The 72089-nt window shown below is 43.0% G+C and overlaps 1 protein-coding gene across 2 annotated transcripts; it reads left to right on the forward strand.

Annotated features, from left to right (window-relative positions):
- The first annotated feature begins 2317 nt into the window (after window positions 1–2317).
- Window positions 2318–55253, forward strand: LOC137381355 (cadherin-20-like). Of its 2 annotated transcripts, none has more exons than XM_068053820.1 (9): window positions 2318–2612; window positions 8755–8922; window positions 17154–17341; window positions 27891–28144; window positions 36992–37128; window positions 39043–39164; window positions 44711–44828; window positions 49801–50052; window positions 52205–55253. In XM_068053820.1, exons 1-9 carry the CDS (start codon window positions 2330–2332, stop codon window positions 52699–52701), a joined length of 2019 nt encoding a protein of 672 aa, XP_067909921.1. In that variant the 5' UTR covers window positions 2318–2329; the 3' UTR covers window positions 52702–55253. The 2 variants fall into 2 exon arrangements, 1 of the variants encoding a protein (XP_067909921.1); XR_010977149.1 differs by lacking the exon at window positions 2318–2612 and having other exon boundaries at window positions 8781–8922; window positions 52205–53484; window positions 54320–55253.
- Window positions 55254–72089: the final 16836 nt, after the last annotated feature.

Consider the following 72089-nt stretch of genomic DNA (forward strand, 5'->3'; position numbering starts at 1 on the left):
AGTTTGTCTAGAATAATGAATAGAGAACCCTTTTTTGGATTATTTCAGCTACTGGTTCTATCCATAATTCCACGGGATCTTCCTTGTCTTCTAAAGGTGACAGAGTAACATAACTCGAGCTCTGGTTTAAAGTTTTGACTGCCAAACAGAATTTTTAAATAGTATTGGAACACGCAAATAGTAATAATATATAATATAAGCAATAATAATATTTAGTAATACATATTTTACATTATCCGTTAAACTTTGCTAGCTCTTTAAATAGTAGCACATATTAGTTTGCAACTCTTGTGCTAAAACTATGATCTAACTTTTTTTTTGTGCAGTGATTCCCTTTTATTTGCTCACCCACTATACAATTAGCTAAGCCAGGAAACTTTCATCAAGAGGTTCCAGTGAAACCACTTCCCTTCGTAGGCTCTTGATCAATCTCATTGATTTGAACAAAAAAGGATGATGCATCCATTCAAAACTGTAACTGGAGCATCATGAATTTAAATAACTGTCTGAATTTTTTTTTAATGTTAATGAGCTACATAACTGGACAAATCAGACTGCATGTTTGTATTTGAATTGAGTGGGTTAGCTCCACCCTCCAGCAAGTTGCCAGGTTTCTGGTCAAGCAATCATCGTAATAATGTATCGAGTTGAGTTGGAACAAGACCAGAATCTCTAGAAATCAGTAACACTGGGGGTTTTCAGGGACCAATGTTCCCTTGAACTACACCCAATGCTACTAGAGGAAACTTGAGTGCAGATGTCTTTGTGTTTCACTTTCGTGCCCTTTACTTTGCCATGTCACTTAGGCACCAGAAAGGTCATAGAGAAAGCTCGTGCACAGCGCTATGCAGGAGAAAAATGAGAATAAAAGATTAGTGCCCGTTTTTCAGTTGCCTTGCACCCATTTTTGGATGTCCTTTGTGAACAGTGCAGAGGAAAATTAATAGCAATTTTTAAGACTCAAAAGGGATCATTTTCAACTTTGTCACCTGAGCGGAAATCAGGGGAACAGTAATCAGGTTGAGGCAGGTGATCCCCACCAACCAATTACTGCTGAGCCGTCAAAGTTGAAAATTACCACCACGCCACTTTTGGACAACTTCTCAACAATATCATGAGACTGAGTTTTCCATAGAATCATAGAATGATACAGTACTGAAAGAGGTCATTTGGCCCATCGCAACTGTGCTGGTTCTTTGATAGAACTATCACTTAGTCCCTGTAATTATTTTCCCTTCTAGTATTTATCCAATTCCATATTGAAAGTTATTATTGAATCTGCTTCCACTGCCCTTTCATGTAGAGCTCTTTAGCAACATACCCTCATAATTATTTTTGATTGCATAGGCAATTTGTTTAAGTGCTGGCCCCTTTAAATTTTTTTGCGGGCCACGCACAGATGGTAACTTAAAGGGGCTGACTTGTGCACAGTCTGCGTGTAGACTTTTGGGTTGCTGCGTGATCACGCAACTTATGGGGAACATAGCTCTTTCAGTACGATGGCTAGAAGACACTGAAAAATTCAGGAAGTTTCACAGAATTATAGAATGTTACAACAGAGAAGGAGGCTATTTGGCCTATCATGCCTGTGCTGGCTCTTTGGTAGAGCTATCAATTAATCCCACTCCCCCTGCACTTTCCCCATAGTCATATAAATATTTTCCCTTCAAGTATTTATCCAATTCCCTTTTGAAAGTTCTATTGAATTTGCTTCCACCACCCTGCCAGGCAACGCATTCCAGGTCATAACAACTCACTGTGTTAAAAAAAAAATGTTTCCTCATGTTGCCTCTGGTTTGTTTGCCAATTACCTTAAATCCTTTAATTACTGGCCTGTCTGTCACTGGGAACTGTTTCTCCTTATTTACTCCATCAAAACTGTTCATGATTTTGAACACCTCTAACAAATCTCCCCTTAACCTTTCCCACAGCAAGACAAGAAGAATGAGGGTCAAATAATCAGAAATGTAAAATTGGAAAGAACTCTATGGCCCATGCTCCCCTAATATCCCCACTGAAAGGGGAAGTAGGATAGGAGTAGTAAGGGCGTGGAACGCCCTGCCTGCAGCAGTAGTAGATTCGCCAACTTTAAGGGCATTTAAGTGGTCATTGGATAGACATATGGATGAAAATGGAATAGTGTAGGTCAGATGGTTTCACAGGTCGGCGCAACATCGAGGGCCGAAGGGCCTGTACTGCGCTGTAATGTTCTAATTCTAATTCTAGGAGGAGGCAGTAAAATGAATATTTGAAGAGATAAAAGTGGAGGTGGAAAAATCAATAATAATAAAACCAGTTTATCATTCTGTGATTATAGCTCCATTCAGACATGGACAAAGGAGAAGGTTCAGTCAGATACATCCTCTCTGGTGATGGAGCTGGCACTGTTTTCACTATTGATGACAACACTGGAGACATTCATGCAGTACAGAGACTGGATCGGGAGGAGAGAACTCACTACACCTTACGTGCACAGGCCTTGAACAGATGGACTGGGAGACCAATGGAGCCAGAATCTGAATTCATCATCAAGATCCAGGATATCAACGACAATGAACCAAAGTTTCTCGATGGACCTTATGTAGCCAGTGTTCCTGAAATGTCCCCGATGGGTAAGAATCAATTTAGTGACAGCTTCTTCAAACAAGGTGGTAATTTTAGAACATTCCTGCATGTTATTCCTATTGCAGTTGCTGTGTCAGCTGTGGCTCAGTTGGTAGCACTCTTGCCTCTGAGGGAGAAGTTTGTGGGTTGGAGTTCCACTCCAGGACTTGAGCACAAAAATCAAGACTAACACTCCAGCTCTGTCTCTCGAAATAGACATTAATCTGAGGCCCTGTCTTGAATGGATGTAAAAGGTCTTCCAACTCTTGCAGAGAAGAGCTGGTGAGTTAACCCCAGTGTCCTGACCAATATTTATCCCTCCATTAACATTACAAAAAAGCATATTATCTGGTCATTACTGCAAGACTGTTTGTGGGATATTGCTGTGTGCAAATTGGCTACTACATTATAACAGTGACTACATTTCAAAAGTACTTCATTAGCTGTAAAGCGCTTTGGAACTTCCTGTAATTGGGTAAGGCACTTTTTAAATGCAAGCTTTTCTTTCATCTAATATCATAAAATCCAGCACATAACACACACAGTTGTGTCTCTTTATGGGCTTTGCAAGTATACGTCTCTGTTGTGACGGTTGGTTCAACTTGCACAAGTGAGGCTTTTCCTTTTAACTGAACTGCAGCTGCTCATACAAGTCTGATTACAGACTTTTAATGCTGAAAAAACACTGCCAGATATTTTGCAAAAATTCTAAAAAAAATAGCTTGCACTTCAATAGCATTTTTCATGACCACCAGACAACTCAAAGCACTTTACAGCCAATGAAGTGCTTCTGAAGTGTAGTCGTTGTTGTAATGTAGGAAGCACTGCAGCTAATTTGCACACAGCAAGCTCCCACAAACAGCAATGTGATAATGACCATTATTCTGTATCTGTGTTAGTGATGTTGATTGTGGGATAAATATTGGCCAGGACATGGGGAGAACTCCCCTGCTCTTCTTCAAAAGAGTGCTATGGGATCTTTTACATTCACTTGAGCAAACAGATGGAGCCTCAGTTTAGCATCTCATCTGAAAGACAGCACAGTACTCCCACAATACTACAGTAGAGTGCCAGCCTAGATTTTTGTGGTCAAATCTCCAGAGTGGGACTTGAACCCAGAGCCGTGTGATGCAGAGGCAGGAATACTACCAACAGAGCCGCAGAACACATTCACATAATAGCAACACATGATGGCGATTTTTAATATGCCAGCAATTACATTCATATGTCAGATGTATTGTCATTGCATAAGTTGCAAAATGATTTCATACAAATATTAAAGATAACAAAGCAGCTTTTAAGAAACTTTACCCAAAGTGTTTGATAATAATGACTCTTCAATTGATATGTGCTTTTTTTTTAAACTGTCTTCTTGGTGATGTGGTAACGGTACTTAAAAGACAAAGAAAGTCTTTGAATCAAAGTAATCCCTCCTTTATAGCAGATAATAAACTTAACGGGTATTTCCTTATTTTTAAAACATACTTTTTTAATCACTCTCATTACCAGTCCGATGATTTCAATAAAGGGACCACCTCATACATCCTGGAGTAGCTCCATTACAAACAACAAGGGGCATGACATCCATCTGGCTTTTAGCTTGGGCTTCCAAGCAGCTTTGGAAGGGCCCACACACCGATCTGTTGTCCCACTTACTCTCCCGACTCCAGGATGCATTGAGGCATCTCCATAATTGATGCTGCAGGAACACTAGTCAAGTGTCTCCATGTCCGTGATAAAAATTGATATTTTTTTCCAGCCTAAAAAGAAACTACTGCAACAATTGTTAACAAAAGAAGTGTTTTGAACCAAAAGTACTGCCCAAGACTTTCCTTTGCCTTTAAGAGAAATACAGTAGCTTATGATTTGTGGCTATGAGTAAAACATTACAATTTGACACCCCTGTTTACTGACTATTGTCTACCATGGCTAATTCCCTAAATTTGTTGCTAGGAATGCTGCACCTACTGCACTAGTGTTTTGTGTATGATTTCCTGATCTGAAGTGAGTGAGCGACTGAAGCCACTTTCACTCTGTTTACAAACTGAGCTCAGTCCAGCTACAAAAGGATGGCCACTTGAAGGAAATAGACTTGCAGGGCTACAGGGCTTGAACAGGGAATTGAGACTGACTGTTAGCTCCGCGCAGAGCCGGCATGGACCCGATGGGCCGAATGGCCTCCTTCTGTGCTGTAAACGACTCGATGACTCTAAGATACTGATGCCATTCATGTTGTTGTTACGGCCTTCTCTCTCTGGCTGCATTTCCTGTGGCGTGCCCCGTTTATCAATGAAAGTACTTCAGTCTGTCTGTTAATAGAGTCAGGCAGTTATTACCTGCCTAAGCCAAATGCAGTGGGATTTCTCTCATTTATATTCTGACCAGTGCTCTAGCATAATGCAATAAAGAGCTGATAGTGTAAGGTCTACAACAGATATTTTTAGAGCTGATTTTAGCATCTGGTTACAATCCCATTACTTTGTGGTGCTGAAATCTGAATATACAAAGCAAGTTCGATATTCACACTGAGAAAATTACAATGCAACAATCCCAACAGTATAAATAAATCTGAGGAATATTAAACACAGTCTGTGGGAAGAGCCCATATAATCCCACTTTATAATAAATCTGCTCTTCTCCTGCCACATGCAGTAAAATAAAAGTTTAAATCGTTCAGCATCGCTGCACCTCAAATGATATCATTTGCTGCCCATCAGCTGGCAAAAGAAAACAGCAAAAAATTTAATATTGCCTCCTTCCTCTCAAAAAAACCCACTTGCATTTGTTATGTAGAAGATCAGAGGTTAGGGTTAGAATTAGGGGTCGGAGACCATTAACCCCTTCACTCTGAAGTTCTGAAATGATTCAGTGATATCCGTGTTGGTGACAGCGGTTATGTTTTATTAAGTATAAATAAGACTTGACACGTGCTAATGTCTGCGCAGTCATATCAAAGTGCAACAGCATTACCATTACAGCCTGAATAGAAGTGCCATCTCCACATGACTATCCCCAGTCGCCATGCCCCAGGCACTGTCATGTGTCAATGTGGTTGGGGTCTGCAACTCATCCTGAAAGGGTGGTGGAGGCAGAAACCCTCATATCATTTAAAAAAAACACCTTGGATACGCATTTGAGGTGCTGTAACCTACAGGGCTATTGACCAAGAGCTGGAAAGTGGGATTAAGCTGGATAGCTCGTTTTTGGACAGCACAGACACGATGGGCCAAGTGGCCTCCTTCTGGGCCATAATTTTTCCATCTTTCTATGTTTTCTAACTCTGGGGCCATTAAACCTCCTACAATTTTTTCAAAATGTGCAGCTTTTCTGGCACATACAAGATCCACACACAATGGGGGTAATTTTGAATTTGTGTAATGATGTATTCAATGGAAGTAAAAATGGAGAGATAGGTAAAATGGGCGTCCGATTCGCAATTAACCACTTGGCACAATCGCAAGAAGACAAAACCCCCCCCCAACAAGTTTCTTAAACTTGCAAGAATGAAAAACTGTACAAGCTGTTCTATTTCCAATGGGACAAAGCCATACTTGTCTCTCATCTCTATGCAGGTACGTCTGTAATACAGCTCACAGCGAGTGACGCTGATGACCCCACGTATGGAAACAGTGCTCGAGTGGTGTACAGCATCCTGCAGGGACAGCCATACTTTTCAGTGGAAGCCAGGACAGGTACACAACAACTTTCTCATCTTAGTTCTCATGTCCAAAGGAGCTGTGGGCAGCTAATTGTGTATTTACTTTACTGGTGGATTTATGATCTCTTAAAGTTAATCCTGGGTTTCTTTACTTCATTACCAAACATCTCCATAAACTCCTCTCCCAGCCTCATCTCTAACACCACACATTGTTAAGATCTGACATGCACTAACTGAAAGAATGGTTCAACCAGATTCCCTAGAAACTTTCAAAAGGCATTTAGACATGTACTTGAAGGGAACGAATTTGCAGGGTTATCGTGAGAAAGCTGACATGCAGGATTAAATTGGACTGCTCTTTCAAAGAGGCATGACGGGCAGAACGGCCTCCTGTGCTGTAAAGTTTTCTGGTTGATCTTATAACAAGTGTGAAGATTTCTTTACATCAGCAAACGTTTATATTCTCAGAATCACAGAATTGTTACAGTGCATGAGGAGGTCGTTTGGCCCATCGTGTCCCCACTGGCTTTCTGAAAGAGCAATTCACTCATTCCCCCACCTTCTCCCCATAACCCTGCACACTCTTCCTTTTCATATAACTGTCTAATTCCCTTTTGAATGTTTCAATTGAACCTGCCTCCACCACATTCCCAGGCAGCGCATTCCAGATCTTAACCACTCATTGGGTGAAAAAGTTTTTCCTCATGTCACTTTTGCTTCTCCTACCCCTACCAAATACTTTAAATCTGTGCCCTCTCGTTCTTGATCCTTTCACGAGTGGGAACAGTTTCTCTCTATCTACTCTCCCTCATGATTTTGAATACCTCTATCAAATCACCTCTTCTCCAAGAGAAACAGTCCTAACTTCTCCAATCTATCTTCATAACTGAAATTCCTCATCCCTGGAACCATTCTTGTGAATCTTTTCTGGACTCTGTCCAATGCCCTCACATCCTTCCTAAAGTGCGGCGTCCATAACTTATTCCATTTATAGAAATGGAACGTGAAGGAGGTCCCAGCACACACACATGGGCATCACACCAACCCAAAAAACATCTGTTTACATCTACCCTTTACTTCGCATACCCCCGCTTTGCTCTCTTTCTTTCTACTTGTGCAGTTACATTTTCCTTCATATCATACGCCTTAATTTTTTAATAAGTCTTTCATGTAACACTTTATCAAATACTTTCTACAAATCCATATATAATAAAATATCCATTGCATTCCCTTCATCGTGATAACCTGATTTTCTCAAAAAAGATTAAATCAAGTTTACCATTTTATTTTGAAGCCTAAAGGAATCTTGAGCAGTTTATAATGTTCAGGATCTAAGAATTCCTTCACTATCACACCTGAAACAGCTCAGAGTGGTAGCAGAAAAGGTGGGGAATTAAGACAGTGAGGTCTGCAGCCGTACTCCCACCCAATTGCTGTCTCCCTTTCCCTGCTCTTTCCCACATCCACCCTATTGTCAACACCAACAGGCCTTGGCTATTTTCCTGCTTACCACCAACCACTCCAGACACCACTGAGAGAAACAGAGAAGCGGTAAGTCCGAAACTAGTGGTTAGTAAACACTCAAAATCACTGTCTAGAGGTAATAGGCCTCTTCTCCCTCCATAGGAGGACCAACAGATTTACTGCTTTAGGCCTCATGCTGAGTCAAGGTCTAAAACAAATTGTGCCTTTATTCCCTTCAAAACCTCACTGTTTCTTCAGGTACTGTAGCATTGCCAGAATCTTCTACCAGGGCAGTGGCGGGTGCCCTTTTGAGAACAGGGATCCCACCTGCATGTCAAACGAGTCCAGCCGCAGGTCAAAGTGATCAGGGTTACAGTGCAGACAAGGCAGCAGATGGAGAAAGCGCAGGCCCACGCCTACCCCAACAACAAGAGAGAAATCCAACTCTCAATCAATGTCGACTTCATTGTCAGGATTCAAAAATTTTTAGCAAAACAAATGGGAAACTCCTAACTTGTGAAATCTTCCAATTTTATTGCTTTTTAATGAAAGCAAGGGTTAGATTAAAAATATATAAATCCATCCCAAGAAACTAGCTGCAGGGCCTGATGAATACGGCAGGACTATGTTTGAATAAATGACAGCAGCAGTGGCATATGCAGTGAGGAATATATTCAGTTCACAAGTCAATCCAACATATCCCCAACACCAGTCAATTCCCTTGTTCAATAATTTTAATACTTGGATGCTGTTTATTTTCTGATTATTTCAAATCTAAACACTTCAAAATGAAACTAGAATTTATCAGATAGTCTAGCTTTAAATAACAACTTTAGTTACTTTGATGGCAATCGTCAAATTTAATCCCAAAGGAGATTCACCGTAAAATAAAATGAATTGTGTCTTTCTGTAATGTGCGTTGCTGCTAATCTGTTTTTTGTTCAGACAGATTCTACCAGTGGTATTGGTGCCCCCTGCTGATTATTTCTCAAAATACAGTAAATAATTAATCTGTTTTATTTCTCCAGGTATCATCAGGACGGCTCTATCAAACATGGACCGAGAGGTTAAGGATGGATATCAAGTGGTTGTACAAGCAAAGGACATGGGTGGACAAATGGGAGGATTATCAGGGACAACAACTGTAAACATCACACTCACAGATGTCAACGACAATCCTCCCAGATTCCCTCAAAGTGAGTACCAGCATCATTAGATCAGCTGCTTCAGTTGCAATATGCTTTTTGCTAAGAAGTTACATAGAATTTCCAGCACAGCAACGGGCTTGACAATCCAACTGGTCCATGTGTTCAGGCCCCACATGAGCCTCTGCTCAACTTACTTCATCACCCCGCCCATCACTGTATCCTTCTGTTCCTTTCTACCTCATGTACTTATCTAACTTCCCCATTATGTCTTCTTCAGTAAATGGCATTAGATAGCATTCAGCCAATCTGTTGTCACAATCAGGCTGGCCATTGCAATCTTCCCTCTCAGTTCTCAAACAAGAAGGCAAAAGAGAGACCTCAGGGCATCCCGAAGTGCTTTACAGTCAATGTGGAAAGTAAGGGCAGAATTGTCCTGGCCCCGGAGGTGGGGGACCAGGAAAAGCAAGGGGGCCGTGTATGGACAGCTCCCGGATGCACACCCGCCACCGGGCAGGCTGCATGCGGATTGGCTGTCAGCTTAATGGAGGCGGCCTCCTTATGGCAGGCTGAGGGGAGCCATCTGAACCAAAGGCTCCGTGTCTCAAAGACAGGGCCGCTGGGAGCAAAGGCTGCACCTGCGGCCCAAACACTACCGCCGGAGGGGTTTCTCCTCCAATCAGAGGGGCCTGCCTGCTTGGGGCCCCTAAAAAAATATACTAATTGTCACTCCTCTGAGAGTAGCTCCATGTCGAGGCACCCTCGTGTTCTGTTACCTACCTCAGCAGCACTCACCTCTCTTGGGGGGACTGCCGGGACTCTACAGCTACTGGCCCTGTGATTGGGCCAGCGGCCTCAGGAGCCCGCCTACTGTCCTTAATTGGGCAATTAGGAGGTCGCCTCCCGGAAAATTGCCACCCTGGTCTGACTCCCGGGAAATGTGGCTTCAGAACTCCCATTTGGTCCCAATGTCGGGGTCCCGACATCTACAGGAAAATCCTGCCCTAAATTCTATTCTACCCGTTCAGGCGGAAGTTAAAAATCCCACAGGCATTATTCAAAGTAGGTTACTGATCCTTCCTGAATGCACACAATTAAAAACAGATTAACTGGTCTCATGGCTGATGTATTTGTTCACCAAACAACATCAAAGAGTAATGGTGTAAAGCACTTTAAGACGTCAACATGAAAGTTGGCAGGTGAACACTGTAATAGAACCTCATTCCACATTCATCGCAGATTATATAAATATTTCTTCTGAAGTCAGTCTTACAAATTTATTCACAAGGACTTTGTATTTCTACTGAAGGCAATCTTTCAAAGTTTAATTGATCATAAAACAATAGATTTTTTTATTAGGTAGGGGCATCAACGGACATGGAGCTAAGCGGGCTGGGAGTCATGGTCTAGATGGAGTTGGCATGCAGATCAGCCATGATGTAAAGCAATGGTGGAACAGGCTTGAGGGGCTAAATGGCCTCCTCCTGTTCCTATGCTCTTAGGAATGTGCTTGAAAAGGCTGCAGATTTTTGGTCATGTTATACTTGTAGCACTGGCCATTTTTTATGCTTCATATTAGTATTTAGTTGTAAATGATTATATAAGCGTAAGACTTGAGTCTGTGCAATATCCACCATTCTGAAATGAGAATATATTAAATCCAGTGAGCAAATTTCCACAGTTAGAGTATTTGCGAATGTTGAGGTATAAATCTCTGAGAAAGACACATTATGGAAACGTTCAATCCATTGATAGAGAAGGTGGTTCCCCAAAACCCAAATTAGTAAAACAGAGAAGGATTAACTGTTGTTCTTTTACTGAGTGAAACCCAGGGAGTGGTTTGGAACTGCATTATAACCTCTACTGAATTAAATATACCTACAATTTCATGTCGATGCTAAAGCAGTCTTGTGGATCATTTATCTTTCAAGCGTCTTTATTGATTAACAATTGGGAAACTTTTGTAAGTTCCAAACATTATGACATGATTGACATGACGTGTATCAGTGTGCAGAATTGTGTTACGTGCTTGCAACACCATCCCATTGAAGTGCTTACACAATTGTTTCAACTGTTCATTGGCCTTCCAAACGCAATGATCTTTAAAAAAATAAGTGGCTAAGCAAAAAGGTGCCTCCGGATGATTCCTTCACAACTCTGTGATAATTTCCTAAGCGATGTGAAGGTGACACTGGTCATGAGTTGTGTGCGCTAGGTCTGTTCCTCTATTAACTCGTGGAGAAACTATAATTGACAATGTTTCATTGGTCACACAGCTTGCACTTCCCAAAGGGAACCTATAAATCCTGAATGGTAATGACTACCTCCTGGTAGTTTGTACTCAGTGTCCACACAGCAATCATTTCAGAAGCACTCTGAATACCAAACAACTTAACAATAGCAGTAACACTTGTAATGTTCCCACTGTAATGAGCCTAATGGTGCACTAATTGCAGTGTTGCAGCTTTAGAACAGCTGCTCTTAATCTGCTCTGTGCATTGTACAGCATCCCAGAAACTGGCAGGGATTTAAAAATCATATAAAAATGTAATTCTATTTACACTTCAATTGGATACAACTTTTCAACTTAAAACACAAGAGATTTTAACTTCAGAACACTAGGCGAATGGAAAAAATGCTGGCCTTCCCAGTGAAGCTCACGTCCCATGAAAGAATTTAAAAAAAGAAACAAGAAAATAATTTTTGGCTCTACAAGACAGACCCTTTTGATTAACCTTGCTCTAAAAAAGGACAAAGGAGCAGAATTCCAGAGTTGAGGTGAAAGTGACTGCCCTCAACATCAACAACAAGAACAATAACTTATATCTATATAGCACCTTTAACATAATAAAACATCCGAAGGCGCCTCACAGGAGCATTATAAAATAATATGACACTGAGCCACATAAGGACATATTAAGTCAAATGACCAAAAGCTTGGTCAAAGAGTTAGGTTTTAAAGAGTGTCTTGAAGGAGGAAAGCGAGGAGGAGAGGTGTGGGAGGGAATTCCAGAACTTAAGGCCAAGGCAACTGAAGGCACAGACGCCAGTGATGGAGCGATTAAAATCAGGGATGTTCAAGAGACCAGAATTACATGAGTATAGATACCTCGGACAAGTATGGAGCTGTCGGAGATTACAGAGATAGGGAAGTGGCGAGGCCATGGAGGGATTTGAAAAGATGGATGAAAATTTTAAAATCAAGACGTTGCTTGATTGGAAGCCAATGTAGGTCAGCAAGCACTAGGGTGATAGGGGTGAACGGGACAGAGTGAGTTAGGACACAGGCAGCAGAGTTTTGAATGACCTCAAGTTTATGGAAGGTAGAATGTGGGAGACCAGCCAGGAGTGCGACGGAATAATCGAGTCTAGAGGTAGCAAAGACATAAATGAGGGTTTCAGCAACAGATAAGCTGAGACAGGGATGAAGTTGGGCAATGTTATGGAGGTGGAAAAAGATGGTTTTAGTGATGCTGTGACTATGTGGTTGGAAGCTCATCTCAGGGTCAAATATGACACCAAGGTTACGAACATTCTGGTTTAGTCTCAGACAGTTGCCAGTGAGTGGAATGGAGTCTGTAGCTAGGGAACTGAGTTTGGAGCAGGGATTTCTGTCTTCCTACTATTTAATTGGAGGATATTTGTGCTCATCCAGTAATGGATGTCAGATAATAATTCTGATAATTTAGCAACATTGAAGGAGTCAAGAGAGGTGGTAATAAAAACAGAAAGTGTTTGAAAAACTCAGCAGGTCTGGCAGCATCTGTGGAGAGAGAAGCAGAGTTAACGTTTCAGGTCAGTGACCTTTCATCAGAACTGACAACGGTTAGGAATGTAATATGTTTTAAACAAGTAAAGTGGTGGTGGGGGGAAAAGAGAACAAAAGGGAAGATGTGTGATAGGACAGAGGGCCGGAGAGATTAACTGACAAGGTCATGGGACAAAGGCAAAGAGAATGTGCTCATGGTGTGATGCAAGACAAAGCATTAGTGCAGAGGGAGTGTTAATGACAGAATAACGAGCAGCCCTAGCCAAAAACACAAACATGAATAAACAGTAGGCAGGCACACAGTTTAAAAAAAGGAACAAAATAAAATAAAATAAAAATCAGAACATGACTGGCCCTTTTTTATTTTTGTTTTGTTTTGTTTTATTTTATTTTATTTTGTTCCTTTTTTTAACCATGTGCCTGCCTACTTTTTTCATGTTTGTGCTTTTGGCTAGGGCTGCTCGTTATTCTGTCATTAACACTCCCTCTGCACGAATGCTTTGTCTTTCATCACACCATGAGCACACTCTCTTTACCTTTGTCCCATGACCTTGCCAGTTAATCTCTCTGGCCCTCTGTTATATCACTTTTGTTTTTCTTCCACCCAACTGCAACCTCCCTCCACGCCCCTTTCACTTGCTCAAAGCCTATTACACTTCTAACCTTTGCCAGTTCTGATGAAAGGTCACAGACCTGAAACGTTAACTCTGCATCTCTCTCCACAGATTCTGCCAGACCTGCTGAGTTTTTCCAGCATTTTCTGTTTTTATTTCAGATTTCCAGCATCCGCAGTATTTTGCTTTTATTCAAGAGAGGTGGTGTGGAGGTTGAGCTGAGTGTCATCAGTGCACACGTGAAAACTAATGTTGTGCTTTCGGATGATGCCATCGAGCGGCAGCATGAAGATGAGAAATAGGAGGGGGCCAAGGACAGATCCTTGGGGGACACCAGAGGTAACGGTGCGGGAGTGGGAAAAAAAATCATTGCAGGTGATACTCTGGCTGTGATTGGATTGATAAGAATGAAACCAAGCAAGAGCAGTCCCAACCAGCTGGACAACAGTGGAGAGGCATTGGAGGAGGATTGTGTGGTCAACCATGTCAAAGGCAGCAGACAGGTTGAGAATTATGAGGAGGGATACTTTACCTTTGTCACAGTCATATAGGATGTCATTTGTGACTTTGATTAGAGCCATCCTGGTACTTTGGCAGGAGCACCGTTTGAGCAAGAGGGGCATCAAGGAGCCCTAGAAAAATTGAAGTCAGTGGGAATCGGGGTAAAACTCTCCACTGGTTGGAGTCATACCTAGCACAAAGGAAGATGGTTGCGGTTGTTGGAGGCTAATCATCTCTACCACAGGACATTGCTGCAGGGGTTCCTCAGGGTAATGTCCTAGGCCCCACCATCTTCAATTGCTTCATCAATTGCATTCCTTCCATCATAAGGTCAGATGTGGGGATGTTTGCTGATGATTGCATAGTGTTCAGTACCATTCACATCCCCCCAGATACTGAAGCAGTCTATGCTTGCATGCAGCAAGACTTGGTCAACATTCGGGCTTGGGTTGATAAGCAGTAAGTAGCATTCGTGCCTCACAAGTACCAGGCAATGACCATCTCCAACAAGAGAGAATCTAACCATCTCCCCTTGACATTCAACGGCATTACCATTGCTGAATCCCCCACCATCAACATCCTGGGTGTTACCACTGATCAGAAACTTAACTGGAGTAGCCATATAAATACCGTGTCTACAAGGGCAGGTCAGAGGCCAGGAATTCTGTGGCGACTAACTCACCTCCTGACTCCCCAAAGCCTGTCCACCATGTACGAGGCACAAGTCAGGAGTGTGATGGAATACTCTCCACTTGCCTCGATAAGTGCAGCTCCAATAACACACAAGAAGCTCAACACCATCCAGGACAAAGCAGCCCACTTGATCGACACCCCGTCCACCACCTTAAACACTCAGTCCCTCCATCACCGGCAGCAGTGTGTACCATCTACAAGATGCACTGCAGCAACTTGCCAAGGCTCCTTTGACAGCACCTTCCAAACCCGCGACCTCTACCACCAAGAAGGACAAGAGCAGCAGATGCATGGGAACACCACCACCTGCAAGTTCCCTTCCAAGCCACACACCATCCTGACTTGGAACTATATCGCCATTCCTTCACTGTCGCTGGGTTAAATATTTGGAACTCCCTCCCTAACAGCACTGTGGGTATACCTACACCGCAAAGATTGCAGTGGTACAGGATGGCAGCTCACCAACCTCTCAAGGGCAATTAGGGATGGACAATGAGTGCTGGCCGAGCCAGCTCACATCCGATGAACAAATAAAAAAAAAGTGAACAGCCTCATGATGCTACTGTGCAGTGGCTCCAGCACTTGAATGTTTCCCTCGTGTCTCAGCAGTCAGTACGCAGTACTGTAGGTGTGGGCTGACCAGAGCACTGCACAGTTTAATCAGGTAAGTTCTGGATTTTTTTTTTGTAGAAGCCTGCTTCTTCTCTGCTGGACATCACAAGAATGATCTGGACCACTGGCTCCCCAGGATCCCCATCTTTCACCCACACCAGCAGTTACCTTCCTGGTGGCTGGGGAAGCCTGAAATTGGGAGGCCTCAGTTGAGCGAGCTGAATTGGAATGCACATTTGGTGCCTCACAGCCTGTTGACTGGATGTTACTGAGGATTGTGCCTCAAAATCACAAGCACATCTTCACCATGGTATGGACAACTGCCCACCTCACTCTGCCAGTCGCACAACAGTCACAATCAATCCCCAAGTTTCATTCAACTTCATCCTTAGCTTTCAATACCACTGATGGAGTATCCTTAATGCTTATGCTTTCATCCAAAATGCAGCTTAAACTCCATCCCTCAATTACCTGCCCACATAGTTAGTTTGTTGAACTCACTCTACAATCTTTGACCTCTTGAAAAGGAGACAGATAAAAGAAAAAGACAGAAAAAGTTTTTTAAAACTTTTTAAAAATCTTATTAATATTCTTCTGATGGATTGAGAGTCCACACTTGTAAAATTATTTTGTCAAGGTCAGAGAGGTCATTCGCAGTAACTATCACTTGTTATGCCAATCAAAAATCACTTACTCTTGATTGCAACAGCCCTAATTTTTTCAGCTGTTCTAGTGCAGAGCTCATGGCAGAGAACCCCAAATTCATGTGCTGCAGTCATTTCAGTGCCAGGTTTTTTGGCGAGGACTGTAACAGTGCATCCTGTGGAGTAACAGGGTAACTCTGGACTTCCATGTTTAAATGCGCATGTGCAGATGGCAGAATTTGCTGTCCAATTTATCATAAAATAACAGCAAGCACTGATAAATTCACTGTTATTATTACAGCAATATCCTGGGCAATTTTCTTTTCAGTTTGACTATGCAATTATGGTATAATGCACCAGTTCCTCATTAATTAACATAATGAGTAAAAAAAACCCCAGCTATTTCTCGTCAGTTTTCGCTAATGTTCATTAATCTACTTTCGGAGGGGAGGAATAATCAGAGTGGTAATAACAACAACATGTATTTATATAGCATTATTGATGTACAAACTGGGCTTGATGCTGACTTTAGTTGCCTGAAGTGGTACATGTTCTATCCCCAGTAATAACATTCATCTCCTTGTTGAGGACAAAATCCATGAACAAAACATGTTCCCATGTCTGACACTCTGGTAAAATATTTCAGCAGCTAATAGTTTGCAAGCATAGATAGATGACAGAAGCCAAGAAATTACTTTCAGCAGTAATAGCCGAAAAACGCTTAATATGGTGTTACTTTGACTGTATTTCCACACAAGTCTTAACCCATTTATTTTAAGAAGGTTCACATTTTCTATTAAACTAGGAGACATTTGCTTGCTAATAGTCCCAAACAATAATATCTAAGCCATAATAGTTCCCCATAGAGTTGAAAAATGGTCATTTAGAAATAATAACTTGCGTTTAACATTGGAAAATGTCCTCAAGTGCTTTATAGAGGTGCTTAGCAATCTAAACTTAGCTGTCTCCTCACGATAATTGCAGCAGTAAAAATAAATCGGGGCCGCGTTGAAAGGGCATTACTGGGATGTTTACGTCTTTTGTCAATGTCTAAATGCCTTCGAAAGGGGAAAGGGACAGAATGGACCGAGATTCGAGTTTTCTTTCAATGCCACTAGGGGGAAAGCTGCTGCTCTTGCTCACTCCAGGTTTCCTCGAATCAGCTCTTAACTCGAACCTAAATGCCGGCTTTATGGTATTTACTCAGGAGAGGGACAAAACTTTGTTCCATAAATAAAACATTATTTCGTGCCAATTTGTAAGGGCCCATTAAGTTTGATGAGTACTTTCTCTTAAAGTTATAAATTCAAATTGTAGGAGCAGACATCTCCAAACGATGAAACAAAGTGCAGCATCTTTACAAGAGTGCAAAGTTTACTAGTTGTCTGTTTAACTAGAAAACCTTTCACAGTAAGTTTATGTGTGTGTTTTTTTTTTATCCCCGCTCAGAGCTGTATCAGATGAGCGTGATGGAGTCTGCGATGGTGGGCTCAGCAGTGGGAAGAATTTTAGCTAAAGATGCAGATGAGGGCTTAAATGCCGAGCTCAGTTACAGCTTCATCGATGGTGATGGGATGAATGTATTTGACATTGTCGCAGATAATAGCAACCAAGTTGGGATCATCATATTAAAGCAGGTAAGGACTGTCTGAAGTACAACTATAGTGTAATGCACAATGTAGTGGCAGAGTCTGGAGCTCTAATCTACTGTGCAATGGTCTGACAAAAACAACTGACAAAAACAACTTGTATTTATATAGTGCCTGTATTGTAATAAAACATCCCAAAGTGCTTCACAGGAGCATTATAAAGCAAAATTTGACACTGAGCCACATAAGGAGATATTAGGGCATTTGGCTAAAAGCTTGGTCGAAGAGGTAGGTCTTAAGGAGCGTCTTAAAGGAGGAAAGAGAGGTGGAGAGGTTTAGGAAAGGAATTTCAGAGTTTAGGGCCCAGGCAGCTGAAGGCACGGCTGATAATGGTGGACCAATTAAAATGAGGGGTGCTCAAGAGTCCAGAATTAGAGGAGCGTAGATATCTCGGAGGGTAGTGGGTCTGGAGGAGATGATAGAAATAGGGAGGGGAGAGATCATGGAGGGATTTGAAAACAAGGATGAGAATTTTAAAATTGAACTGTTGCTTAACTGGGAGCCAATGTAGGTCAGCGAGCACGGGGGGTGATCGGGGAACGAGACTTGGCCCAAGTAAGGGCACAGGCAGCAGAGCTTTGGATGACCTCACGTTTATGGAGGGCAGAATGTGGGAGGCTGACCAGGAGAGAATTAGAATAGTTAAGTCTAGTGGTAACAAAGGTAAGAATGAGGAATCTAACACCAGATGAGCAAAGGCAGAGGCAAAGTTGGGCAATGTTATGGAGGTGGAAATAGGCAGTCTTAGTGATGGAGCAGAAATGTGGTCAGCAGCTCATTTTAGGCTCAAATATGACAGCAAGGTTGCAAGCAGTTTGATTCAGCCTCAGTTGGTAGTTGGAGTTGGTAGCTAGGGAACGGAGTTTGTGGTAGAGGCCTGCTACCCGACCCGATCCCGATGGAACCTGACGACATGTGTCGGGTTTGGGTCGGGTCAGGCCCATCTTCAGGGTACGGCTTTCGGGCTCGGGTCGGGTCGGGCCGAGTCCAGGTGGAGTCGGGTCAGGTCGGGCCGGACACAAACGGTAAGTGCTCTGCTGGTAAGTATTGAAATTTAAAAACTTACCTGAGCTGGGAGTCCGTGACGAAACTGAGTCTGTGCAGTGAGCAAGTGATGTCACTATGACGTCATCGCGCATGCGCTGCAGCTTCGTGGAGCTTCCCAGTCAGAAGGTAAGTCAAGGAATGGTCGGGTCAGGTCGAGTCGGGGTGGGTTTGGGTCGGGTCGGACTCGGGGCAAAATCGGAGGGACCCGGGCCGGGTCGGGCTTGGGTCCGCTGTGGTTCAGTCGGGTTCGTGTCGGGTTCGCTCTTCCCGACCTGAGCAGGCCTCTAGTTTGTGGTGGGGACTGGAAACAATGGCTTCCGTTTCCCAATATTTAGTTGGAGGAAATTTCTGCACATCCAGTACTGGATGGCGAATAAGCAGTTTGATAATTCAGCAACAGTGAGCGAGTCGAGAGAGGTGGTGGTCAGGTAGAGCTGGGTGTCATCAGTGTGCATGTGAAAACGTAGCGCTGTGTTTTGGATGATGTTGCCAAGGGGCAGCAGGTAGATGAGAAATAGGAGGGAGCCAAGGACAGATTCTTGGGGGTCACCAGAGGTAATGGTGTGGGAGCAGGAAGAGAGCGATTTCAGGTGATTCTCTGGCTACCATTATATAGATAAGAATGGAGCCAGGTGAGAGCAGTCCCAGTCAACTGGATGATGGTATATATATTCGTATGGCTGGAAAGCAATTATAGTTCGATGTCAAGCTTAACAATACATTCAAAGGCTTAGCTGATGCTATGTGAATGGTTGTGATGTCACCAGGAATGGATCTCTCAGGGGAGAAATTCAGTATGTGGGTGATGGTCTGACTGGGATGGCCACAGTCACAGTTTGAGTTGGTCCTCATGCTCCAGTTGTGGCCCAGATGGCCACATCTTCCCCGCCCCGTCCTCAAGCGGTTGAGGGTTGCTCAGATTTTCTGTGCAAGGTTGAAACCTGGGACTTCACCACTCGGGTCAGTTATCAGGCTGTAGTTGGTGATGTTAGCAGTCAACCAGGAGGTACACCATCGAGAGGTGGGGCTGTCGGCGGTTTTTAGGGTGTGAAGTGTGTTCCAGTAGGGGGTACAAGATTTCAGGCGAGTGGGTGGGTTTTTTTGAGGTCCTGTATCAATGGGAATGCTTTGTTAGCTGTCATCCAGTGGTGTTCTTTGAGGAGAATGTTTTCCTTCCGGACATCAAGAGGTTCATTGGATGATGTTTGAGAAGCGTTGAAGAAGGATAGTGTGGTCAGTGATATCAATGGCTGCAGACAGGTCGAGAAGGACAAGGAGGAATAGTTTACCTTTGTCACGTTCACACAGGATGTCATTTGTGGTTTTGATACAAGTCGTTTTGTTACTGTGGCGTGAACACAAATTCATGTTCGCAATCCACTTCTCAGTGGCTTTCTGATCACATCCTGCTATCAGCAGAAAATCCAACAACAACAATAACAAGCATTCACCCCTGTGTTCTCTGACCTACATTATCAACCTTCTGACTTTGCTGTGGAGTTAAAAACAGCACAGTAGAAGATCTATGTTTCCATTTTGACTTGAAGCACCATTTGTGGGAAAATTGGGAAGAACAGATCATTGCAGTTGACAGTCTCAGTGCCTGTGTTCACCACTTTACTGAACTGCAGCAATAGAATTTCCAGGGGACAAGTGACAGACTTTTAAAATATTTAAAATCTCATCCTTGTTTTCAACTGCCTCCTTGACCATAAAGGCATGGCGAGTCAAAGAGACTTCGCAGTTGGCAGGAAAAAAGACAGAAGTGCAAGGGGAGAGCCAACTGTGTAACAGCCCCGGCAAACAAATTTCTCTGCAGCACCTGTGGAAGAGTCTGTCACTCTAGAATTGGCCTTTATAGCCACTCCAGGCGCTGCTTCACAAACCACTGACCACCTCCAGGCGCTTACCCATTGTCTCTCGAGACAAGGAGGCCAAAAAAAGAAAGGAAAATCTCATCCTTGTTTGCAAATGCCTCCTTGGCCTTATCCCTTCCCATCTTTGCAACCTCCACCAGCCCCACAAACCTCCAAGATCTCTAGCTTCTTCCAATCAGACCTATTGAACAACCCTAATTTTAAACGTTTGACCATTGGTGGCCGTGCTTTCAGCTGCCGAGGCCCGTAGCTCTGGAATGCCTTCCATAAACCTCTCTGCCTCGCTACCCTCCTTTAAGATGCTCTGACCAAGTTATAGTACCGCCCTTTGTGATAACATTCCTGTGAAGAGGCTTGGGACATTTTACTATATTAAAGATGCTATATAAATCCAAGTTATTGTTGTTGCTGTTTATATAGTGCCTATTAATGAAGTAAAATGTCCCACAGCGTTTCACAGGAGCGTTATCAAACAAAATTTGACACAGAGACACATAAGGAGATATTGGGACAGGTGACCTAAAGCTTGGTCAAAGAGGTAGCTTTTAAGGAGAAGTGGTGAAGCAGAGATGCTCAGGGAGAGAATTCCAGAGCTTAGGGCCTCAGCAGCTGAAGGCATTGCCAGCAATGGTGGCAGAGATTAAAATCGTGGGATACTGAACAGGCCTGAATTAGAGGAGTGCAGATATTGCTACAGGTTGTAGGACTGGAAGAGATAGGAAGGAGTGAGGCCAAGGAGCCTGTTCCTCAGAGAAGGAGAGGAAATGAGTAAATAAAATGTGCAGTATTGGCTGAGGCATGTTCACTGCTCTGTGAAATTGTGCCTGGAAAAGGAAGAGTTAATAAGTGGGAGGTTGCCTTCCAAGGGAAACAACACACTGTTTTCAGGCTCCTGATAATTGTTTGAGCAGAACATATATAAAAAGAACACAACCACCTCAATCTGTTTTGCTTGTTCTGTCCAATTCGAGTTAAATACACATTGATTTCACTGGGTAAGCTATAGACCATTGGTTCATAAAAATAAAATTCTATCAACAAGTTATTTCTGTGATATTGAAGCCCAGAGCTTCATTTTAAAAATATTTGCTGGTTTTTCCAATTTTGCACAATCCAAAGTGCATCTTTGGATGTTAAATCACCCCTCCATCACCCACAGCCACGTTGAATGGCGGGAGTGTATTTGTGCAAACAATAAGAAATATATTGCATGGGGCTTATGACCACCATTGGCCATCGGCAAGCTGGCATAACTTAAGTGCAAGATCCTGCCTGTTATGTTTCCTCTAACTCCCTAACACCAATGTTGTACAGAGCATAACCAACACCTTGCAAATGTCTGTTCACACAGTGAAAAATTCAGTAAATAGGTTCGTGGCTTTGATAAACAAAATGATCATGGAAATCATTAACCACTTCATCACAAAGAGCACAGAAAGGAATCTCTACCCAATGGTGTCAGAATCGAACTTGGCCCTTCAGACTGAAGAGTCCTGTACACTTCAGGCCATAGAGTGTCAAACCAATTGAGCATTGCAAAACTTACTGGCCTACAAATTTGGCCATGCAGCAGCCTTTTTCTGGGCATTAGCTGTCCTACTAAGCAACCATTATGGCATGCAGGAAGAGCGCGCACATTTCTGGCTACCATTGGTGCTCCACCAGCCATATTGGTGAAGGGGGACAACATTAGGCAGGCAGGGTCTGTGCCTGAAGCAGACATGAGGCACTTTGCAATGCCACTGGGCCAATGTAAAATAGAGCTTCTTGAATGGTACTCTTTGACCTGTTCACCTGATTCACCATGCACATTGATGCTGAACCAGCTCTGAAATCTGCTCTTCACGTGGAGCTTCTGTGCAATGGGGATAGTAGCATGGTGGTTATGTTACTGGATTAGTAATCCAGAGGCCTGGACAGCTGGGGGAATTTAAATTCAATTAATTAAATAACTCTTGAATTAAAAAGCTACTTTCAGTTATGGTGGCCATGATACCCCTGGATTGTTGTTTAAAAACCCATCTGGATCACTGATGCCCTTTCGGGAAGGAAATCTGCTGGCCGACATGTAACTCCAGACCCACAGCAATATGGTTGATTCTTAACTGCTTGCTGAAATGACCTAGCAAGCCTATTAAGAATGGACAATAAATGCTGGCCTTGCCAGTGATGCCCACATCCTGTGAGTAAAAAAAAATCTCCCCTCTCCCCCCACCCCCCATTACTTACCCTGTGCTAGCATTTTCACACACACTTCACTGTTCTCAGAATAATAGCACCTTGTCATAGAGTCGTAGAGTTATACAGCACAGAAACAGCCCCTTCGGCCCATCGTGTCTGTGCCGGCGATCAAGCACCTATCTATCCTAATCCCATTTTCCAGCACTTGGTCCATAACCTTGTATGCTCTGGTGTTTCAAGTGCTCATCTAAATACTTCTTAAATGTTGTGAGGGTTCCTACCTCTACCACCCCTTCAGGCAGTGCGTTCCAGATTCCAGCCACCCTCAGGGTGAAATTTGTTTTCCTCAAATCCCCTCTAAACCTCCTGCTCCTTGCCTTAAATCTATGCCCCCTGGTTATTGATCCCTCCACTAAGGGAAAAAGTTTCTTCCTATCTATCCTATCAATGCCCCTCATAATTTTGTATACCTCAACCAGGTCCCCCCTCAGCCTTCTCTGCTCTAAGGAAAACAACTCTAGCCTATACAGTCTCTCCTCATAGCTGAAATGCTCCAGCCCAGGCAACATCCTGGTGAATCTCCTCTGCACCCTCTCCAATGCAATCACATTCTTCCTATAGTGCAGTGACCAGAACTGTACACTGTACTCCAGCTAACTAGCATTTTATACAGCTCCATCATAACCTCTCTGCTCTTATATTCTATGCCTTGGCTAATAAAGGCAAGTATCCCATATGCCTTCCTAACCACCTTATCTACCTGTGCTGCTGCCTTCAGTGATCTGTGGACAAGTACCCCAAGGTCCCTCTGACCCTCTGTACTTCCTAGGGTCCTACCATCCATTGTGTATTCCCTTGCCTTGTTAGTCCTCCCAAAAGCATCACCTCACACTTCTCAGGATTAAATTCCATTTGCCACTGCTCTGCCCATCTTACCAGCCCATCGATATCGTCCTGTAATCTAAGGCTTTCCTCCTCACTATTTATGACACCACCAATTTTCGTATCATCTGTGAATTTACTGATCATACCTCCTATATTCATGTCGAAATCATTAATGTACACTACAAACAGCAAGGATCCCATGACCGATCCCTGTGGTACACCACTGGTTACAGGCTTTCACTCACAAAAACAACCCTTGACCATCACCCTCTGCTTCCTGCCACTAAGCCAATTTTGGATTCAATTTGCCAAATTGCCCTGGATCCCAAGGGGACCTTCTTAACCAATCTCCTATGTGGGACCTTATCAAAAGCCTTACTGAAGTCCATGTAGACCACATCAACTGCCTTACCCTCATCTACACATCTAGTCACCTCCTCGAAAAAATTCAATCAAGTTTGTTAGACACGATCTCCCCCTGACAAAGCCATGCTGACTATCCCTGATTAATCCCTGCCTCTCCAAGTGGAAATTAATCCTGTCCCTCAGAATTTTTTCCAATAGTTTCCCTACCGCTGATGTTAGACTCACCAGCCTGTAATTACCTGGTTTATCCCTGCTACCCTTCTTGAATAATGATACCACGTTCACTGTCCTCCAGTCCTCTGGCACCTCTCCTGTGGCTAGAGAGGATTTGAAAATTTGTGTCAGAGCCCCTGCTCTCTCCTCCCTTGCCTCACATAACAGCCTGGGAAAGATCTCATCTGGGCCTGGGGATTTATCCACTTCTAAGCCCGCTAAAACAACTAATATTTCCTCCCTTTCAATGCTAATTTGTTCAAGTATATCACAATCACCCTCCCTGATCTCTACACCTACATCGTCCTTCTCTATAGTGAACACGGATGAAAAGTAATAATTTAAAACCTCACCTATGTCCTCCGGCTCCACACACAGATTGCCACTTTGGTCCCTAATGAGCCCTACTCTTTCGCTGGTTATCCTCCTGCCCTTAATATACTCATAAAATGCCTTGGGATTTTCCTTTATCTTGCCCACCAGTGTCCTTCCAGGTGGTAGAGGTTGTAGGTTTGGGAGCTGCTGTTGAAGAAACACAATGTCCCATCTCCTTCAGTGAGCGACATTTTGTTCTTCTGAGTGGCCAGGGGAGAGACAGAAAACATTAAGAGAGAAAGGGAAAGATAAAGTCGGGTAAAGAAGTATAGGGAAGCTAGGAGTATGATCTACAGCAAATTTGAAGATATTTATAGGCTGTTTTTACAAAACAAACCCCCAAAATGCTTTTCAAAACAAGTACAATTAATTTATTAAGAGTTGTGTAAATGTTTAGCTGGTACATTTCATGCTATCGGGTATAGAGGGTAATAAAACTGTCCTTGATGGTGGCACTATGTGAACCTTGTAACCATTGGAAATACCAGCCTGTTATTTTCCAGCTGAAATGCAGCAGGTTTTGCTCTTCAATTGTTAATCTCTACAAGGGAATTAGCTCTGTAGCATGTACAGGTTCTAAACCAATTGACTTTCATGAGATTGTGATGTCTGTTGCGCTTACTAGAAATGTAAATCACCAATTGTTCTTTGCACCCAGACTCCTTTTGTCCTTCTCTGCCACTGTAACTTTTGGCGGAAAGTCCATTTACAATGGCAGAACAGCAGAGGCTCCAAGTAGATCAACAGAATCATGCCGAGGATCTGGCTTTATGTGTTCCAGAAATAAACATTCCTCGAGAAGCATCTCTCTCACGTGGGAGACTGGGAATCTTTTCCCCACGTTTGATTTTTATTTTATCTGAGTCTATCGTCAAATATTATCATTCGAGACCCTTTTGCCTTGCACCACCATCCCTTTGTCATTTAATCTCTCCGGCCTTCCGCCCAATCGCAGGCCTTCCCTTTTGTTCTTTTTCTAACCCTCCCCCCTTTCAATTGCTTCAAATCTATCGCATTTCTCATGTTTCCCAGATCTGATGAAAGGTCATCGACTTGAAACGTTAACTCAGTTTCTCTCTCCAAAGATGCTGCCTGACCTGCTAAGTATTTCCTGCATTTTCTGTTTTTATTTCAGATTTCCAGCATCTGCAATATTTAGTTTTTGTATCATCGATCAGTTCCCAGCTGCAGTATTGTGTTCAGTTATGGGCACCACACATTAGGAAGGATGGCAAGGGCCTGGAGAGGGTACAGAGGAGATTTACTAGAACAAGGGGCACTTATAGGGAGAGACTGGTGAAACTGGAATAAAAACAAGAAATGCTGGAAATGCTCAGCAGGTCTGACAGCATCTGTGGCGAGAGAAGCAGAGTTAACGTTTCAGGTCTGTGACCCTTCATCAGAACTGGCGAAGGTTAGAAAAGAACTGGGTTTTAAGCAAATGAAGGTGGGAGGGTGGGGTTGTTGGGGAAGAGAACAAAAGGGAAGGTGTGTGATAGGACAGAGGTCAGGAGAGATTAAATAGCAAAACAGTCCTGGGACAAAGGCAAAGAGTGTGTTAACGCTTGTGTTGAAAGACAAAGCATTAGTCCAGAGAGAGTGTTAATAGCAGAATAATGTGCAGCTCTGCCTACATGAAAAGCAGGCACATGATTAAAAAATAAAACAAAATTTAAAAAAATTAAAATATTAGAAAAGGCCAGTCATGCTCTGAAGTTATTGAACTCAATGTTCAGTCCGCAAGGCTGTAGAGTGCCTAATCAAAAGATCAGACGCCGCTCCTCGAGCTTGCTTTGATGTTCACTGGAACACTGGAGCAGGCCAAAGGCAGAAATGTGGGCATGAGAGCAGGAGGCGGGGGGGGGAGTGTGGGTTGTTGAAATGGCAAGTGACCCTGAGCTTCCAGTCGCTTGCCATTTCAACACCCAACCCCCTGCTCTCATGCCCACATGTATGTCTTTGGCCTGCTCCAGTGTTCCAGTGAACATCAAGGCAAGCTCGAGGAGCAGCACTTGATCTTTTGATTCGGCACTCTACAGCCTTGCGGACTGAACATTGAGTTCAATAACTTCAGAGCATGACTGGCCTTTTAAAATATTTTTTAATTTTATTTTTTAACCATGTGCCTGTTTTTCATATAGACAGAGCTGCTCATTATTCTGCCATTAACACTCTCTCTGGACTAATGCTTTGTCTTTCAACACAAGCATTAATACACTCTTTTCCTTTGTCCCAGGACAGCTTTGTTATTTAATCTCTCCTGCCCTCTGCCCTATCACACATCTTCCCTTTTGTTCTCTTCCCCACCAACCCCACCCTCCCAAACCCCCTTCATTTGCTTAAAACCTAATTCTTTTCTAACCTTTGCCAATTCTGATGAAAGGTCACAGACCAGAAAACGTTAACTCTGCTTCTGTCTCCACAGATGCAGCCAGACCTGCTGAGTATTTACAGCCCTTTCTGTTTTTATTTCCAATTTCCAGCATCTGCAGTATTTTGCTTTTATTATACTGGAGAAACAGGAGCTCTCTTTAGAGCAGAGAAGGTTAAGGGGACTCTTATTGGAGATGTTCAAAATTAAGAGGGGTTTTGATAGAGTAAATAAGAAGAAACTGCTTCCAATGGAAGGAAGGTTAGTAACCAGAGGACACAGATTTAAGATAATTGTAAAAGAACCAGAAGAGATAACGAGAGTCATTTTTACACAATGAGTTGTTGTGATCTGGAATGCACTGCCTGAAAGGATGGTAATAATAGATTCAGTAGTAACTTTCAAAAGGAAATTGGATACTCAAAACTGGAACGTTTGCAGGGCTGTGGACAAAGAGCAGGAGCTCTTTCAAAGCGCTCGCATAGGCACGAGGGGCTGAATGGCCTCCTTCTCTGCTGTAACGATATTGTGATTATAATAACAGCAACTTATATTTATATTGTGCCTTTAATGTAATAACATCTCCCAAGGTGCTTCACAGGAACGTTATAAAACAAAATTTGACACTGAGCCACATAAGGAAATGTTAGGTCAGATGACGAAAAGCTTGGTCAAAGAGATAGATTTTAAGAAGGAAAAGGAGGAAGGAGAGGTAGAGAGGTGAAGAGATTTAGGGAGGAATTCCAGAGCTTAAGGCCCAGGCAGCTGAACGCAAACCCGTCAATGGTGGGGCGATTAAAATCGGGGATGCTCAAGAGGCCAGAATTAGAGGAGTGCAGATATCTCGAAGGGTTGTGAGCCTGGAGGAGATTACAGAGATAGGGAGGGGGTTCAAGGCCATGGAGGGATTTTCAAACAAGGATGAGAATTTTAAAATCAAGGTGTTGCTTGACCAGGAGCCAATGCAGGTCAGTGAGCACAGCGATGATGGAGAACGGGACTTGGTGCGAGTTAGACATGGGCAGCAGAGTTTCAGATGACCTCAAGTTTATGGAGGGTCAAATGTAGGAGACCAGAATTAGACTAGTCAAGTCTAGAGGTAACTAAGCCAGGAATGAGAGTTTCAACGGTAGGTGAGCTGAGACGGGCGAATTCGGGCAATGTTACGGAGAAATAAATTCCTAACGTGTGATTATTTATCCCTCGGTTCCGCCCTCTCTAGCCATTAGATTTTGAAACTAAGGACAGCTACACGTTGACTGTGGAGGGAACCAACACCCATGTGGACCTGCGGTTTTTAAACTTTGGTCCATTCCGGGATACGACCAGGGTGCTCCTGGCTGTTGAGGACGTGGATGAGCCGCCACAGTTTGAAACGGCCTTCTACCTGGTGGAAGTGTATGAAGATGTCACAGTCGGCACCACTATCCAAACAGTTTCGGCAAGAGACCCAGATGCAGCCAATAACTCGATCAGGTATGAAGTAACTTTGCCAATGAGCCTCAGTACCCAAACTCGAAAGACATTGGACTCTTATCTCAGGAAGGGCACCATTGAATCAACACTAACATCCCAACTGCTAGGGTTCCCCCAATAACGGATCCATCAAGTCTTGCCAACCCTTGAAAGCTGTTTAGTACCACAAATCCAGTGCATAAGCCACACCATCAAGAATGTTTTATAGCTTGGAAATACAATTTATGGACCAGCACATTTCCCACTTTACTGATTGGCCAGAAGGCTTAAAAATCTTTAGTTTGATCAATGCACAGATTGGCTTTGGTATGAAAGTTTGGTTGCATAATGTCTGAATCTGTTTATACATTCCCTCTGCCATATTTGTGGCATATCTCCAGGGCCTTTATATTTAATACTGCATTTTTGCTGCAGATTTCTTCCTCCCTATTTACTCCCATGCTGTACAGCACAGAGGATGTAAATAATGATCTACATCTCTATCACTGTCTAGAGCAGTACATCTGTGTTAGTTGAAGGACCCCTTTTCAAATGGATCAGTAATCATGGACCACCATCTAAATTATAATACTATATAATGAGCATAATATGAAAGTGCTGTGTGAAAAGGGTGTTTTAAGAAAACAGGTAATTACTATTGTAATGCACTCAGTGCTCCTCCATATGTACTCCCCTCCTAGGTGGGCCTAATAGCCCACTCTGCACTGCACATGTGAAAGCCTCGCTCCACTCCTGCATCCCAGCTCATACTTCCATACTATTTCATGGATCCCCCTGGAAAGTATACAGTGCCCCAGGGGGTCCACAGACACTGGTTTGAAAACCACTGCCCTCGAGCATGTACCATAAAGTCTGAAACAGAAAAGCATCTGGCAATTGCCCAACACACTCTTCTCTGGGTAACTGGGACAATGAGATGGATGTGGGGGCAAAGGGATGTAGTTGACTGTTCTTAACGATAAAGAAAGCAAATGGCTTTGGGACAATGACAGCTGAAGATCTCGATGTAGACATGTCTCCACTTCCGTATTTAATAAAACCGGTACAAGTACTGTGCGTTCCCACAGTCATCGGAATCCGAAGCATCAAGAAAGAAAGGTTGTGTAAACAATCCCAGGCTGTCGCAAATTGTTCTTGAAAGCCGTGTACTTTTTCTTCGTAAAGTGCTGGCTAATTTCTGGGTTTTACAGCAATCTCTGGTCCTTGGCTCAGACAGTTTCACCAGTTTCAACATACCTGTTACTTTTGTTGCCATAAAAGGTCCATCATGCGCCTAACAGGTTTACATCCCTACATCTTCCTGTGCTGCTTTCTGATTAATGTGAAACAATACTTGACCAAGGTTGTTCACCACCAGCTTCTCAAGGGCAATTAGTGATGGGCAATAAATGCTGGCCTTGCCAGTGATGCCCACATCCTGTGAATAAATAAAAAAACTCAATGGTTCGCGACAGTATCCCCCTTTTCCAGGTAGCTTGACACATTGCATAATGTTGTCAAGCTTTTCCCCCTCTGATTCTGAGGAGTTTAGATGTTATCGAAGAGGCAGATGTTCCAATCTTCACAGATTATGATCCAATGGCTTCTAGGAGGATGGTTGGAGAACTGGAGTCACCATAGTCCAACTGATGGTATTGATATTGTCCTCAATAGTTGGCTCCGGTTAGGTATTGTTCTGAATTCATACTCAACTTCAACCAATGGTTGGCCTGTGACAAACCCAACTTAGTGAAGAATTCTCCCCAGCCAGCAACACAAACATAATGTCCTACAAGATGGGATATTGTTCCTTAAATGTTATGGCACAACCATTGTCAAATGTAGTAGCTCCCCCCACCCCAGCCTGGTCCCATCTAGATAATTGGTTGAACAGTCCTTGTTTACGGTTTCTAATAAATAGATACAGTGACACCAGTCTCTATCTGCATGGTAACAAACATTCTGGCAAGATTTTCACATCAAAACCCTTAGTCACTCCAAGAGGGTAGATGTTGAGCTTTGGGCAGCTGCCTTTGGAATGCACCGGTTGGTCCCTATGATTTTGAGGCTTGGGCTTCATTTATCTTCGCCAGGCATGTCAGATGGTACCAAAAAGGCGATCCTGACTCAACTCACTAGATTCAGCATGGGAAAACGTGCCGGAGCTGTTTGCCAGGAAGGAAAGACACGATGGAAGGGGTCACGGCAGGTAGAGGACACTGGAGGGGGCAGCAGTCCAGATTATCGTTGTGTAATCCTGCTTCTCCGGGGGATCTGAAAAATAACTCTAGACATGGCTTTGTCAGGGCCTTTTCTCTTCCATGTGCCATGGAAAAGGTCAGAGCTTGCACTGCACCGTTTTCAACCAGCTCCGAGCTAAATTAGCAATCGCGATCCCGTTCACATCACGGGGCCCCGATTTCCTATCGCCTCAATCAGGCAGGTGCTTCGGACACCTGGCGATAGGCCCATTACAAAATGCCACCAGCAGCAATGTTGGTGTTAACGGGGGTAGCAGCGAGGCCATTTACCTCATTTTGAGGGAGTTAGAATCCTGTTGACACCAGGCAAAGGTCACTTAAAATCAACACCAAGAAGACTGCCTCACAATTGCCAAGCTCTTCCTATAATTCTCCTTGACAATAAACCATTTTTAACTGACCTTTAGAAATTCTTCACCCAAGGACAGCAAAAGAACTGGCAAGTGTTCCGACCTCATCAATAACAGGTTATTGAACAGCAGTCTCTCCCGCTCTTATATTCCACTTAATATCTGTCCCCTGATGCCTTGTTGACAGATAACTATGGGCCTGCCTACCTTCCATGAGGGCTCAACTCCCACGCTGTCTGGAATGTTAAATGATGTTCTGACAGCAACTTCATCAATATTGTTCTTCCTCAAAACAAACTCTAATCCATCAACTTCTTCCTCAGTGAAACATCCAACAGAATTCACAGCTGCTTCAGTGTGGTGAAATAAATTTGCAACAAATTCACTCTTGCCCACTTTTTCTTCACTAAACAATGGGTGGGAGGGTTCTATTCAACCTGGCTTGGCAGAAATCAGGGGCAGGGGGTCAGGCAACTGAAATCCATGGGTTGAATTACCTGCCAGTGGCCCATCTGGATTTCACCATCTTCAATTTTAACCTGCTTTTCTGAACAGACGACTGAGTTTTCCACCTACAATCAGCAGGGTCCTTCAAATATGCCAATCAGAGTCAGATGACACCATTACAATTGCAATTTTAACTCCGTCCCGAGAGTTGCTGCAACTTCTTCGTCAGGTAAAGATAGGCGAGGAGAGGATCGGAATCGTAAGAGACCAATCAAGACTTTTTTGTTTTTGATTTCCTCTTTGGTTCAAGAGATTTATTCCTCATTCCTCCTGCCTTCTCACCCGGGACCCCAAACTTACCAACACCTTCCCAGCTTTCCACAGATGAGCAACCACTCCTTGCCCGGAATGCGCCCATGTGGTTAAAATTGCTGCGGTCTCATTCTCTTGCAGGCCAGAGCGAATCTAACTGAAATAAAAACAAGAAATGCTGGAAATACTCAGCAGGTCTGGCAGCATCTGTGGAGAGAGAAGCAGAGTTAATGTTTCGGGTCAGTTCCGAAGAAGGGTCACTGACCCGAAACATTAACTCTGCTTCTCTTTCCACAGATGCTGCCAGACCTACTGAGTATTTCCAGCATTTCTTGTTTTTATTTCAGATTTCCAGCATCCGCAGTATTTTGCTTTTATTTTAGAATCTAACTGAAGCCTGTGGGTTTCTGCCTAAACCCCACTGCTAGTTAAAATCCCCCCCCCCAGAATTTACCAGCAATCATTTACAATGCCAGTCTGAAATGAACTAATCGCAGACTTTTCAACCCATCTATTTGTCCTTGGTGTCACCAAATGTTTTTAACAGTTCAGATTCTAGCCTGTGTTCTGACCGGGACAAAATGATCTTAGTGTCATGAATGCTTTGGGCCATTATTCTCATAGTCAATGGCTATATCCTGCCTTTATTCATCCTATTCAAATACTCTTTGGGTTTGTACTATTCTGGTTTCCCAAAGACCCAGGCTTAGAAATTTCTATGCGCCCATCTTTGGGCATGTGGAGTGGGGGAGAGGGGACCATTTCCTGTGCCTGAATGGTGAAGTCCAAGACACACCTGATACCAGGCCTCAGGCTTCATTTCCATCAAGCCAGTGAGCTGTGGAAGAGCAGCAGGCAGCTTATCGGTGAAGCGTTGTTTGAAGATCGCACCACTGCTGGCGTCACAGCAGCCCTCAACCGAGGAGGGCAGGGGGTGACCAAGTGGGGGCATGAACAGGTGAGGAAGGAACAGTGGGATCGGATGAGTTGGTGGGTCGGGGGCGCGTTGAGGTAACAGAGCGATGGGAATCAAAGGCGCAGAGATAAGAGGCCATTTACGGTACACTGGTTAGGCCACATACAGGCTTGGTTTTCCTGGGTGCTTCAAGCTAACCAATCTTGCAGTGGGGGCCTTAAATAGGCAGTAGGCCCTTGTTTGCATTTAGAAAAGAACCAAATGCTTGATCTAGGTATGGGCACTTGCACCCTGATTTTTTTTTTTGGTCTTGACCAAGATGGCAGGTGACACACTTCCAGCTCACAATGAGTGCGTGCTTCCTGCCGACCTCATTGGAAACTTAGGAGACGGTACAGTGCCTGTTAAACAGACGCTGCGCGGTCAAATTTCTAGACAACAGCGCCAAGCTGTACAAATCCTGTCCTTTTGAATGGTTTGCAATATAACTACTCTAGAGATAAAATGATTTTATTTTCTTCATGTTGTAAGATCAGGCAGTTAGGGCAAACCAAACTGGGATGTAATTACAGTGTTATAATATCCAGAATATAATGGGCTGAATAGCACTTTCTCATTCCATTTTTTCCAATGTCGTTTGTTTGTGTTGCTTTGCACAAACTAAATGCACAGTCTTGCTGAGTGATTGAGGTTCTACTGTGAGCAATGCATTAGAATCAAAGCAGAGCTTCAAACAGCAATTTCTTTTCAACACAGACAGTGGTTGGAATTTTGAAAACTCTGCCAAAAGCCACACTTGATGCAGCATCTATAAATTATGTAAAAAAGGGAACTCAACAGCTGTTTGAAAAAGAGGAATATTAGAGGATACCGAGAGGAAGCAGGAGCATGGTATTAGACTAGCTGGGACCAGTGGAAATGAACACTCATTGGGTCAAATGGCCTGTCCTGTCTAGTGACGAACAGTGGAGCCAATTTCTTTTTTGTTAATGACATCTGCCTATGGGGTAAAGGTCTGTACCATGTCAAGATCCATTACAATGAGTCTACACCCACTTTGGCATTGCCATGGGATTTCTGGGGACAATGCCTGAGGGTTAAAGTAATATATCCAGCTGCAGTGTTTCATTGATAGCAAGAGTGGGGTTAGGGCAGGGGGATTGGGGGTTGGGGGGGTGGGTATTCCCAGACTTCTTGCCTCAATTTCCTGTGATTGCTGCCTAGGGCACCAAGTTACAGGGGTGTCCCAAGCAGCCAGTAGTTGTCCTTGTGCCTTGACCCTCCACAACCCCCCATCCCCCATCCTGCTCCCTCATTTTATAACATTTAAGGGCCCTTCAGGCACACCATACAGAACCCAGGTGGCAGGAAAATTGGCCCCATGATTCTGCTAGAGAATGGCTGAAGGACCGATGAGAAGACACCGATTTAAGGTGATTGGCAAAAGAACCAGAGACAACATGAAGAAAGTTTTTTTACACAACGAGTGTTTAGGATTTGGAATGATAGGATGGTGGATACAGATTCAATAATAACCTCCAAAAGAGAATTGGGTAAATACTTGAAGGTAAAAAAGTTGCAGTGATGGGGAAAGAGCCAGGGACTGGGACTAACTGGATTGCTGTCTGAAAGAACCAGTGCAGACTCGATGGGCAGAATGGCCTCGTTCTGTGTTGTTCAATGATTTTATTAAACCATTAATTGTGTAAATATTTTAGGATCTCCCAGCAGCAAATGTTAGGGACTGTACTGGTGCATACTTCCACACCCATGGCTCACCACCACCTTCTCACTTAGGGATGGGCAATAAATGCTTGTCTTGCCAGCAATGTCCAGATCCCATGAACGAATAAAGAAGAAAAAAAAATCCTTCCATTGGTCATCCAGACTTTAGTGTATTAGGATAAATATTGCAAAGTCTCCATATTACATCAGTGGACAATATGCTGTCTTCATGCAAAGGGCTTTGAAATATTTATTCCACTATGTTTTGTGTAAGCTCTGTAAATTGGCATAGCCAAGCATCTATCACCTATTATTCATTAACCGATAATGACTGGGTGAATTTGGTGGTTTAATATAGATGGTGGAAGTTATCGGATACTGGTTAGCTTTCATTGGGGAAAACAAAATAATAAACTGATTTTAAACTCCAAGATATTCTGGGTCTGTAAGATTCCACGTCTGTTTTCCAGTTTGTTTCTAAATTCAGGCTCCTTCTGTTACTGAGGTCTCTGTGCTGATGGAAGCTATGTGCTTATAGCCAAGTAATCCCCGTCAGTACCTACTCACACCTGGAAGTCCCAAGTCTTCAGTCTTACCAACCTATGCCTAAGTTCTCTGAAGATAGTTAAGTGTTCTTATTAGAGAAGGCATGCACTCTTTATCAGACAAACACTGGGATTGATTTTAATCCACCCACCTGGCAGAAACCAGGTGGGTAACCAGTTAAAAATGATGGGAGTCCCGTGCCCACTCCTAACGGGACCCCATCCTGGTGTTGCCTATGTTAACCCGCAGGTGGAGGAGGTGTATGCCTAAAGTGGGCACACACTTCATCAGTTAATGAAAACACAGATCTTATCACGTCAAAAAGGACCCCAATTGCATTTTAACCTGGGCCAGAGCAGGGCTGCCTCTGCATCTTTCTCTCCAGGCAGAAGCAGATCTATAGGCAGAAGAAACCCAGCAGTGTAAAAGAAAAACATTCCTTTAAGGTGATTGACAAAAGAACTGGAGGCGACATGAGGAAAAAGAAATTTACACAGTGAGTTGTGATCTGGAATGCACTGTCTGAAAGGGTGGTGGAAGTGGATTCAGTGATAACTTTCAAAAGGGAATGGTTAGATACCTGAAAAAAATTGCAGGGCGATGGGCAAGGAGCAGGGGAGTGGGACTAAAAAAAAGAAAGGTTGGAAATGCTCAGCAGATCTGGCATTATCCGTGGAGAGAGAAGCAGAGTTAACGTTTCAGGTCAGTGACCCTTCATCAGACCTGAAACGTTAACTCTGCTTCTCTCTCCACAGATGCTGCCAGACCTGCTGAGTATTTCCAGCCTTTCTTGTTTTTATTTCAGATTTCCAGCATCTGCAGTATTTTGCTTTTATTTTAGGGGAGTGGGTTTAATTGGACAACTCTTTCAAAGAGCTAGCACAAGCATGATAGGTCGAATGGCCTTTCCATGCTGTATCAGTCTGTCCAGGGGGAACACAAGTTTCTCCTTCAAGTCTTGGAAGGAAAGGTGAGGCCTCTCACTTCCGCAACCCCCTCCCCCACCCCCTTTCCTGCCCGTCGTACCGTCCTGAAGCACCTACCTGCCACTTACCTATCTGCCAATAAGCTTTTCTCTGGTGACAGCCACCAGGCACCTGAGCTCTCTGTCCCTCTAACTGGTTCACTGCTTTACCCCCATTTCAGACAGGCAGCTGAACAGGGGAGGTGTAGATGACGCCCAGAAGTTAAAATATTCCAAACCTCATACGTAGACCAGCGAGTGTGTTTTGCTGTAGCCGAGCCCACACCCTACCCACTCAAGATCCACTGGGGGTTAAAATCGACCCCACTAATGCTACTCTGAAATATTTCTCAATAGTTTAGCTTAAGCATGATGACAGATTTCTAATTGTCTCAAATATGTTGTTGACCCCAGAAAATGATGAGTAATTCCAAGTATTCTTCCACCTATGTGAAGAGAATAATAACTTACTTGTACCACCAACCATCAGCATGATGATTTTCTTTAGCTTAGGAGAGAAGATTAATCTTCCTATCCTATAGTCAAGAGTTTATCACTCACTCCACTTTCTGTAGAAGCCATTCATTTCTTTCTTGAATGGTTCACGAACCAAGTCAACATTTAATGCTCTATGCACATTATACTCTTTGCAGTTCTCATGTTGATAATTCCAAAATGTCTTGTCATTGTGCCTTACAACAACAACAAGGAGCTTCACAGGAGCAATATCAAAAAAGAATTGGCACCAAGCCACATAAGGAAATATATATGACAAGAAAGAGGGTTTAGGGAGTGACTTAAAGGAGAAAAGAGAGCTACAGAGGTGGAGAGGTTTAGGGAGGGAATTCCAGAGCTTAGGGCTTAGGCAGCTGAAGGCATGGGCTCCTGTGGTGGAGCAATTAATATTGGGGATGCACAAGAGACCAGCATTGGAGGAGCGCGGCCATTTTGAAGGGCTGTAGCAGTTCCATAGTTTGAGCATGGTGAGGTCATGGAGGGATTTGGAAACAAACTTGAGAATTTTAAAATTGAGATTACGAGGAGTTAGATATCACCTCATGAGATTAGAATCATGAGTGCAATTCCCAGTTTATTGAATCTTGTCAGCACACAAACAAAACCTGTGTGGACATGAGTTATGTTATTTCCATGCCTCATATGACAAATCCACTCTAGTTAAAATCTCATCTAATAATATTTGATCAGTGAAGTTTGAAAAGAGGAAGCAATTATCTGAGAAACTTGGGTTGGTCCTAAAATGACTTCTGATTGCTTTGTGCAGATGCAAGAAAATTACGAGAATTATTAAGGGTGTATTTTCCGCCCATTTTTCTGCTCATTTCAAAGATATTCAATTGATCGATTCACCGATCCTACAAGATTCTTCTACATTGACATAGCGACTGGAGCTTTAATGACTGCAAAATCATTGGACCGAGAACAACTCTCTTGCCACAATATCACAATCTTGGCAATGGAAATGAGTACGTACCTGAAGATTGTTCAGTATTTGATTAAAAATTATACTTTTTTTGTGTTTATGCTTTGTTTGCTTTAATTCAGTTTGATTCAATATTGCAGCCAAATGCAAGACGAACTAACAGGAGCAAGTGGCACAGCAAATGCGGTCAAAAACTGTGCGTCAAGCAACCTTTCAAGTTGGCGACACTTTAGATTTTATCTCCTATGCAGCCATTTCCCACATTAATAAAGTTTTGTAATGAATGGAGTGCTTTTTGATTAACAGTTTTGAAATGAGAGGCTGCACTGGAAGTAAAAGTCAATACACTTTCAGGGTCATGTGCCCCTCAGAGGAACAGTAAAGAGGCCTTTGAATAAGAATATTAATTTATCTTGCATAGTATTTTAAAGATATTAATTTCCTCACAGTAGAAAACCTTCTATATTTTAGAAACAATGGGGTAAATTTTACAAAATAGTATTTCTAGCACAGAGTTTTGAGCAACAGGGAATTCATATCAGGAATATAGGCGTGGAGATTAACACACCCCAAACGATACACTATGAAATGTAAAACTCTGTACAGGGAGTAATTATTTGTAAAATCTGCCCTTGTGTACTTGCCTAAGTTAAAGGCCCTATTCTACATGAGAGTCAGCAATGTTATCGCTCCCTGTTACATGACGTGTAGCTGTTCGGCTATGAAATGATCAGGACGAATAGTGTCATAAAGGGCGTGTGAAGTGGCTTACTGACCTAGTTTTTGGAGTATGTCCAAGAAATCCCCCCTGCCGCCACTGGGAAATCGCACACCCACAATTTTCTGATATGCGCTGATGGTGGGCGGAACAGTTGGCAGAAAGTCACGATGAGCCCATCTGTGGGTTTCCAATACATGCTATACTGCATCAGGGCCAAATCTGTAACACCATCACGCTGATGTAAAAGTTGCATTGATTCTTAGGACAAGTTATTCTATTTGCTGTGGACTAAATGCAGCCTTGGCTCAGTTGGTAGCACCGCTTGCCTTTGAGTCATTAGGTTGTGAGTCAGGTCCCACTCCAGAGAATTGAGCATAGAAATCTTGCATAGGTTATACAACATAGAAACAGGCCATGCAGTCCATACTAGTGTTTATGCCCTTGAGCCTCTTCCTGTCTCTCTTCATCTAACTCAAATAGCTATAACCCTCTATTCTTTTCTTTCTCATATGTTTATCAAGCCTCCCATTAAATGCATCAATACTATTTGTTTCAGCTACTCCCTGTGGTAGCAAGTTCCACATTCTCACCACTCTCTGAGTAAAGAATTTTTTTTCTGAATTCCCTCTTTGACTTCTTGGTGACTATCTTTTATTGATGGCTTCTAGTTTTTCTAACTCTAGACTGGCACTCCCAGTGCAGTACTGAAGTGCCCTCTTTCGGATGCAACATCAAACTGAGGTGCCATCTGCCATTGCAGGCGGACGTAAGCATTGCCCTGGTGCTATTCCAAAGAAGAGCAGGGAAGGTATCCCTGGTCCTCTGCCTAATACTTCTTCCTCAATAGACATCACCAAAAACAGTTTATCTCGTCATCACCACATTGCTGTTTGTTGAATCTTGCTGTGCACAAATTGGCTGCAGCATTTCCCTGCATTACAAGAGTGACTAGACTTCAAAAGTACTTAATTGGTTGCAAAGTGTTTTGTGGCATTTGTGAGATTGCTACAGGTGCTATATAAATGCATGTTCTTTTTTTTAATACCAGAATAAACTTTTGGCAAAGTTTGAACTGGTTTAACTCCGGAATGAGACTGCAGAGTAAAATAAAACAAAACATGGCATTGAATAATACCAGCTTTGGATTTGACTGCAATGCACCTCAGTACTTTGCATAAGGATGGATGTCAAAGACTGGTCAAATCAGCTGTTTAGATGGCGTTTGTTTCATTTCAGAGAACCCCACAAAAATTGGGAGCGTTTCAGTCACAATTAAAGTCCTCGATATCAATGACAATGCGCCAGAGTTTGTAAAAGACCACGAAGCCTACATCTGTGAAAACGCTAAACCTGGAGAGGTAAGTGAAGGGTCTGCTGGTATCATTTCACCAAGCTGATAGGCATTTCGAATTTTTGAACTTCAGCCACGTGTATTAACCTGACTACAGCATTTTCAAGAGATTCACAAGACAGCCTAATATTTTGTTTAACTCGGAGATTATGACTAAAGGAAACAGTCTACAGTTTTTTATATGTTGGATAAATTTTCCAACTTTTCACTCCCGGTGCAAAAAGCCCCTTCTCCCAGGAATCCATATCTGGAAATTTCACACACAGCCATTCTCTCAATGAACAGAGAATTACTGGCTGTGTACTTGTGATTTCCCAATGTGCATACATTTTGCCTGCTGGGACTGCAGTCAGAAAATCCTTTAGATCTCATACTCTCGGTTAAGCAAGTAAGGGATGCATATTCTTGAGTTTTTCTTCTGAATGTGAAAATATTTTACAGGGCTATGGGGAAAGAGCAAGAGCCAGCACAGGCAGGGTGAGCCGAAAGGCCTCTTTCTGTGCTGTATCAATCTATGATTCTATGAAACCCCTGATCCTTCTTCCCATTTTTGTTCTCTAAAGTTAACGGGGCATCATATATTTATTCAAAATGGCAAACTTTCAAATAAAATTGTCTACGATGATACAGAATCGCAATAAAACATGGTTTTGCATCATGGATAAAGCTATTGCACAGCCTGTGCTGGCTCCTCTGAACAATAAAGTGTTTGTCCAACACTGTGGCATGAAGTTAATCCACCTCCAGTTTTTTTCCTTTCGGTAGGATCAGTAACTCCAGATGTCCCAGCCTCCTAGTTTAGAATTGTGATTTCTAAGCCTGTTTTGGAAGCTGAGCACTGACATACATTTCAGAACCAAACCCTGGCCCCTCGGCATCCTCCACTTTTGGTTGAAAGCCGCTAAATGTGGCTCTGCCTTTGAAGCAGAAGTCCAAGGGGGTTGAAATTTCTCTTTCAACAAGGAACACAATGCTTTCTTTATTTGGCCAGTAAAATTACAAGAATGAGCACCTTTCAAGTTTGTAACTTAGCAGGTCGTCAATCATGCAAAAAAGGTATTTTGTCATTTTTGATTAATAGAGAAATGTCATCCTTTCAGAGAAACACAATTCATTTAATTTTTTTTATATCCTGATTTTTGAAGGACATTGAGGCTCAGTATTCTAAAACGTAATTAAGAAGTAAATGCATAACAGGGCATGGTACTCAGCTTTACTTCTCAGAAGATTACAAGTTCAAGGTTCTTTTCTCTAGAAAAATGAAAGCTGGGCTAATGGAGGTTTTAAAAATTATAAAGGAGTTTCATCGGGTAGACATACAGAAGATGTTTCTATTTGTGGGGAAGTCCAAAACTAGAGGCTATCAATATAAGACAGTCACTAATAAATCCAATAAGGAATTGAGGAGAAATTTCTTTGTGTGGAGACTGGTTACAATATGGATTTTTTATTACATGTGTAATTGAGGTGAATAGTGGAGATGCATGCAAGGAGTGGCAAGGTAAAGCCATGAGGGAGAAAGGAATAGAAGGATACGTTAATAGGTAAGATGAAGTGAGGTGGGAGGAGGCTCGCATGGAGCATAAACACCAGCATGGGGCAGTTGGACTGAATGGCCTGTTTCTGTAAATTCTTTGTAATTCTATGTAGTTCCAGGCCTGTTGTAAGGTAGTTGATCTTAAACAGCACAACAGTTGGGTCTGACAACTGGTTTCAATGGCCCAAAGTTAGAAAAGAAGGAAGATCAGTCAACAGCCAATCGTCATGCAATGATCCCTGCTGGGAAGTACATGTGCAGTGAGTTCTTTATGTTGTCTGATGCAACATAAATGAGATTTGTGGAGTCCAGTTCATTGAAGATCTCAAACAGGTTTATTACAGCTAAACTATTAGATACAGTACAGAGCAAACTGTTTACTGAATCTTCCTCTAAGTCTTACAGTTGCAGAGTGACTCTGACTTTGAGTCACATGAGTACATCCTGGTACTTAACTCATTAGCATACTAAGATCATAAAGGGACATCACGCTTAAAGCCAATCACACAACATACGTGAGGACATTGGATCTGGATAAGGTCAGGTTTGCTTCTGAATCCCTCTATGGGTTGGTTCAGTGGCCTCTTTCCATGCTCAGGTGCAAAGAATGGTCACTATTGAGGGAAGGCAGGCGAAGGCAGTAGGCACTTGTGCCATTGTATCAGTAAGAGTGAATGCAGTCCACAGAATGATCGTTCGAGTAAGATGTTGAACTGGGTTGCTAGTGGAACTGTGGTCAGGAGAAGAGGGAATGAGCAAAAGAAATATTTTTTACTACTTCTGCAATCTGAAAACATCTGCCCTCCTCACTTCCTTCTCCATAAATGGAGAACAGTAGGAATTCAGAGCCCAGGTGCTAAAAACAGCGATTCACTGCAGAGGTCAAAACACTGCTGACCGTGTGTAACTCACACCAAATCTCATTCTCCCGTCGCCCCTCTGCTCTCTGACCTACATTGACTCCCTATTAAGCGCCACTTTGATTTTAAAATTCCCATCCTTGTTTTCAAATCTCTCCATGGCCTCACCCTTCCCTATCTCTGTAATCTCCTACAACCCACTGAGATATCTGTATTCATCTAATTCTGGCCTCCTAAGCTTTCCTGATTTTAATCGCTCCACAATTGATGGCTGTGTTTTTAGTGCCTGAGCCCTAAGCTCTGGAATTCCCTCTCCAAACCTCTCTGCCTCTCCACTTCTCTCTCCTCCTTTAAGATGCTCCTTAAAACCTACCTCTTTGACCAAGCTAATGATTATCTGCCCTTATATCTCCCATGTGACTCGGTGTCACATTTTGTTTTATAATGCCCTGTGAATGTCTTGGGATGTTTTATTACGATGAAGACGTTATGTAAATACAGGTTGTTGTTGTAGTAATGGGTTTGAACATGCCAAAACCTCCCTGTTCTGCCAGTGGAAATAGTCCAATATGAAATGAGTTGTAAAATCAGAAAATTCTGGAACTGTGCAACAGGTCAGACAGTATCTGTAGAAGGAGAATCAGAGTTAATGGGGTGAATTTTTAGGCCCCAATGGGGAGGCAGGCGCAGAATTTCGTGCCTCTGGCCAGCATGCCAGTTCCCCAGCTGCATCCCACCCCCTGGCCATTTTACCGGAGCCGGAATTGGGGCAGTGGGGGTAGGGGGCAGGGCTACCTGCCCACAAGAAGCAAGTAGCTAATTGAGCCACTTAAAGGCCTATTAAGGCCAATTGTCAAGAGGCCGACTGGAAAATTCCAGTCAGCTTCCAGGTCCCCGCAGGCATCAAGGAACAGTGTAGTTGCCTGGAAGTGGCCTCCTAGTGGCAAACCTGGGGTGGGGGGTGGGGGGCGGTGGGGGCAGCGAGGGGGGGGTGGGTATGGTGGTGGGGGAGGGGGGCTGCAGCCCTCCAGACAGACTTAGAGTCCCACCCAGCCTGCTTAGCTTCAGCTGCAGCTACAGGCCGCCCTCTTGAAGGGCTCCCCTTCCACAGTGGTGGCCCGGTTGCCACGTCTATTTTTTATTTTAAAGTTTAAAAAGTTGGAGAGAAGGCACCTCCGTCTTGGGACGCCCTCTCTCTCTCCTACCTGAAAAGGTAGCCTGCTGTTTTTTCAGTGCTGGACGGCCTCCTATTGGCCCTCCAGCTTCAAGAGCCCGCCCGCCACCTTTAATTGGACAGCAAACTTGCCCTCTGGCCACTATTGGCCAATACAGGGAAAATCACAGCTGAGTGACTGTTCTCCACACGGTGCCAGCTTCTGATTCCCACTTGAACCCAAGGTCCTGAAGCTCCTCAAGGTGAAAATCCTCCCCAATGCTTCAAGTCGAAAGGTCAGCAACATTGAGTTTGATTTTAACTCCGTGGAAGTGGATGGGTTTGGACTGGGTTCAAATCTCACCCAGCTCTGTTTTTCTCTCCACAGATGCTGCCTGACCTGCTGAGTGCTTCCAGCATTTTCTGTTTTTAATTTAGATTTGCAGCATCCTCAGTACTTTGTTTTTGTGTGAAATGGATTTTGCCCATTTCCAGCCTGGTTTGTGTTAGCTCTGCCCATAAGTCAGCGCTCAGAGAAGCCATAAGGAGTGGGAAATAGAGATTTCTGTGTTTGGAATTAATAAACATTGTTGGGAACAATACAGAAGTGTGTATCTGACCTGGAATTACTTAAAACTGAAGCGGTGACAAAAGTTGAAAAAAGTGTAGATTCTGCTTTCAGGAATCCACCTCCCTTTCTCCCATTTTTTAATTTAAAGTTCAGTTTGGTGTCATTCATAGGCTTGATGCTAGTTGCATCATCGTCACATGTGCAGAATGGCCACTCTCTGTAAGAGAAACACAATGTGTAGTAAGTTAATCAGACGTCAGTACTTGGAACCAAATGAGCAGTGTTACTTCAATGCTACTGCTTAAATAGAGATTACAACTTCTGCATGGTACAGAGCAATGTCACATGTCCAACGGCAGTGCAACCAACTAGTAGTTAGATAGCAATTTTGAATGACACAATTGCTAGGCAATGATTATCTCTAGCAAGAGGGAAGCTAACCATCTCCCCTTGACTTTCAACAGCATTACCATCGCTGAATCCCCCACCATCAACATACTGGGGGATTACCATTGACCAGAAATTGAACTGGAATAGCCATGTGAATACTATGGCTACAGGAGCAGGTCAGAGACTGGGAATTCTGCAGCAAATAATTTATCTCCTGATTCCTACTGCCTGTCCACCATCTACAGGCACAAGTCAGGAGTGTGATGGAATACTCTCCACTTGCCTGGATGGGTGCAGCTCCAACAACACTCAAGAAACTCATCACCATCCAGAACAAAGCAACCTACTTAATTGGCACCCCATCCACCACCTTAAACTTTCACTCCCTCCACTACTGGCGCACAGTGGCAGCAGTGTGTACCATCTACAAGATGCACTGCAGTAATTCACCAAGGCTCCTTTGACAGCACGTTCCAAATCCTCGGCCTCTACCACCTAGAAGAACAAGGGCAGCAGATGCATGGAAACCCCACCACCTGCATTTACCCTCCTAGCCACTCACCATCCTGTCTTGGAGATATATCACTTCTTTGTCGCTGGGTCAAAATCCTGGAGCTCCCTCCCTAACAGCACTGTGGTTGTATCTACACCACATGCTCTGCAGTGGTTCAAGAAGGTGGTTCACCCTCACCACCACCTTGTCAAGGGCAACTAGGGATGGGCAATAAATGCTGGCCTTGCCAGCGATGCCCACATCCCATAAATGAATAAAAAATATATCGTTTTAGCTTTGAGAAGAATGATATGAAATTCTGATCTGCAGCAATATCACACTAAACCAACCTCTTGTCAGTGACAATACCAGATAACTGCGCGGCATGTATAGGTTCTGAGGCAGTCATGGCTGAGCTATGTAATCATTTGGAGTGAATTTGCATCATCCTATTGTGAATAAAAAAATTGCACAGAATCAGCTGCAGTAGCAGCAGGTTGGCACCAGAATGGCTTTTATGAATAGTTTCAATTTGCTCCTTTTCAACAGCTGATTCAGATGGTCAGTGCAGTGGACATGGATAACCCTCAGGGAGGTCATCACTTTGACTACAGCTTGGCTCCAGAAGCAGCAAACAACCCAAACTTCACTGTGCGTGATAATCAAGGTAAACCAAGCTTACCTCCGCAGCTCATTATGACCATGTTGTAGCTTTCCTTGGGACTAACTATTCATTGAGAGATACACAAGAGAGCAAAACAAAATAAAACCTGTAAAGTTCCTTTATGAGTTTTGTTTTTGTGTTTGCTTCAGCATTCTGTTTTGTATCTGTATTTGTTCTTAGTGGGAAGTTGGGAAGAATGCTTTTATTCTGTGGGGAATTAAGGTTATGTGTTTATTTTTACACAACATTTGGCTCATGATATCTGAATATTTCAGTGATGGAGATTCGAAGCAGTTTATTGTTCTGGAACTGCAGTGAAACATTAACAGCTTCAAAAGAGTAACATGCTTTGAACAAAGTGAACGCTGGGAGTATTAGAATTTCCCCCAAAGGAAAACAAAGCAGTACCCAGCACAAATTCTTTATCTCAGTCGCAGGCACACATTCTTTGTTATACTACAGTGGTATTTAATCACTTTCGTCAGCATGCTTGTTGCGTTGCACGTTGTTTCACATTTCACAATGTGCATTGTTTGCTAGCCACAGAACTGCACAGCGTACTTAGAATCAATGTCACAACATCTTGAATTCGCCATAAGGGACCAAACATCTTGTCCTTTAAAAATGGTCAAGCGTGTTTCAATTGTGAAATAAAACACTGGGATATTCATAAAGCAGTGAATAAACAGCTTTAAAACGAGTTCTTAGAATTAAACAGAAAGACTTGCATTTCTATAGCACCTTCTCAATCTCAGGGCATTGTAAAGCGCTTTACAGTCAATGAAGTACTTTTAAAATGCAGTCACTGTTATAATATAGGAAACACAGCAGCCAATTTGCACAAAGCAAGCTCCCACAAACAGCAATGTAATAATGACCAGGTCATTTGTTTTAGTGATGTTGACTGAGGGATAAATATTAGCCAGGACACCAGGGCGATCTCCCCTGCTCTTGTTCGAAAGAGTGCCCGAGATCTTCTCAAGGGATCCATAAAATGCAGCATTAGGATTCTTCTTTGTAATATGTTTGTTTTAGGCTTGCATGCTTTTACTTTGTGTTAATGTGCACACCCTTGATCCCCTAGATTAGATCATTTCAATAATCTACCCAGAAAAATGCACAAACATTTGTATTGCCAATTCGATGATAATCACTGTGTTGTCAAAGAGAGAAACATGGCAAGATCTGAAGAAAGTGAGTTCAGCTTCAGATGTGCAAAATTTAACTTCTCATGAAGTTAGGTCTTTACCCAAATTTCAACGTTTTAAACCAACTTAAACAGTGATAACTGACCCTTTAGAAGAAAATGCTCTATTAGGCTCGGTATTAGTTTTATTTAAACCCAACAAGTTTGGAGTGGAGTTTCATGCACCAGTTTCATGCAGAACAACTGTCAGTGTTTTTTCAGTGACAATTTTGGGAGCCTGGCCACTGTCAGTGTTGCTTGGCAAAAGTCAGCACTGCATCAACTCAAGGTTTCGTCCCTCCTCTGTCTGCTCCCAGGTGGAGTCTCAAAGAGAGCTCAAAGAAAAATGATGCAAAATAGCTTGAATCCAGAGAAGTGGCTGGGATCAGGGATGTACTCAGAACTCCTGTCATGACTATGGTGGACTGGGATTCTGCAAAAGCAGAGAATGCCAGCCAATTATTACTACAGTTTCTGGTATTGCTGCTGTTGGATAGCTTGATTAAAATCCATGATCATCTGTCACAACTCCCTTACGTTTTTCTGTAAACTAGTTCTAATCGTTCAAACACAAATCCAACCCCATTGGCTCTCCAAACATAAGAACATGAGACATAACCCAACTCGAACTCTGGTGGCTGCCCCATCATGTCCCAAATTCTTGGTTCCAGCCATACAGTGACCTGAATCCTGGCAATAAATTCACACCCCTCATCTTGAATCTCATTGGCAGTTCCCCCACTCAAATCAACCAGTCATAGCATGAATAATAATAAATATATTGCAATTAATCAATAATACTCAAACAAATGAATTTGCAGCTGATGAGTCAGTCACAGATTTATACCATTGAACATGAGTGTTGTATTTATTTTCATTTTTTGAAGAAAACTAAAGCTTATAGATTTATCAGCCCTATATGTGTTACGTAGCACTTTAAAATCATCACTAAATGCAGAGGCATGATAAAGCACAGTATGAATGCACCTCTTTTTATTCTCTCTATGTTAAGAGCAGGAGATGTGTTACAGAATTTTCTGAGGCCTGAACACAACTGTCAGGACCATGCACACTGAGCAGGCAACTTATCTGAAAAGCACACGTGCTTAGTCTGTGGTTTTCTATCCATTGGCGTTGAAGCTCAAAGTTCATTTGATCATGTAACTGCTTACGGTTAACACATTACTCATTCTAAATATGGAGAGGAAGGGCCTTATAGGGAATAACATATAGGAGATGTTATAGGGAATAACATTTTAATTGGTAGCACATCAAGTTACAAATTATGTGAATAAAATGCCCACACATTCAAATGAATAAACTTGTGGCAGACTTGCCGGCCATGTATTTATTTATTTAAAAATTTAACTTGCTTCTTTAATTCACATACACATTGAAAATCTGCTAAAAATGCATTCAGAGGTTGGTTGTAATGACTGTTCAAGGTGCTTTGTACTGTAATGGAGAAACTGATTGAAGCATGAGGAATATTTGTTATTCGTTAAATTAGCAATGCAGGATTTTACCATCCAATAATGGCTGTCAATTCAGGATACCAGGTCCATTATTTTTGCTTAATTTATCTAGACTCTGGTGATATATTTAGATTGGAAAACATTCTAATTTTGCTCATTTGTTCCTCCAATGTTTGTTTATCCCACCTCTGTTGAAGGAGTATGTTTTCACTGTCAACCCTCCCAAATGCAGCCATTCATTATGTGTGAGCTTTGGCAATTTGATTAGAGAAGTTATTTTATTATGTGTGTCTGCCATGCTCAGTGGGTCACCTCTACGTCAGAAGGTTGCAGCGTATAGCCCTACTCCAGAGACCTGAATACAAAATTCACCCTGATACCCCAATACAGTAGCGAGGGAGTGCTGCACTGTCAGAGCTGCTGTCCTTTGATGAGATATTAGGATATTTTTTGGACACTAAAGGAATCAAGGGATATGGGGATAGGGCAGGAAAGTGAAGTTGAGGTAGAAGATCAGCCATGATCTTATTGAATGGCAGAGCGGACTTAAGGGGCCGTATGGCCTACTCCTGCTCCTATTTCTTACGTTCTTGTTTTCTTAAACTGAGCTCCATCTCCCCTCTCAGGTGGACATAAAAGATTCCACAGCACCTTTTCGAAGAAGAGCAGGGGAGTGTTCCCGGTGTCCTGGCCAAGATTGATCACTCAACCAACATCACAAAAACAGATTGTTTGGTCATTATATCATTGCTGTTAGTGGGAGCTTGCTGCACACAAATTGGCTGCCGTGTTTCCTGCATTACAACACTAATACAACTTCATTCACTATATGTGTCTGCTGTCTCCATATTAGCAGCAGTAGCCTTAAGCTGTGAGTTCATTATTTTCTGTGTGATCTGCTATGTCGAATTGGATTGAGTTACTACAAGGAACTGAACTAGATCCTAGCTGCCACTGGAAGGCCGATCAGGTTGGATCTGCCAATGTCTAGGGATAAGATCAGGCTTTCTATGTTAAGTTGAATTAATAAGGGATGCTATAGCACTATCCCATTGCTTCTGACAGTGTTCTGTTTAAACTTTTACATCTCGCCGTTAATTTGTCAAACTAACTCACAGGCATCATTCTGAATAATGTCTTCTTTGTACATATCCCACTTTCAGCAAACTTGAATCAGTAGGCCTTGAATGCTCTTTAAAAAAGCACTAATCTGTCATTATTATTTGTGTTTGGTAATTTTGGAAGTGCAAGCATGTGAATTTAGCATATTTAATATATGATATGAAATAATGAATGTACGGTCGTTAAACAGCGAGAATGCGAGCATCACCTCTTGTGTCTAGTGCAATGGTTCGTGTTTCCTCTCATTATTGACTGTAAACAATGAACACAATGTGGACAGGCATACCCAGTGACTAGTGTGTGTGAGGGTTCACAGCATAAAATTGCCTCTAATTTGATACCTAATTGGTAATTTCCACTGAGAGACCAACAAGGATGGCTGATGCTGAAAATAGGACGTGTCACACTGCTGTAGCATTGGGAGTTTTCTTCTGGTTTGGGACTGAGGCACACAGAAAGTTTAATTCCTTTCTTACCTCACTGCTATATCAGATTTGGGAATACTTAGCACTGAAACTGAGGAAAGAGCTAATACTCTCCATATTGAAGAACACAAAATTACATCTAATAAACTGGAATGCATTTCAAAAATAAACTAAACGATTGTAAACTGAAGGGAATAGAAGGCTATGTTGAAGGGGTTAGATGAAGAGGGGTGGAAGGAGACCCGTGTGGCGAATAAACACAGGCATTGACCTGAGGGGCCGAAAGGCCTGCTTCTGTGCTGCAACCAGTACAGTAGCATAACAGTTATGTTAGTAGACCAATAATCCAGTGGGCTGGACTGATGTTCCAGAAACATGAGTTCAAATCACCTCCTCAGCAGCTGGGGAACTTAAATTCAGTTAATTAATCTGGAATAAAAAGTTAGTATCAGTAATGGTGTCCATGTAACTACTGGATTGTTGTAAAAGGCCATCTTGTTCACTAATGTCCTTTAGGGAAGGCAATCTGCCTTCCTTACTTGGTCTGGCCTACATGTGACTCCAGACCCATAGCAATGTGATTGACTCTTAACTGCCCTCTGAAATGGTCTCGCAAGCCACTCAGTAGTATGGGCATGGGCAATAAATACTGGCCTTACTAGCAACACCCACACCCCATGAATAAATAAAAATGTACATTGTAAACTTTGCATTTTGTATATCTATTAAACCTGTTACATAATGTGTCCTGTGTTTTATTCTTTCAGACAATACCGCCTGGATCCTCACCAGAAGAGGTGGGTTCAAGCACCAGGAGCAGGGCACCTATTACCTGCCCATTCTCATCACAGATGGTGGGCTTCCAATACAAAGCAGCACCAGCACTCTGACAATCAGAGTATGCGGCTGTGATACTGATGGGAATGTTAGGTCCTGTAATGTTGAGGCCTACAGTCTTCCAGTCAGCCTGAGCAGAGGTGCACTGATTGCAATTCTTGGCTGCATCTTCATACTGCTGGGTAAGCTAATGGCTTTGTGCATAGTCCTCACATAGGCCCAGAAACTCAGAGCCAGACCTTTCAGGAGTGAAGTTAGCAAACACTTTTGTCACGCAGAGTAGAAGTTTTGGAACTCTGTTCCGCAAATGGAAATTGATGCCAGATCAATTGTCAGTTTTAAACCTGAGATTGATGGATTTTTGTCATCCAGAGGTATTAAGGTAAGTATATTGAGTTAGTTCACAGATCAGCCAGGATCTTATTAAATGGTGGAACAGGCTCGAGGGGCTGAATGGCCTCCTCCTGTTCCTATGTTCCTATTTATTTGTACCTTGCAACACAGGGACCCGTCTAAAGCCAAACCACCTAAAATTCAATCTGCTGCTTATTCTTGAGGTGTTAACTTATCTTTGATTCTTCATATAATCGCTCAACAGATAATGTTTGCTTGTGATGGCAGACTGAAAGTTGAATGATGTTCACAAATGGATAAGTTAATTCTGCAGAGATTACTGATGAACAGTAAAGGCCAAATTTAAGAGGTTATGCTCCTGGTGGGAGTTTCACCAGCCGGGAGTGCATATTAGGAAATCGCAGACGTGGCCCCCATGATTTTCCATCCATCAGCAATTATTTTATATGGAAAATCATGGAGAGTGAGCCTGTGGTTTCCTGATACAGGTCTCAGAAGGCTATATTCCCAGGTAGTAATATGCATTCATTAAATTAGCCCTTTTGTCACTTGGGTCTATTATGGTGATTCTGTAACCTATCGTTTCCAGCCTGTAGTGACACTTGCAGGGAGCGTATCTGTGGAAATGATGAACTCATTGATTTTCATTCATTAAAATCAATGAACCGATAATCAGGGGCTACCGGACCACAATTTCCCAAGATGCACTGCTTGGGAGCAGTCCCCGCCATTATGGCCAATGAGAAAACAGGCTGCAGATTTATCATGGATTGCCACTTGTGTTGCACCAAAATCAGTTGTAAAGATATGCAAAATAAGTTTAAAACTCCAAAGCTTTCTGTATACAAAGCAGTGCACTGTCTAAATAAATCAATGATAGTGACAGACCTCTGTGTCAGGCCCAATTCAGGCAACAGCATTGTTTTCCCACAGTTCTGGAGATGCCATCATCACAGATAATGAAGATTCTATTTTGTGAAACCGTTCAGCAGACACTTTGAGAGTGGGACTGCACCCTCTGGCTATTTTCAAATTGGCAACTTTATTTATCAGCTTCCCGATGATACACCTTAAACAAAGGAAAAGCGCTTGTTCTGCTTCGACTTTCTGTGCAGTAGGAAATCAGTGCCAAAACAGCCCAATAAAAATTGGTTATTTCAGATTACGGGTACATTTAAAAACTTATTCAAGGGGATTTTCATTTATCCACATTTTTTTGGAATGGCAAAGTTACTGGTGCTGTAAATATTGATGGGATGTATAAGCATGTTGTCAGTGGTGATCTTACATGTTCATCACACCTCCATCCTGCCTTGTGTATCTGGCCATAGTTTCTCTTTTACAAACAATGACAGGCTAGAAAAGACTGTCTGGTCCAATCAGCCTGTCACTATCATGGTACCTTTTGTGGAGGAGGTAGGGCTCCCTGTGCTGGGCCGAAAAGGCGGGGAGAACCCCACCTCTGCCTTTTCGCACCTCCCCCTCACACCACCCCCCCACCAACCCGGCGCGAATTTCCGTTATTCCGGTGGCAGAACTTCTGGCGCCGCCATTTCCATCCTGTTAAAGAGGGGGATCCAGCCTTCAAGAGCTGCCGGCCAATCACAGGGAGCGGTGGCCATTGCCACTACTGCGAGGCCTTGGACCCAAGTTCAGTGCTGCAGTCCCGGACCTCTGATAAGTGAGGCAAGTGAGGCAGGGTCACGTGATGAGGGGTTGGGGGTGGCCATAAAGCCTACGGAGAGTCTCAGCTGGAGCCTTCTGTGGACCCCCAACCCAAGGCCACATTTTACAAGGCGTCCTTTCTGCGTGGCATCTAATACCATATCTCCCATTTTACACATTCACCTAAAGTTAGAATGGCCTCCTTTTTGGGTCCAATGGAAGTCTTGATGCAAACCACTGTCTCTTTTTAGGTAATACAAGCATATTGGCCCAATCTCAATTAACTTACACCATTTTGTTATGCTTTCCTTTCAGTATTGATATTGTTTATTTTAACAATGAGAAGACACAAGAGGCAGTCTCTTATCATCAACGATGAGGAAAACGTCCACGAAAATATTGTGCGATACGATGATGAAGGTGGTGGAGAAGAGGACACGGAGGCATTTGACATTGCTGCCTTGTGGAATCCCAGAGAAGTTCAGATGACGAAATCCAGGAGGGATATGCTACCAGAAATCGAAAGTCTCTCCAGATACGTGTCACAGTCCAGAGCAGGGGGCGAACATGTAAACAGTTACATCCTGGCAAAGTTGCATGATGCCAACACAGACCCCTGTGCTCCCCCTTTTGATTCCTTACAGACATATGCGTTTGAAGGGAATGGCTCCGTGGCTGAATCGCTCAGCTCCTTTGAGTCAGCCACAACGGACTCAGACCTCAATTACGATTACCTCACCGACTGGGGGCCTCGGTTCAAGAAACTGGCAGACATGTATGGGGGCTCCGAGAGTACGGAAGACTCATTGTAGCCATCGAATGGAAGCTTCTTGAACTGCGACAAACTGTGTAAATGTGGAACTCTTCCATTTCGATCTAAAAGGCAAATAGTCAAGCTGAAGCTCCTTTGGATTTTCTACCAGGTTCAAACGCACCATGTAAGAAGTATTTGAAACCACAGCCTTGACAGTACAGTCATGTGACAGAAAATATGGAAAATAACCTGATGTGCTGAAGTTAGTATTCGCCTGTAAGGAAGAAGAACAGAAAATAAAACACATTAAAGTGGCTCAGTCTCTCAGAATAAAAGTGGTTACATCTTGCCTATGTAACACTGAAAACTACTCGAATGCTGAGCAACAAACATCTCCCATCCCCACCTCACAGACGAATATATTCTCCAATTGGAATGGGATTGACCTACATTTGAGATTTGCTTTTTCCTTTTTAGAATTCATTGTAAATATGTGCGCAAGTACATTGCTTATTAATCAGGCCACTGCTTCAGTCACACTGTAAGCAGGCTCATTTCTAATTTAGAAATTCAGACATCTGCACTGTTGTAGCTCAGCAGACTATTGAGCTATGAACAAGACTCCTGCTTTTCTGCTTGGTTTAATCAGAACTTGTCCAAAAAACTATCATCCCTCTACGTGAAAGAATCACACAAACTGGTGATGTAGATGTAAGCTGAAAGGACTGTCTGGCCAGCTGAAAGCCCATTTCCATTGCAAGCTCTACCTATGTAAATTCTAGTCTGAATACACAGCGAAGGTTCACAGCTTTCTGCTGCAACCCCCATCTGGAGGGCCCAGGTTTGAACCTGCAAGTTTTTTTTTATTCACAGGATGTGAGCATTGCTGGCAAAGCCAGCATTTATTGTCCATTCCTAATTGCCTTTGAGAAGGTGGTGGTGAGCTGCCTTCCTGAACTGCTGCAGTCCTTGTGGGGTAGGTACACCCACAGTGCTGTTAGGGAGGGAGTTCCAGGATTTTGACCCAGTGACAGTGAAGGAACGGCAATATAGTTCCAAGTCAGGATGGTGTGTGGCTTGGAGGGGAACTTGCAGGTGATGGTGTTCCCATGTGTGATGGCTGCCCTTGTCCTTCTAGATGGAAGAACTTGCGGGTTTGGAAGGTGCTGTTGAAGGAGCCTTGGCAAGTTGCTGCAGTGCATCTTGCAGATAACACATACTGTAGCCACTGTACACCAGTGGTGGAGGGAATGAATGTTTAAAATGGTGGACTGGATCTCAGTCAAGCAGGCTGCTTTGTCCTGGATGGTGTCAAGCTTCTTGAGTGTTGTTGCAGCTGCACCCATCCAGGCAAGAGGGCATCACACTCCTGACTTGTGCCTTGTAAATAGTGAACAGGTTTAGGGAGTCAGGAGGTGAGTTACTCGTGCAGAATTCCCAGCCTCTGACCTGTCCCTGCATTTGTGTGACTGGTCCAGTTAAGTTTCTGGTCAATAGTGAACTCCAGAATGGTGATAGTGGGGGAATCAGCAATGGTAATGCTGTTGAACGTCAAGGGGAGATGGTTAGCTTCTCTCTTGTTGGCGATGATCATTGCCTGGTACATGTATGGCACAAATATTACTTACCAATTATTAGTGCAACCCTGAATGTTGTCCATGTTTTGCTGCATGCAGACACAGACTGCTTCATTATTCGAGGAGTTACGAATGGTACCGAACACTGTGTAGTCATCAGCAAACATCCTGCTTCCGACCTTATAAAGGAAGGAAGATAATTGATGAAGTGAAACAAGACTGGATTTTTTTCTTTTTTAATGTCCGATTTCCTTCAGTATTCAAACTGTTCTCAGCCACATTGCTTTATATATTAATTCTAAAGTAATCAGTCAGTCAGTCACAGCCGTGGGAGAGGAGCCATGGAAGTGGAGAAACTCAGCAGAACCTGGAGACGTGCACCAGATGTTTGTTCAACATGAGCTTACTGGATGCCAGTGAACTCAAGACTCAGACTGTCCAACAATCTCAGCTGAATTAAATGGTCAATAGCAGCAGAGATCAAACAAAGGCGAGTTTTAAGATGTAACAAATGAAATTGTATTTAAAAACTTACAGGGCACAAAAATAATGACATTTAAATCAGAGTGAAAATGTAAACCTCATTTTCTCTGAATGCACAGGCAGCTAAAGTTATATTGGAACCCGATAACTGTATATAGAGAAGCAATATTGATTTGAATTACAGATTCCACTCTCCCTGGTGCTGTGGAGTGTGCTTTAACGCACCAACTGGCATTGTAAGTGGCTATTTAACTGATTGAACTCACTAGTCCAGGGGGCATTTTGAAAACAAATGGATCAGCCCAATCTGAATTTAGTCTGGATATATACAGCTCGCAGGATTTAAGAAAAGGACATTCTTCAGAGACCGCTGCCTTTGTGCTTCCTGTACTAGGGCCAGTTTTATCACTAGCCAAGTTTTACCCGTATGATGACCATCGTACCTGAAAATTTTGATGCAAAAGAAGAAATGGAGAACACATGTATCTTTAAACAACAAATAGTGTATTTTCTTGTTCATGGAAACTTTTTGTACAATTGTTAATTTCTTAAAAAAATGAATATTGATGTGCTGATTGTCAGTGCATTAGCAGTTGTTTTAATAAAAGTAAAATGTGAGCAACTTTGTCACTGCTTCTCACAGTGAAAGCCAACAATCTCCTTCCGTTAAACGTCTAACAGTTAAAACATGTGCCCTGTCTAAATCAATCACCCCCCCACTAACGCCCCCCACTTTCACTCGCCACGATCCCCACCGCACCCACCCCCCCTCCTTAGCAACTCCACTTAGAGTTGCCAACTCTGGTTAGACGTACTCCTGGAGATTGCATGACCTTCTATCTCTTAACTGCCCTGTCTCCGTGCTCCTACCTTTGATTATCCACATGCACATCCTTATGGCATCCCGGCTTCCCACACCCAATAGGAAAGCAAACAGACTCTTTGCTACCCGATTGGATGATTCTGGAGTGTCACTCAAACAGCCATTTTTCCTCCATCTCCAATATTTATAATTAATAAACAGAAATTGAAAAATATACAATTTTTATTGCCCCTATGATCTTTGTCCTGGAGATTAAACTTCAATCCCTGAAGACTGCAGACCAATCCTGGAGGGTTGGCAACTCAGGCCCCCAAATTTACTGGGGTGGGATTTCTGGGCTGGGAATGGTGCTGTGCAGCTGACTGCCGGTTCAAGGAGATTGGACCAATTAAGAATTTACATTTGTAGTGCTTTTTACAACTTCAGAATATCCCAAAGTATTTCACAACCAATGAGTACTTTGGAACTGCAGTCTCCGTTGTAATGTAGCAAAATGTACCAGCCAATTTGTGCACAGCAAGATTCCACAACCAGCAATGAACAGACAATTTGTTTTAATGTTACTGATTTGAGGAATAAATGTTGGCCAGGACACAGGGAGAACTCCCCAACTCCTCTTCAAATATTGTTATGAAATCTTATCTACCTGAGGGGGCACACTGAACCTTTCTGTAACGTCTCATCCAAAAACACAGCAGCACTCCTTCAGTACTACACTGAAGTGTCAGCCTAGATTACGTGCTCAAATCTCAAGAGCAGTAACTTTCACCTTTTCAATTTCACTTAGTTTTTTTCAACTCCATTCATTCATCCCACTCCAGGGCTTGAGCACAAAATTCCAGGCTAACAATCCAGTGCAGTACTGAGGGAGTGCTGCACCATCAGAGGTGCCATGTTTTGGATGAGACATTAAACTGAGGCCCCATCTGCTTGCTCGGGTGATGTAAAAGATCCCATGGCTCTATTTTGAAGAAGAGCAGGGGAGTTATCCACAGAGTTCTGGCCATTATTTACCCCTCAGTCAACATCATTAAAAAAAACAGATTATATGATCATTAACACATTGCTGTTTGTGGGAGCTTGCTGTGCACGTACCAGCTACTGCATTTCCTGCATTACAACAGTGACCACACTTCAAAAAGTACTTCAGTGGCTGCAAAGCACTTTGAGACGTCCAGTGCTCATGAAAGGCACTATATAAATGCAAGTCTTTCTTTCTATGCAGGATGTATGCCACCTATTCTTCCTGTGGGTAATAATTTAGACTTGTGTATATTAAATGTTATTTATCATTGTTCTGCCAATTTACATATTTTGTTTAAATTATTCGGTAAATATCTGGCTGCTTCCTCAGATTCATTCTCCTTTGAGAGCTTTTACAAATCTTGAGCAAGAATCCAAATCACTAATACAAACGCGAAATAATAAGCATTCCAACACCAGTGTGAGGGGCACCCTATTCAGCATTTCTCCCCTACCCCGGTGTAAGTGGAGAAGCTGGTGTCATTCTCCTTAGAGCAGGGAAGGCTATGAGGAGATTGGATAGAGGTATTTAAAATCAGGAAGGGTTTAGATAGAGTAAATAAAGAGAAACTGTTTGCAATGGCTGAAGCGTCAATACCAGAGGGCACAGATTTAAGGTGATTGGCAAAAGGACCAGAGGGTACATAAGGACAAACCTCTTCATGCAATGAGTGGTTAAGATTTGGAATGCACTGCCTGATAGGGCGGTGGATACAAATTTAATACTAGCTTTCAAAAGGGAATTGGATAAATACTGGAAGGAGAAAAAATTGCAGAGATGTGGGGAAAGAGCAGGAGAGTGGGACTGACTTGGATTGCTCTACGAAAGAGCTAGTACAGACTCGATAGGCTGAATGGCTTCCTTCTGTGTTGTACTGTTCAATGATTCTATGATAACTTCCCTAGTAAGAACATTCTGTTCCCCAAACTTCAGTCAATTTCTTACACATTCTCAGGTTTCATCTTGTATTCCTACTTTTTGAAGCTCTTTTATGAGGTCAGGAGAGTTCAGCTTCATGGAGTGACTGATATTAAATTACCTGCCCAACACCTGCATTGGTTTTGGAATCAGTGCTGAGGTTCACACCAGTCATTCACAGGGTGACTGTTTTAGACTGTCAGCTGTGACTCAGTGGGTAGCCCTGCTGTCTCTAAATCAGAAATTATGGGTTCTAGTCCCACTCCTGAACTTGAATGCAACAATCTAGGCTGACAGCGTAGTATTGAGAGAGTGCTGCACTGTGGGGAGGTGCTGTTTTTCAGTTGAGATGTTAAACTGAGGCCCCATCTCCTCTGTGAGGTGGATGATAAAGATCCCATTGCACTATTTCAAAGAAGTGTCCTGGCCAGTATGTGTTCTGCAATCAACATCAGTAAAAGCAAATTATCTTGTCATTATCACATTACTGTTTGTGGAGTTTGCTGTGTGCATACTGTCTGCTGTGTTTCCTACATTACAACATTGACTATGAAATCATGTGAGCCGCATGGAAGATGGCAGGATCCCCAAGGACACATTGTACAGTGAGCTCGTCACTGGTATCAGACCCATAGGCCGTCCATGTCTCCGCTTTAAAGACGTCTGCAAACATGACATGAAGTCCTGTGACATTGATCACAAGTCGTGGGAGTCAGTTGCCAGCGATCGCCAGAGCTGGCGGGCAGCCATAAAGGCGGGGCTAAAGTGTGGCGAGTCGAAAGCAGTTGGCAAGATAAAAGACAGAAGCGCAAGGGGAGAGCCAACTGCGAAACAGCCCCGACAACCAATTTTATCTGCAGCACCTGTGGAAGAGTCTGTCACTCTAGAATTGGCCTTTATAGCCACTCCAGGTGTTGCTTCACAAACCACTGACCACCTCCAGGCGCTTACCCATTGTCTCTCGAGACAAGGAGGCCAAAGAAGAAGAACTGCCTGCCGTGTTTCCTACAATACAACATTGACTATGAAACACTTTGAGACATCCCGAGGTTGTGAAAGGTGCCATGTAAATAGTAGTCCTTCATTTCATGATCACAAATCACTGAAATGAGGCGAGGTGAAAGTTTTTAGCCAACTTTAAGTCCCCCTTGATCATGCTCGTCTAGTGCTGTCACTCTGCTGTAAATTTACAGCAAATGTGAATTTTCAGAACAGCTATAAACCAACGTGATCATAAAATGAGATTATGGAAGGTTGATAGATACTGTTGTAATTCATCTGCCACCAGGTCCCACTGTCCCCGTCTAACCAGAGGCCAGTGGACCTGCAAACAGCACTCTGGGGGAGTTGTAAAAATATTATTCAGTGTTGTCTGGACATATGAAAAACCCTGCACTGGTTAGTCTGACCTGTGATATATAAAGAAAATGTGCAGGAGCATGAACTGTTGGCTTACTGCAAGCAGAAAAATATAGTGTGATATAAGGAAAATGCTGTAAAAAGAAAAAAGACTTGCATTTATATAGCGCCTTTCATGACCACCTGACATCCCAAAGTGTTTTACAGCCAATGAAGCACTTTTGAAGTGTAAGCACTGTAGTAATGTAGGAAGATTAATCTTTAATTCCTGGAGACTCCCGCACAATCCTGGAGGTTTGGCAACCCCTAGATCTGCAGAAGATTGACAGATTGGAAGAGTGACCCTTTCCAAGTAATTTCTCCAAGTCTTCTTCCAATCTTAGAGGAAGAGGAGGAGGCCATTCATCCCCTCAAGCCTGATCTGCCATTTAATTAGATCATGGTTCATCTGGACCTCACCTCCATTTACCCACCTTGATACCCTCACTTGATAAAAATCTATCGATCTCAGTCTTGGAAATTCCAATTCACCCTCAGTCAAGAGAGAGTTCCAGATTTTCACTACCGTTTGTGTGACAATGTGCTTCCTGACTTAACTCCCAAATGGCTTAGCTCTAATTTTAGATTAGTGCCCCTTTAGATCCCCCATCAGAGGAAATTCGTTTTTCCATATCTAACTTACCAAATAATTTTAACATTTTCAGATCACCCCTTAATCTTCTACACTCAGAGGAATATTAGTCAAGTTTATCCAACCTGCCCTCATAACTCTAATGCCTTTGGTCCCAATATCATTTCTGGTGAAACTCACTCCAAAGCCATTATATCCTTCCTGAGTTGTGGTGTCCCAAACTGAAATCGGTTCTCCAGGTGGGTTCTGTCCAAGGCTTCATACAACTGAGGCATCACTACCTCACATTTGTACCCCAGCCCCTTGAGATAAAGACCAATGTTCCATTTGCCTTTTCGATTACTTTTTGTACCCATGTACAAGTTTTTAGTGCTTTGTGGATACTGGAAAAAGCTCTGCAGAAATATCAGACACATCTTCATTGAAAATAATTTTAGGTCATGCACTTTGTTTCAGCATACCTTTTTTATTATTTAGAGATACAGAGCTGAAACAGGCCCTTCGGCCCACCGAGTCTGTGCCGACCAACAACCACCCATTTATACTAACCCTACAGTAATCCCATATTCCCTACCACCACTAGGGGCAATTTATAATGGCCAATTTACCTATCACCTGCAAGTCTTTGGCTGTGGGAGGAAACCGGAGCACCCGGGGAAAACCCACGCAGACACAGGGAGAACTTGCAAACTCCACACAGGCAGTACCCAGAACCGAACCCAGGTCCCTAGAGCTGTGAGGCTGCGGTGCTAACCACTGTGCCACCCAAAAGTCATTAAATTTCCACAACAGATGGAAGATAGTACATTGAGACAGGCAATAACATCAAAACCAAAATAGAGACGCGAGCTACAGGGGCGGATTTGTACTTCAATGCCTGGGCACAGTATGTAAAGTAAGTTGGCGGGGGTGGGGGTGAGGAGCAGGGTGTGCCCAGGGAAACAGCAGTGCTGGATTTAGCCTTTACAGAACTTCTCTTTTAACCATTGAAAGCTGGGAAATTAAAATGTGTCAGCGAAATAGTTTTATTATTTACCCTAATTTTATCACTCAATGAAATTAAGTATTTTTCTATTCCGGAGATCTGATGGGTAATTTTATGAGTCCGTGCTTCCAACAAGAAGCCGGACCCACTGGCAGCCTGGACTTGGAAAATTACCTCCCACAATGAGTACAGCTTAGGCCAGACGCAGAAACAACTCCTTCCAGTCTGCCAGAGTAGCACATCTTAACCCAATCCCAGAAAAACAGCCCTTGCAATAACAACAACTTTCATTTATATAGCTCTTTTAAGGCAGTAAAACGACCCAAGACACTTCACAGGAGTGTTATCAAACAAAATTTGATGCCGTGCCACAAGGAGCTATTAGGACAGATGACCAAAAGCTCTGTCAAAGAGGTCGGTTTTAAGGAGTGTCCAAAAGGAGGAGAGAGAGGTAGAGAGGTTTAGGGAGGGAATTCCAGAGCTTAAGGCCTAGACAGCAGAAGGCATGGTCGCCAATTGTGGAGCGATTAAAATCAGGGATGAGCAAGAGGCCAAAATTAGAGGAGCACAGAGATGGGGCTGGAGGAAGTTACAGAAATAGGGAGGGGTGAGGCTATGGAGGGATTTGAAAACAAGGATGAGAACGGGGCATTGCAGGACAGCGAGCCAGTGTAGATGATCACTGGTAATGTAGCATCAAGAGCCGAGCAATTGTTACCTTGGACGCAGTGCCAATTAGACCTGGGCTGAGCTTAAGTGTGGTACCATGGCACTGTCAGTATTCATAGACTTGGGACTCAGCTGAGTTACTAGCTTCATCAGGGGAAAAGCAAAGGGTAGGAGAAAGAACAAAGGGAACATTAGTAAGTTAGAAACTTAAAGAGGTGCTGATCAAATATCCATTGGGCCATCTTTGTCTGGTTGGTGTTGCAGTTGAGCAAGGAGTAGCCCATATCCCAATCCAGGATGGCAACACCAGCACAGAAACACTATTTAATGTCGCTAAGCAAACTGCTACTATTCTGGAACTTTGCCCTATTTGTATTGCAACTAGTAGATTTCACAACAATGCTGGCACCAATGAAACAACTGCACGTGTGTAATCCTATGTACACACCATTGTGTAAAAAGTCGCAACAGGCCTGTAATGCAAAAATCCCTTTGGTGACCCTGGGCAAGTGGGCCGAGTCCAGGCTGGCTGTGGCCAAAACAAAATATCAGCATGTTGCATCCATTTAAATTTGTTATCAACAGCATTTGCCTCAAGCAACACAGGTGGAAACCACCTTTTGAGGGTGGGGTCATCATACCAGTAGTCACTCAGGTCTGCCTGCCTCTTTGTGTTTGGCCACATTATACTCTATCTCTGGCCCACCTACTCCTGTCTCTGCCTCCCTCTGTTCCTTAAACTTTATTTTGACAAATTGTTCCCAGCTCTGGCCTGCTCCACACTCTGCCCCTATTAAGTTTTAGAATCAGCTGCATTTCTGGCAGTTTTATTTAGAAATGGCCCCCGCTCCTGACCCTACTATCAATCCTGTCCTAACTCTGCCTTGTCTCTATCCCATCCATCCTGTTTCTAGAAGATGGCCCATTCCCAGCTCCGTCACATTCCTGTTGTGGCTCTGTCTGCCTTTGGACCTGATGTTGATGCCTCCTGTTCCAACATTACAGTAGTGACTGCACTTCATTGGCTAGAAAGCACTTTTGGAACACCCTGACATTGTGAAAGTGGATAGAGGAGCACGGCACACACGATGGGAGGACACGCAGGAGATAGTCCAGTGTTTCACTGCATACTTCAAATTGTGACAAAGAGCAACAATGAGATGATTACAATGTGAGGACTTCAAGAGAAGCTGAAAGCACATAAAGAAAGAAAGACTTGCATTTATATAGCGCCTTTCACGACCACCGGACATCTCAAAGTGTTTTTGGCCTTTTGAAGGGCACTTACTGTTGTAATGTAGGAATCATGGCAGCCAATTGCACACAGCAAGTTCACACAAGCAGCAACATGATAATGACCAGATAATCTGTTTTTGTGATGTTGATTGAAGGATAAATATTGAGCATGACACCAGGGAGAACTCCCCTGCTCTTCTTCAAAATAACGTCATAGGAACCTATACATCCACCTGAGCAAGCATGTGAGCCTCAGTTTCACATTTCATCCTAAAGATAGCACCTCCAACAGTGCAGCACTCCCTCGAGTGAGTACTTGAGTGGTTGGTATCTAGGCCCAGAGTTATGTCCATTAGGAGAGAAGTGATCAGGTGGTGGGGGAAGCGGGTGAGGGCAAGCTGGCAGTGGCCCTAAGTCCTTTTATTGAGTCTGGTGTACCACTGCTTCTTCTGACTCCACAAAATACCACATTCCTGTATTGTTGTACTCAATCGCTCTCCCCTGTGACCCCGAGACCCCCCCCCCAACCCCCAACGAACCTAGAACCAAGGTGCTACTTAATTAACTAAAGTAAACTCTATACTCAGAGATAGTTTTCTTATCAGTCTGCAAGATGGGAATGTGGATAATTCTGAAAAGATAACGTGGACCTTGCCAAGGCAATTACTTGAAACCTAATTCTTCATCCTAGAGTGACACTTACATAGGACAGATGTAACTCAGATAACTTGAAATGTCTATTCAGTTTCTGCTGATGCTGTAAAATCAGGACATGTACCCAGATAGCGCAATCTTATAATGATGGTAGAAACTGCAGGAGATGAGCTGGTTTCTGATGTTTGCAGTTTTTTGTATGTTGTGTAGCTTAATGAAATTCTGACTTGGGCAGGAAACTGATTGATTGGTCAGGACTGTTTGGAATAAGACATTCAATGAGAGAAAAGTAATAATTTATTTTACTTGGGTATTTCAGTCTATTCAAAGGTTTAACGACATGATCTCAGCATCCAAGAGAAACCCTAAATCGTGGCCTGCTGATGTACAGGAGGGCAAATGTAAAGGCGGCAAATTAAATAAAATACAAACTTTGCTGCCAATACACAATAGGTCTGTCAGTTTCTGAAAAAAAAAGCAAAGTTCAGTTAACACTTCAGATCCACAACCTTCATCAGAAGCAGAAAGCAGGATGTAAGAACAGCCCTGAACATAATATGGGGACGGGTTCATGGGGGAGAACAATGGTCCATAATTTTCTATCATTAAATATGGGGAAGACTGAAGCCACCATTGTCGCTCCCCGCCACAATCCCTGTTCCCTAGTTACTGACTCCATCCCTCTCCAAGACAACTGTCTGACATTAAGCCAATCTGTTCGCAATCTTGGTGCCACATTTGACCTGAAGACAAGCTACCAACTGTATATTTGCGCCATCCCTAAGAACGCCTATTTCCACCTCCGTAATATCACCCTGTCTCAGCTCATCGGCTGCCTAAACCCTCATTCATGCCTTTGTTACCTCTATACTTGACTACTCCAATGCACTCCTGGTTGGTCTCCCACATTCTGCCCTCCATAAACTTGAGGTCGTCCAAAGCTCTGCTACCTATGTCTTCACTTGCATCAAGTCCTGTTCACCTATCAACCCTGTGCTCGCTGACCTACTGGGTTTCTCAGTCAAGCAACACCTTGATTTTAAAATTTCCACCTCAGCCCTCCCTATCTCTATAATCTCCTCCAGCTCCACAACCCTCCAAGATATCAGTGCTCATCTAATTCTGGCCTCTTGAACATCTCCGGTTTTAATAGCTCTACCATTGGTGGACGTGCCTTCAATTGCCTAGGCCCTAAGCTCTGGAATTCCATCCTCCCTCCCTTGCTTTTCACTTTTAAGACACTCCCTAAAACCTACCTCGTTGACCAAGCTTTTTGTCATCTGGCCTATTATCTCCTTATGCGGCTGGTGTCATGTTTTGTTCCATAACGCTCCTGTGAAGCACCTTGGGATGTTTTATTACGTTAAAGGTGCTTTATAAATATAAGTTGTTGTTGTATCAGGTCATCTAATGGCATCTGCCTTTAGTCAGACTTGCCCTTGCATGTTTAAGTTTGACATCTTTTGCATGGCAAGTTGTTGGAAATGTGAGCTGATAATGGCACAAGTGAGGACAACAGGACATAAGGGACCAGAGTGAATAGGGAAACCAAAAGGGCACTTACTTGACCGAGCAGACTGAAGGAGAGTGAAATTAACAGCACAAGGACTGAGAAGGAAGTGTAAATTACAGACAGTGAATTCAATGTAAAATCAGGTACAGGAAGAGAAATAAAGAGAGGGAAAAAAAGACTGATTAAAAAGCAAGAAAAAAGAGACAGAAAGGAAAAGTAAGAAAAAAGATTAAAAATTTGTAACTTAAAATTATAAATTAAAATCTCTTAAAACAATTCACAACCTGAAGGAATCAGACACTACACTTATAATTGTTCATTTTCCAGGCAAGAGAGGTTGACAATTATCATGTTATTAACAATTATCATGTCATTGAAAGGGTACTTTTACTATTAATAACTAGGCTTAACTTTCTGCAAAGTGTATAGTTTGTATCTCCTGCACAAATACAGCAACTTCACGCCTTTCAATACATTTCAACGGGGGGTGGGTGGGGGGCGGGGGGTGGGTGCTGGGGTGAAATGCTGTTTTCACGAAGATAATAGTGAAATGGCACAACTTGAATAGCAGCTTTTGGATATTTGAGTTTTACCATGCATCTGCCCCTCATCTAGGAACATAGAAACAAGAGGAGGTAATTTAGCCCCTCAAGCCTGCCCTGCCATTCAATAAGATCATGGCTGATCTGTCCCAGGCTTCAACTCCTCTTTCGGGCCTGCACCGCATAACCCTCCACTCGCCAAGATTTCAAAGGTCTATCTACTTCCTCCTTAAATACATTTAGTGACCTAGCCTCCACAACTCTCTGGGGTAGAGAATTCCAGAGATTCACCACCCTCTGAGAGAAGAAATTCCTTCGCATCTCAGTTTTAAATGTGTGCCCCCTTATTCTGTAACTATGTCCTCTAGTTCGAGATTCCCCCACCAGTGGAAACATCTTCTCAACATCTACCCTGTCAAGCCTCCTTAGAATCTTGTATGTTTCAATAAGATCACCTCTCATTCTTCTAAACTCCAATGAATAAAGGCCTAACCTGTTTAGCCGTTCTTGATAAGACAACCCCTTCATCCCAGGAATCAGCCTAGTGAACCTTTTCTGAACTGCCTCCAATGCCAGTATATCCTTCCTTAAATATGGGGACCAAAACTGTACGCAGTACTCCAGGTGTGGCCTCACCAACACCCTGTACAGTTGTAACAGGACTTCCCTATTTTTAAACTCTAACCCCCTAGCAATTAAGGCCAAGATTCCATTTGCCTTCCTAATTACTTGCTGCGTCTGCACACTAACCTATTCTGTTTCATGCACAAGAACACCCAGATCCCTCTGTACTGCAGTATTTTGAAACCTTTCTCCATCTAAATAATAATCTGCCTTTTTATTCTTCCTACCAAAGTGGATGACCTCACACTTTCCCACATTGAATTCCATCTGTCATGTTTTTGCCCACTCACTTAACCTATCTATATCCCTTTGCAGATTCTTTGTATCCTCATCACAACATGCATTCCCACCGATTTTTGTCTCATCAGTAAATTTGGATACACTACACTTTATCCCTTCCTCCAAGTCATTAATATAGATGGTAAATAGTTGAGGCCCTAGGACCGATCCTAGTGGCACCCCACTAGTTACGGCTTTCCAACCTGAAAAAGACCCATTAATCCTGACTCTCTGTCTTCTGTGTGTTAGCCAATCCTCAATCCATGCCAACACATTACCCCCAAAACTCTGAGCTCTTATTTTGTGCAATAACCTTTTATGTGACACCTTATCGAAAACTTTCTGAAAATCCAAATACACTACATCTACCAGTTCCTCTCTGCTTGTTATATTCTCAAAGAACCGTAACAAATTTGTCAAACATGATTCCCCTTTCATAAAACCATGTTGACTCTGTTTGATTGCATTATGTTTCTCTATATGTCCTGCTATTTCTTCCTTACTAATGGACTCTAGCATTTTCCCAATGACAGATGTTAAGCTAACTGGTCTATAGTTTCCTGCTTTCTGTCTCCCTCCTTTCTTGAATAGGGTCGTCACATTAGCGGTTTTCCAATCCGCTGGTACCCTGCCAGAATCCAGTGAGTTTTGGTATATTATGACCAATGCCTCCACTATCTCTGCAGCCACTTCTTTTAAAACCCTTGGATGCAGGCCATCAGGTCCTGGTGACTTGTCTGCCTTTAGTCCCATCAGTTTGTCCAGCACCTTTTCCCTCGTGATAGAGATTGTCACAAGTTCCTCCCTCCCATTTATTCCTTGCTCATCTATTATTGTTGGGATGTTTATAGTGTCCTCCACCGTGAAGACCGATACAAAATATTGGTTTAAATTATCTGCCATTTCCCTGTTATTAATTCCCCAGTCTCATCCTCTAAGGGTCCCACACTTACTTTAGCTACTCGCTTCCTTTTCATATACCCGTAGAAACTCTTACTGTTTGCAGAAGCGAATCCCAAACTTCTAACACCCTTTGTGTGTAGAAGTGTTTCCTAATTTCACTCCTGAAAGGTCTGGCTCTAAATTTTAGACTATGCCCCCTAGTCCTAGACTCCCCAAACAACAGAAATAGTTTCGACCAATCTACCCTATCTGTTCCCCTTCATATCTTGAACACTTCGATCAAATCACCCTTAACCTTCTAAATTCCAGGGACTACAACCCTAGTTTGTGTAATCTCTCCTCATAGTTTAACCCTTGGAGTCTAGGTATCATTCTGGTAAATCTACACAGCACTCCCTCCAAGGTGGTGTCAGAACTGCTCACAATACTCCAACCTGTATTTGCTGTCGCATTTGTGCATAAATAACAGCAAACACCATTAACCTTACTGTTATCTTGACAGCAGAATTTGATCCAATAAGTAAAAGCCAAGAATTAAGAATGAGTTTTAGAGTTGAAAAATGATATACAAAAATCATCTCAGTCAGACAACAAAAAGATATCAGTAGATCAATGTAGGAGAAGTGACCTGAGATTTATCTTAAATGTTTGCTCGTGTCCTAGCTCATGCTAAGTCCCGTTCACCTGTCACCCCCATGCTTGCTGACCTACATTGGCTCCCAGTCCGGCAATGCCTCAAGTTAAAAATTCTCATTCTTCTTTTCAAATCCCTCCATGGTCTTGCCTCTCCCTATCTCTGTAACTTCCTCCAGCCCTACAACCCTCTGAGATCTCTGGCCTCCTCCAATTCTGGCCTCTTGAGCATCCCCTATTTTAATTGCTCCACCATTGGTGGCCATGCTTTCAGCTGCCTAGGCCCTAAGCTCTCGAATTCCTTCTCTAAATCTCTCCACCTCTCTCCTCATTTAAGCTGCTCCTTATAACCTACCTCCTTGACTGAGCCTTTGGTCACTTTGTCCTAATATTTCCTTATCTGGCTCTGTCTAATTTTCTTTGATAATGTTCCTGTGAAGCACCTTGGGATGTTTTACTTCATTAAAGGTACTATATAAACAGAAGTTGTTGTTGTTATCTAAATTAAAGCCAGTAGTCAGACTGAATGCTACAAAAGGAAAAAGCTAATACTAGTTAAACAAAGCATTCCTTACCGGGCTCGAAAACCAGCCATCATGACTACAGGTTTGGTGATGGCTCATATAGGGGCACAGAAAGATGTCCTGCCATATTGGGACTTGTGAGCAGCCTCCTTGTTAGCAAACACCTGAGTAGCTAGTGAGTAAACAAGTGACTTAACATGTCTAGGGACTGGTGATTTATTGGTTTGGAAGTCATTGGTTATACCAATGGGGCAGTATGAGGTGACTGACACTGGAAGGGCAGAACTCTTCCAACACATGTCACTCAAATTTGTAAATAGAAGTGAGGAGCTTCCTTTGGAAATGAATGATATAGAACATAGCGTCTTGACACAAAGTTTCAGTCCTCAATCTTAGCTCCTAGTTTCATTGTAGCTGTTTTCGTAGTTCTTGTAGAATTCTTTATAGTAAAAGATGTAGGAATTCTTTACCAAGATTATGTAGAAGGGTAAAATCAACAGACTACTTGGCAAATACGGGCAGATATAAGCGTCTCATTTAGATGCAGAAATTACCCTGATTTCAAGGAAGGTGAGATTTAAGCCAGATTCAACTACCAGGATGGAGGGTGAACTTGCTGAAAAGCAGAGGACCCAGGAGGAACATCTACAAACAGGTTTATCACTCTCACATCTCCGAAGAATAACTCCATCCTCCCAGTGGAAGGTGAGCAGTTCATCCACATTGACTCACAGTCACATATTTCTAGAAACATTGTTAACTACATGCACCTAGATTTTAACCTATTCAATAGACTGATTATCCAATACTGTTAACTTGTCAGCTATCTAAGGCATCTAATCCGAAATGCATCTTGCTGATTATTATTTATTGTCATAGTGGGTACCAAAATAAGAATCTCTGTCTTTGAGTTTTGCTAGTTTCTACAATGGAGCAGGAGACATTCTGTTAAAGGGAACCAGGCAAAGCTGCCGATCTTACTTAAGGAAGGATATATTTGCCTTATATGGGGTGCAACAAAGTTCCCTAGATTGATTCCTGGGTTTTCCTATGAGGAGTGTTATGACCAGATGAGAAAGAGGTCTAGGGTTCCCTTTCAGCCTTCACCTGGTCTTACTGTAACAGGGTTTTATTTTAAACACATCGTGTTTTGTATGCTCCACCTTTGGTGAATCCTTGTTCACCGCTTTCCAATTATAAGGCAAAGAAACCAGTACAAGTAGGCTTTCTTAGGTTTAAAGAAGAAAAGTTTAAATTTATTAAACTTAAACTCTAATTCGGTTGATGCCTATGGATACACGACACGCCCACACTAGCATGCATACACGATACACACAGGCAAATAGTGACAGAAAAGAGCAGAAGAAAAATGAAGTGGGAAAGCTTGAGGCAACATCTGAAGAGTTGTTGTTACAGTTCTTCAAGCTCACTGTAGAGTCTGTGATTGTAGGTAGATCTTGATTTTCGTTGGGGCCCAGTATTCTTCTTAAACCTTGTTCACTGTAGGAGACTTTTCTCTCTTGGGGATCATGTATCTTCAGTGGGTTTTGGAGTTCTGTGAGAAAGAGATGGGAGCAGACAGGACAGACAGAAGGTCTTCAGTCCAGGAACATTTGCTTTCTGAGTTCAAACTGTTTGAACAATTCAGACAAAAACCCAGACTGCCAAACAGGTTAGTCATGTGACTAACTGGTTTGACCACGTCTGTTTGTGGATTGTATTGGAGCAGGGGTTAGCTCCTTTGTTCCAAGAACTGTCTGTTAGTATGCAAAAATGCCTTTCCAGCCAGGGGCCTGGCAACCCCTTGTCACAGGCCTTCTCTTCTTCCCAGCAACAATTTGAAATTTAATGTCCATGTGGTGAAATTAATGTGCCTCATTCTTGGCAGGTGGGGGCCTGCATGTTTTGGAGAGATTGACTAGAATGTCTTTATATTCAATGGGGTTTAGAAGAATGAGAGGTGATCTAATTGCAACATATCAAATCCTTAGAAGGCTTGGCAGGATAGATGCTGAGAGGATGTTTCCTCTGGCTGGAAGTCTAAAATTAGGTGTCATAGTCTCAGGATAGGGGGTTGGCCATTTAGAACTGAGAGGAGCAGAGGGTTGTGAATTTTTGGAATTCTTTACCCCAGAGGGCTGGAGATTGTCAGTCGTTGAGTAGATTCAAGATTGAGATCAATAGAATTTTAGGGAACTAAGGATAGAGCAGGAAAGTGGAGTTGATGTAGAAGATCAACTATGACCTTATTGAATGATAGAGCAGACTCGAGCAGCCTTATGGCCTATTCCAGCTCCTATTTCTTATGTTCTTAACAGAAAATTAAAGGTGCAATAACCTAGTTGTGAATTCAATTGAAAGTTCTGTCCCCTTGCAGAACTTTGCATGCTAGCTGGGGAATGACGAACTTGGGGACGTGCATTCAATTCATCAAACCATTAATCTCCACTCATTAAAACTAATAGATGGAAAATTGTAGGGTCACAGCTTGGGAGAGCAACTGAATTCCCAATGTGTGCCCTGACATGCAAAATTCTGTGCAGAGAGCGCTATAGATTAAAAATGACCATACTGTGTGTTTAATTTCTCATTAGTATGCTGTGGGACCACTTCATGGCATTGTGCTTTTGGTGATGAGTGAGTCACAACACTTTCTTCAAAGTGATTAAACCAATATAATTCATGCAAATTTTTCAGTGACCTTTGTTTCTGAGGAAGGCATCCAAGTTTCAAAAGTAAATTCGAATCATATTGTGTGTAACATTTTATCCCTGAAAGATGAGAGTCCTGAAATTCTGTGGGGTTTCTCCTGATCTGTCACTGTAATGTCAGTGGAATAACATTAACGGGCTCTTCATCTGGAGTTGTGTTGCTTTCCCAGCAATGTTATTGTGGGAGATTTCTCGAGTCCCCGTGGAATTTTAGGGTCTGTGCATTGCGCATCAAGGAAAGGAAGGCTCAGCTGTTCTGTTCCAAAACTGTTACAGGACGATGCACTCTAACGTAACAGACTGTAGTAATCCATTATGGACCAAATCCTGTTCTCTTATATAAGCAGTGTGTTGTTTAGTAGCTTGCATTTATCATTTTATTTGTGAACACTTCTGCATTTTTTAGCTTGAATAAAATAGTCCAGTGGTGGAATATTGCTAATTGTCCTGAGACCAAGAGTATAGGGAACATCATACACAATGCCCAGTAAGCAATTTGCAATGATTGGGGTTAATTATTAGACAACCACAACTTGCATTCATATAGCACCTTTAATACAGTAAAATGTAACAAAATTTGATACCAAAGCCTCTTAAGATGTCTTCTTCAGCCTCTTCTTCAGCCAGAAGTGCAGAGTTGATGATCCATCTCGGCCTCCTCCTGAAGTCCCCAGCATCACAGATGCCAGACTTCAGCCAATTCAATTCACTCCGCGTGATATCAAGAAACGACTGAAGGCACTGGATACTGCAAAAGCTATGGGCCCTGACAATATTCCGGCAATAGTACTGAAGACCTGTGCTCCAGAACTTGCCACGCCCCTAGCCAAGCTGTTCCAGTACAGCTACAACACTGGCATCTACCCTGCAATGTGAAAAATTGCCCAGGTATGTCCTGTACACAAAAAGCAGGACAAGTCCAACCCAGCCAATTACTGCCCCATCAGCCTACTCTCAATCATCAGTAAAGTGATGGAAGGTGTCATCAATAGTGCCATCAAGCGGCACTTGCTTAGCAATAACCTGCTCAGTGACGCTCAGTTTGGGTTCTGCCAGAGCCACTCAGCTCCTGACCTCATTACAGCCTTGGTTCAAACATGGACAAAAGAGCTGAACTCAAGAGGTGAAGTGAGAGTGACTGCCCTTGACATCAAGGCAGCACTTGACCGAGTATGGCATCAAGGAGGCCTAGCAAAACTGAGGTCAATGGGAATCAGGGGAAAACCCTCCGCTGGCTGGAGTCATATCTAGCGCAAAGGAAGATGGTTGTGCTTGTTGGAGGTCAATCATCTGAGCTCCAGGACATCACTGCAGGAGTTCCTCAGGGTAGTCTCCTAGGCCGAACCATCTTCAGCTGC

Source organism: Heterodontus francisci, chromosome 2 (assembly GCF_036365525.1).
Source record: "Heterodontus francisci isolate sHetFra1 chromosome 2, sHetFra1.hap1, whole genome shotgun sequence".
NCBI classification, from domain to species: Eukaryota; Metazoa; Chordata; class Chondrichthyes; order Heterodontiformes; family Heterodontidae; genus Heterodontus; species Heterodontus francisci.

Excerpts from the sequence above, each read along its gene's own strand:
- LOC137381355 (XM_068053820.1), top strand. The coding sequence starts at position 2,330 with ATGGACAAAGGAGAAGGTTCAGTCAGATACATCCTCTCTGGTGATGGA. Across the intron at positions 39,165-44,710 it reads AAAACGCTAAACCTGGAGAG|CTGATTCAGATGGTCAGTGC; the intron begins GTAAGTGAAGGG and ends CCTTTTCAACAG. Across the intron at positions 44,829-49,800 it reads CACTGTGCGTGATAATCAAG|ACAATACCGCCTGGATCCTC; the intron begins GTAAACCAAGCT and ends TTATTCTTTCAG.